At 52.4% G+C, this 60948-nt stretch overlaps 1 protein-coding gene across 2 annotated transcripts; it reads left to right on the top strand.

Annotated features, from left to right (window-relative positions):
* The first annotated feature begins 16465 nt into the window (after window positions 1–16465).
* Window positions 16466–42813, top strand: EIF3B (eukaryotic translation initiation factor 3 subunit B). 2 transcript variants are annotated; one of them, XM_021935602.2, is made up of 19 exons: window positions 16466–17352; window positions 23502–23694; window positions 25221–25340; window positions 25648–25705; window positions 26205–26333; window positions 26937–27094; window positions 29436–29567; window positions 29648–29714; window positions 30122–30168; window positions 32127–32337; window positions 34131–34203; window positions 35055–35177; window positions 36890–36968; window positions 38045–38183; window positions 40342–40467; window positions 40987–41064; window positions 41461–41569; window positions 41720–41838; window positions 42594–42813. In XM_021935602.2, exons 1-18 carry the CDS (start codon window positions 16854–16856, stop codon window positions 41821–41823), a joined length of 2445 nt encoding a protein of 814 aa, XP_021791294.1. In that variant the 5' UTR covers window positions 16466–16853; the 3' UTR covers window positions 41824–41838; window positions 42594–42813. The 2 variants fall into 2 exon arrangements, with proteins under 2 accessions (XP_021791294.1, XP_021791293.1); XM_021935601.2 differs by having other exon boundaries at window positions 16467–17352; window positions 42589–42813.
* Window positions 42814–60948: the final 18135 nt, after the last annotated feature.

The following is a 60948-nucleotide window of genomic DNA, read 5'->3' as shown; positions in this document are numbered from 1 at the left end:
TTGTCTGCATCTTGAGCTGTCACATCTGGCAGTCAGCAGTGGGACAGTGTCCTCTCTGCCCAGCAGCTGTGGCCTGATTAGTACGTTTCTGTCTGCATAGCTTTGAGCCTGGTTTTCTAGCCCTCCTCGAGATTTTAGATCCTTTTAATAAAATTTCATTTTCTGCTTGAATCAGACATCTACTTACATCAGAGAAATGCAAATTCCAACAACACGATACCTTTCACGCACAGCTGATAAGAAGAAACAGCAATCTTCCCACGCTGCTGGAGGGAGTGTAAATTGGTGGAGATACTTTGGAGAACAACTTGTTAATGTCTAATAAATTGGAATGCAGATATCCTATGACCTGGAAATCCCACTTTCAGTCATATTCTCTAAACTATAGCTCATAGAGACAAGCATAAGAGTCTTCACTGTAATACTATTTATAACACTGAAAAAAACCCAACACAACCTACTTTTATACCAATGTGAAATGAATAAGAAATTGTGGTATATTTATGCAATGTATGAACCAAAACAGCACGTACCAGAATGGATAGATCTGGAAAACCTCATTGTGGGTGAAGAAAACTGCAGAAGGGTCTGTGGAGTGCAGCATGTCCATTTAAAGACGTAAATGAACCAAATGGGACAAATAAAACTGAGGAAATCCGGCCAGACACAGTGGCTCACACCTGTAATCCCAGCACTTTGGGAGGCTGAGGCAGGCAGATCACCTGAGGTCAGGAGTTCAAGACCAGCCTGGCCGATGTGGCAAAACCCCATCTCTACTAAAAATACAAAATTAGCCGGGCGTGCTGGCGTGCACCTGTAATCCCAGCTACTTGGGAGGCTGAGGCAGGAGAATCACTTAAACCCAGGAGGTGGAGGATGCAGTGAGCCAAGATCGTGCCACTGCACTGCAGCCTGGACAAGACAGAGTGAGAATCTGTCTCAAAAACAAAAAATAAAAACAAACAAACAGAAAAAAATGGAAGAAATCTGAATAAGGTTAGTGGATTACATCTGTGTCAACATTCTGGTTGTGATAGTATTCTGTACTTTTGCATCATTAGGGGATACTAGGCAAAGTGTATTATTTCTTATTTTTGTTTTGCTTTTTGGAATGGAGTTTCACTCTTGTTGCCCAGGCTGAAGTGCAGTGGCAAGATCTCAGCTCACTGCAACTTCCACCTCCTGGGTACAAGTGATTCTCCTGCTTCAGCCTCCTGAGTAGCTGGGATTATAGGCACCCACCACAACTTCCAGCTAATTTTTTTTTTTTTTTTTGGAGACGGAGTCTTACTGTGTTGCCCAGGTTGGAGTGCAGTGGTGCGGTCTCGGCTCACTGCAAACTCTGCCTGCCGGGTTCATGCCATTCTCCTGCCGCAGCCTCCCGAGTAGCTGGGACTACAGGCGCCCGCCACCACGCCCAGCTAATTTTTTGTATTTTAGTAGAGACGGGGTTTCACCATGTTAGCCAGGATGGTCTCGATCTCCTGACCTCGTGATCCGCCCACCTCGGCCTCCCAAAGTGCTGGGATTACAAGGCGTGAGCCACCGTGTCCGGCCAATGTTTGTATTTTTAGTGGAGATAGGGTTTCACCATGTTGGCCAGGCTGGTCTTGAACTCCTGACCTCAAGTGATCGAACTGCCTTGGCTTCCCAAAGTGCTGGGATTACAGGCGTAAGCCACCGCGCCCAGCCCAGCCTATTTCTTATAATAGCATATGGATCTACTGTAAATCGATAAAAATACCAAACAATTAATACATTACTTATAGGTACATGATGGCTTCTTCTGAGGAACAGAGGAGAAAATAGATTTGAGCAGAGGACTTGAGCCCAGGAGTTTGAGGGCAGCCTGGGCAACATAGTGAGACCCTGGTCTCTACAAAAAAATAAAAAGAAAATTAGCTGGGCATGGTGGTGCATGCCTGTAGCCCCAGCTACTGGGGAGGCCAAAACAGGAGGGTTCCTTGAACCCAGGAGGTCAAGGCTGCTTTGAGCTGTGACTGCACCACTGCACTCTAGCCTGGCTGAAAGTACAAGACCCTCTCTCAAAAAAAAAAAAAAAAAAGACAGGCATGGTGGCTCACACCTGTCATCCCAACACTTTGGGAGGCCAACGCGGGCGGATCACCAGAGGTCAGGAGTTCAAGACCAGTCTACCCAACATGGTGAAACCCTGTCTTTACTAAAAATACAAAAATTAGCCGGGAGTGGTGGCAGGCGCCTGTAATCCCAGCTACTCAGGAAACTGAGGCAGGAGAATTGCTTGAACCCGTGAGGCAGAGGAGTTTACCAGGAGGTGCAGAACCAAGATCAAGCATTGCACTCCAGTCTGAGGACAAGATCAAAACTAGGTCTCAAAAAAAGAAAAAAAAACACTTGCCCAAAAGTCTCTTGGATGTTGAGGGGTTCAGCTGACATTTGAATAAGGACTATTTGGCTAGGTGCAGTGGCTCATGCCTGTTATCCCAACACTTTGGAAGGCTGAGGTGGGCAGATTCATAGAAGCCAGAGTTCAGACCAATATATTAACATAAGGTGAAACTCATCTTTCTATAAAATACAGAAAAAGGCCAAGTGGTGGCTCAAGCCCTGTAATCAGCTACTGGGAGGCGAGGAGCAGGATCGAGGTCAGGAGATGCAAGAGACCCTCCTGTAACACGGTGAGACCCGTGCCTCTACTAAAGCCCACAAAAAAAAAAAAAAAAGAAAACTGGCGTGAGGTGGTGAGCATGTAGTCCAGCTACTCAGGAGACTCAGGCAAAAGAGGCCAGTAAACCAGGAGGCGGAGCTTGCAGTGAGGCCAGGATCCAGACACTGCACTCCAGCCAGGTGACAGAGCAGACTCCATCTCAAAAAAAAAACAGAAAAAAATTAGCCAGGTGTGGTGGCTCCACCTATGGCTAAGTGCTGGGAGGCTGAAGTTCAGGATCTCTTGAGGCCTGGGAGGTGGAGGTTGCAGTGGAGCTGAGGTCACACTGCCTCTAGCCTGGGTGACAGAGGGGAGACTCTGTCATAAAAAAAAAAAGAACAAGAATAGGGAGCTCCTGATTCCTGTGCATGCATCAGTCTCTACATTTGAAGAAAATAAACATCTACAGAATTTACAAGAAGGTCAAATAAGTCTTTGAGACAGGGTCTCAATCCATCCCACAGGAGCCTAGGGTACAGGAGAAAATGCTTGAGGCCAGTTCAGATAGCTGGGGGCAGCAAGGCAAAGATGCCCCCAGCCCCACCATCTCCACAAATAATAATAATAATAATAATAGTAAATGAAAATAATAGCCAGAGCCATTTTGGGCCATGGCTCATGCCTGTAAATTAGCTGGGGCAGGCTGGTGGATCACCCACAGGTCAGGAGTTGGAGACCAGCCTGGCCTAACAAAATCTGTCTCAATAAAAATACAAAAATTAGTCAGAAGAGGCGTGGTGGTGGGTGCCTGTAGACACCTCAATCCTCAAGAGAGGCTGAGACAGGAGAATAAACCCCAGACCAGGAGGTGGAGATTGCAGGGGTGAGATGGTACCACTACACACTCCAGCTTGGGTGACAGAGTGAGACTCTGTCTCTACAAAAAAAAAAGAAAAAAAAAAAAGTGCCTTTGGCTGAAGGCAGAAGGCGGCAGGGAAAACCAGGAGGAAGCCAGCATGGTCAAATGAAACAGGGAGTTCCAGATGGTTTGGGGCTTTTGCAGTTGGGTTTTGCCATTTTATTTTGTTTTATTTTGTTGAGACAGGTCTTGCTCCTATTACTGAAACTGGAATCAGATGAAAATGATCAGCTCACTGCAACAGGCTCTCCCGGAGTCAAGCCTCATTGGATTGATCGCCTGTGGCCTTCAGGTTGTATTTTAGTAGATGGGGTTTTGCCATGTTGGCCAGGCTTATCTGGAGACTCCTGGCTTCAAGGAGTGATCTGGCGAGCTCCACAGTGTTGGGATTACAAGTGATGCTGCATCCTAGCCCACCACTGGACCCTTTGAATCCATGGATTTTCTTGCTTCCAAATGCCTGTGAGCTTGGACACAGACAGGTTTATGTAGAACATCCTGGAGAAATGGCTGGTCACTGGAAACTTGCTGGGCTTTGCTTTGGGCTTCCCCACTGTAGCAAGGAATTTTTAGAAAGAAATGCGTAAAGCAAGCCCAGTTCAACTTTTTGAAAGGCCGGGGTATCACTGAGGTGCCTCGGCTCAGTTGTGCCTTAACAAGATTCCTGCTCCCAGGTTTCCGCTTTCAAGCAGGGCCAACACACTGGCTCCACTCCAGCCGCACGCCACTTGAGAAAGAACTCTGGGGTCAATTCATGAGCCGAGGGTTGCCCAACGAATGGCAGGAGCAGTGGCACTCCCATTTAATCCAGCAGCATTTGGGAGGCTGAGGTGGGCGGATCACCTGAAGTCAGGAATTCGAGGCCAGCTGGCCAACGTGGTGGAACCCCCTCTCCACCTAAAATATACACACAAAAATATTATTAGCTGGGCATAGTGGTGTGCGCCTGTAATATCAGCTACTAGGGAGGCTGAGGCAGGAGAACCATTTACAGACCAGTGAGGAGGTTGCAGTGAGCAGAGGTGTGCCACTGCACTCTCTGGCCCTGAACTTAGCCTAATGAGACCCTGTCTCAAAAAAAAAGAAAAAGGCTACCCTGAGAGAGAACTACAACCAAAATCCGACTTTCAATTATTTTTTCTTTAAAATTTGGCTAAAAGCCTGGTAGCGATTGGCCACCTGTAATCCTAGCACTTTGGGAGGCTGGTGAGGGGAGATCATGAGGTCAGGAGTTTGAGGCTAGCCTGACCAACATGGTGAAACCCTGTCTCTACTAAAAATACAAAAATTAGCAGGGCATGGTGGCTCGCACCTATAATCCCAGCTACTCAGGAGGCTGAGGCAGAAGGCTGCTTGAACCCTGGGCCGGAGGTTGCAGTGAGACAGAGATAAAACACTTGCACTCCACCTAGACCTGAAGTGGGGCTCCAGCTAAAAAAAAGTTAAAAAATGCTTAATATTGGCGGGGTGCAGTGTCTCACTGTAATCCCAGCACTAGGAGGAGCCGAGGTGGGATCACTGAGGTCAGGAGTTAAGCCATTCACAGCTGCTTACAGTCTCTCTACTACTAAAAATGCAATAGCCGAGGCGTGGTGGCGAGGCACGCCCAGTCCCAGCTACTGGGAGGCGCTGTAGAGGCAGATGGCGTGAACCCAGGAGGCCAGAGCACGTGAGCTCGTGCCTACAGCACCACTGCATGTCCAGCCTGGAGCCAGAGGAGACTCCGTCTAAAAACAAAAAACAAACAAACAAAAATGCTTAATATTATGGTAAAGTACACTATATGCGTCAAATGTACCTTTTTTTTTTTTTTTTTTTTGGAGACAGTCTTGCTCTGCTCGCCCAGAGCTGGAGTGATGGCTTCAGCCCACTGCAAGCTCTGCCCCGAGTACACCATTCTCCTGCCTCCCAGCCTCCCCTAGCTGGACTATGATGCCAACAATTTTTTGTGCCACAGTAAGGCAGTTCACCGACCAGGATGAGTGCTGAAACCTCCTCGTCATGATCTCTTCTAAGGCTAAGGATGAGCTCCCCAGCGCCCGGCCAAATGTACCATCTTAACCACGTTAGTGCATATGGTATATTGGCATTAAACACATTCTCACCGTGGTGCAGCCACCACTATCTCCCAAACTATTTTGCTTTTTTAAATGTTAGACTTTTAAATTTTATTAATTATATTTTTAGTTTATTTTTTCACCCTACGCCCTATATTTTTAATTTACCTTTTTTTTTTTTTTTCCTGAGACAGAGTATCACTCTGTCACTCAGGCTAGAGTGCAGTAGTGTGATCTCGGCTCACTGCAATCTCCATCCCCACCCTGGGTTCAAGTGCTTCTCCTGTCTCAGCCTCCCAAGAAGCTGGGACTACAGGGTCACGCCACCACACACAACTAACATTCTGGTATTTTTTGTAAAGATGGGTTTTCGCCATGTTGTCTAGGCTGGTGTTGAACTCCTACCTTCAGGTGATCCGCCCAGCTCGGCCTCCCAAAGTGCTGGGATTACAGGCGTGAGCCACTGCGCCTGGCCAATTTAACTTTTCTGGAGACAAGGTCTCACTCTGTTGCCCAGACTGGAGTGCAGTGGCTCGATCCTGGCTTGCTGCAGCCCCAACCTTCCAGGGTCAAGCTATCCTCCTGCCTCAGCCTCCTGAGTACCTGGGACTAAAGGCGTGCACCACCACACCCAGTTAATTTTTAATTAATTTTTATTTTTTTCCCCTCAACTGAACATCTCCAGTGCAATATTTTTTTAAAAATTTTTTGTAGAGTCAAGCGTCTCACTATTTTGCCCATGCTGATCTCAAACTCCTGGAATGAAATAATTCTTCCACCACGGCCCCCCACAGTGCTGGGATTATAGGCCTGAGCCACTGTGCCTAGACAATAATTTTTTTTATTTTTAATTTTTGTGGGTACATAGCACACATAATCTCCAGAACTTTCTAATTTTCCACACTGAAACTTTCCACCCATTGAACAAGTAACTCCCCATTCCCAGCCCCAGCCCCTGGCACCCACCATTCTACTTTCTCTCTCTATGGGTTTGACGCTAGATGCCCCATGTAAGTGAATGTATACGATATGTGTCCTTTTTGTGACTGGCTTATTTCACTTAGCTTAATGTCCTCAAGGTTCATCCATGTGGTAGCAGGTGTCAATTTCCTTCTTTTTTTTTTTTTGAGATGGAGTCTCGCTCTGTCTCCAGGCTGGAGTGCAGTGGTGCAATCTCGGCTCACTACAACCTCCGACTCCCTGATTCAAGCAATTCTCCTGCCTCAGCCTCCTCAGTAGCTGGGATTACAGGCATGCACCACCACGCCCAGCTAATTTTTGTATTGCTTAAATTAGAGATGGGGTTTCACCATGTTGGCCAGGATGGTCTCAATCTCCTGACCTCATGATCCACCCGCCTCGGCCTCCCAAGGTGCTGGGATTACAGGCGTGAACCACCGTGTCCTGCAATTTCCTTCCTTCTTAAGGCTGTATAGTATTCTGCTATATGGACAGACCACATTTGGTTTATCCATGATGGACATTTGGCCTGCTTCCACCTTTTGGCTATTGTGAATAGTGCTGCTATAAACATGTGTGTACAAGTATCTGTTCACGTCTGAATAAATTTTTTTTTTTTTTTTTCCCTGAGGCAGGGTCTCTGTGGCCCAGGCTGGAGTGCAGTGGCGCAATCACGGCTCACTGCAGCCTTGACCTCCTGGGCTCAAGGGATCCTCCCTGCTTCAGTCACCCTGGAGTAGCTGGGACTATAGGCACACAGCACTACGCTTGGCCAGTTTTGGGTAATTTTAGCAGAGAAGGGGTTTCGCCATGTTGCCCAGACTGAAGTCTCAATAGTTTTTTTTTGAAACAGAGTCTTGCTCTGCCACCCGGGTTGGAGTGCAGTGGTGCGATTTCGGCTCACTGCAACCTCCACCATCCGCCACCTGGTTCAAGTGATTCTCCTGCCTTAGCCTCCCAAGTAGCTGGGATTACAGGCACATGCCACCATGCCCAGCTAATTTTTTTTTTCTTCTTTCAGTAAAGACGGGGTTTTACCATGTTGGCCAGGCTGGTCTCGAACTCCTGACGTCAAGTAATCTGCCTGCCTCAGCCTCCCAGTGTGCTGGGATTACAGGCATGAGTCACTGTGCCCGGCCTAAACTTTGCTTTTTTGTTTTGTTTTGTTTTTTTCTTTTTTGAGACAGCAACTTGCTCTGTTGCCCAGGCTGGAGTGCAGTGGTGCAATCATGGCTCACTGCATCCTAGACCTCTTGGGCTCAAGTAATCCTCCTGCCTCTGCCTCCCACATATCTGGGGCTATGGCACACACTAGCACTCCCAAGTAATACATTTTTTTTTTTCTAGAGATGAGAAAAAGAGATGCTAGGCTGGGCATGGTGGCTCACACCTGTAATCATAGCACTTTGGGAGGCCGATGCAGGCGGACCACTTGAGGCCAGGAGTTCAAGACCAGCCTGGGCAACATCGTGAAACCCCGTCTCGACTAAAAATACAAAAATTAGCCAGGTGTGGCCGTGTGCGCCTGTAGTCCCAGCTACTCAGGAGGCTTGAGGTGGGAGAATTGCTTGAACCTGGGAGGCGAGGTTGCAGTGAGCTGAGATTGCACCTCTGCACTCTAGCCTGGGCAACAGAGAAGAGTGAGACTCTGTCTCAAAAAAAAAAAAAAAAGGCCGGGCGCGGTGGCTCAAGCCTGTAATCCCAGCACTTTGGGAGGCCGAGACGGGCGGATCACGAGGTCAGGAGATCGAGACCATCCTGGCGAACACGGTGAAACCCCATCTCTACTAAAAAATACAAAAAAACTAGCCAGGTGAGGTGGCGGGCGCCTGTAGTCCCAGCTACTCGGGAGGCTGAGGCAGAAGAATGGCGTAAACCCGGGAGGCGGAGCTTGCAGTGAGCTGAGATCCGGCCACTGCACTCCAGCCTGGGCAACAGAGCCAGACTCCATCTCAAAAAAAAAAAAAGAAATGCTATGTTGCCCAGGCTGGTCTTGAACTTCTGGACTCAAGCGATCCTCCTGCCTCAGCCCCCTGTGATAGGTCCTGAAAGTCTACAAACCCGCCAAGGCTGGCCCACGGCGGACAGGCTGGTGAGGTCAGAGTCTCAGTCCTCTCCAGGCCAGCATGAGGTTCCCAGGCTACAGTCGGAGTCACCCCACTAGAGATCTCACCTGCCTGGGCCCCGGAAGGGTCACCCTGGATCTCTACCGCTCGGTTCATGGCTCCCAGGCTCAGGGACTGGGCACTTCCCGGATCTGGGCCTCTTCCTCAAAGACATGAAATCCCCATGCTCAGAAACTGGTTGGCCTACTTGGAAATACTTTTCATTCTGTTAAGATAACCCCTCAGGAAAATAAAGGCACAGCTTTCCTACATTATCTCATCCAACCTCCCCCAAGCCTGCGAGATAAGAAAACTGAGGCCTAGAAACGTTGAGGCTATCTCGACAGCAAGGGAGGGGTTAGTCTCGGCCCAGTCTCCGGGCTCAGGCAGCCTCTCTCCCCAGCCACGTCAGGCTTCCTCAAAGAGGGGCTGTGCGGCGGAACATTTTTCATTTTCATAGTTATGCACTAATGTCAATATCAATAGAAATGCAATGAACCCATAAAACTTATAATTTCACGGAAACTATAAATTTGGCCTTAAAATGAAGTCACGTTTTTTCAGAAAGGGTTTTGATGGAAATTAAAGTTTACCCCTGGGCCGAGCACAGTGGCTCATGCCTGTAATCCCAGCATTTTGGGAGGCCAAGGCAGAAGGATTGCTCCAGGCAGGTGTTGGGAACCAGCCTGGGCTATTCTGATGAGAAAAAAAAAAATACATATAATTTTTTTTTTTTCAGACAAGGATCTCCCCACTCTGTCATTTAAGGTTGGAGTGCAGTGGTGCAATCTTGGCTCACTGCAACCTTAACTCCTGGGCTCAAGTGATTCTCCTGCCTCAACCTCAGGTAGCTGGGATTACAGGTGCCTGCCACTGCAGCCTGGCTAGGCCACAGCATTTTTAGTAGAGACAGGGTTTTACCATGGGCTAGGCTGGTCTTGAACTCCTGACCTCCAGGTCTGCTGCCTCTCCAGCCTCCCAAAGTGCTAGGATTACAGGCGTGAGCTGCTGCACCTGGCTTTTTTTTGAGACAGAGTCTCACTCTGCTGCCCAGGCTCAGCTCACTGCAATCTCCCCTCTTCTGAGTTCAAGCAATTCTCATGCCTCAGCCTCCCGGGTAGCTGGGATTACAGGCATGTGCATCCATGCTGCCTAATTTTTGTATTTTTTTAGTAGAGATGGCATTTCACCATTTTGACCAGGCTGGTCTCGAACTTCTGATCTCAGGTGATCCTCCGTCCTCAGCCTTCCAAAGTGCTGGGATTACAGGCGTGAGCCACCGTGCCTGGCCCTCTAAAAACAATTTTAAAAATTAGCTGAGCACAGTGGTGCACGCCTATAGTCTCGGCTACTCTGGAGGAGGAGGCGGGAGGATCATAAGCCTGGGAGTTTGAGGCTGCAGTAAGCCATGATTGTGCCACTACGCTCCCAGCCTGAGTGACAGTGTGAGCCTTGTCTCAAAAAGAAAAAGAAAAAAGTCTACCCCTGGAAGCACAACACAGGCCACGCTGCAGCTCAGCCCGGGAGCCTCGTGTAACCGTCTCTGCTGCCAGGGTTGGTGTGGTGCCGCTGGTTTCCCTCTCCCTCACTCAGAGGCTCAGAAATAGACCAGCGGAGGCCAGGCCTGCTGGCTCATGCTTGTAATCCCAGCACTTTGGGAGGCAGAGATGGGAGAATTGCTTGAGCCCAGGAGTTCAAGACCAGACTGGGCAACATAGTGAGACCCCATCTCTACAGAAAAACAAAAAAGTCGCCCGATGTGGTGGTGTGGATCTGTACTACCAGATAGGAGGCTAAGGTGAGCCTGGGAGACTAAAGCTACAGTGAGGTGTGATGCAACCACTCCACTCCAGCCTGGGTGACAAGAGTGAGACCCTGTTAAAAAAATAATTGGCTGGGTGCGGTGGCTCACACCTGTAATCCCAGCACTTTGGGAGGCCGAGGTAGGCGGATCACGAGGTCAGGAGATCGAGACCATCCTGGCTAACACGGTGAAACACCATCTCTACTAAAAAATACAAAAAATTAGCTAGGCGTGATGGCGGGAGGCTGAGGCAGAATGGCGTGAACCTGGGAGGCGGAGCTTGCAGTGAGCCGAGACTGCGCCACTGCACTCCAGCCTGGGTGACAGAGCAAGACTCCGTCTCAATAATAACAATAATAATAACAATAAATAATAATAATAATTTAAAAATCGAATAACTTCTTTTTTTTTTTTTTTGAGATAAGAGTTTCACTTGTTGCGCCCAGGCTGGAGTGCAATGGCGAGATCTCTGCTCAGCACAACCTCCACCTCCCGGTTTCAAGCGATTCTCCTGCCTCAGCCTCCCGTGCTGGGGATTGCCGCCACCATGCCGACCAATTTTGTATTTTTAGTATTAGAGATGGGGTTTCACCATGTTGTTCAGGCTGGTCTCGAACTCCTGACCTCGGGTAATGCATCTGCCCGCCTTGGCCTCCGAAAGTGCTGGGATTACAGGCGTGAGCCACTGAGCCTGGCCATAATTTCCTTCTTCTAATGAGGACATCAGTCATTGATTTAGGGTCTACTCTCGTTCACTTTGACTTCATCTTGATTGCATCTGTGAAGACTGCTTCCAAACACAGTATACCCCCCGACCCCCAGTTTCACTTTCCACTGTTTCAGTTACCCATGGTCAATTATGGTTGGAAAATATTACATAATGAAGAAAATTTGAGAGAGAGACACAGACACACCACCAGACGTCACATCCTCATAACTTTTATTACAGTATATTGTTATAATTGTTCTATTAGTTATTGCTGTTAATCTCTTACTGTGCCTAATTTGTAAACTTTATTGTAAAAATGCATATGTAAGAAAAAAACATACTGCCAGGCATAGTGGCTCACACCTGTAATCCCAGCGCTTTGGGAGGCTGAGGCAGGCATATCACCTGACGTCAGGAGTTCGGGACCAGCCTGGGCAACATGGCAAAACCTCGTCTCTACTAAAAATACAAAAATTAGCCAGGCATAGGGGCAGGTGCCTGTAATCCCAGCTACTCGGGAAGCTGAGGCAGGAGAATCACTTGAACCCGGGAGGCGGAGATTGCAGTGAGCCAACATCACCCATTGCACTCCTGGGCTCAAGTGATTCTCCCACCTCAGCCTCCAGAGTAGATGGGACTACAAGAGCACACCACCAGGCACAACACCAGGCCCACCTAATTTCTTATTTTTAAATCTTTTTTTGTTTTTGAGACAGAGTCTTGCTGCATTACCCAGGCTGGAGTGCAGTGAGGCCATCTCGGCTCTCTGCAACCTCTGCCTCCCTGGTTCAAGTGATTCTCCTGCCTCAGCCTCCCGGGTAGCTGGGATTACAGGTGCGTGCCATCATGCCCGGCTGATTTTTTTTTTTTTTTGAGATGGTGTCTTGCTCTGTTGCCCAGGCTAGAGTGCAGTGGCGCGATCTCGGCTCACTGCAACCTCCACCTCCCAGGTTCAAGCAATTCTCCTGCCTCAGCCTCCCGAGCAGCTGGGACTACAGGTGCCCACCACCATGCCTAGCTAATTTTTATATTTTTAATAGAGACAGGGTTTTACCACGTTGGCCAGGATGGTCTCAATCTCTTGATCTCGTGATCTGCCCGCCTCAGCCTCCCAAAGTGCTGGGATTACAGGCGTATTGCTCCCGGCCAGATTTCTGTATTTTTAGTAGAGACGAGGCTTCGCCTTGTTGGCCAGGCTGGTCTTGAACTCCTCACCTCAAGTGATCTGCCTGCCTTGGCCTCCCAAAATGCTGGGATTACAGGTGGGAGCCACCACACCGGGACTAACTTTTATTTTTGTAGTGACTGGGTCTCACTATGTTGTGCAGGCTGGTCTTGATCTCCTGGGCTCAAGCGGTCCTCCCAGTGTGGCGTCCCAAAGTGTGGCGATTACAGGTATGATCCACTGCACCATGCCTTAAGTTCACCCACACTTAAGGGGAGCAGAATTTGCCTTCGTTTTTTTTTTTTTTTTGTGAGACGGAGTCTTGCTCTGTCGCCCAGGCTGGAGTGCAGTGGCGCGATCTCGGCTCACTGCAAGCTCCGCCTCCCGGGTTCACGCCATTCTCCTGCCTCAGCCTCCCAAGTAGCTGGGACTACAGGTGCCCGCCGCCACGCCCAGCTAATTTTTTGCATTTTTAGTAGAGACGGGGTTTCACCGTGTTAGCCAGGATGGTCTCGATCTCCTGACCTCGTGATCCGCCCATGTCAGCCTCCCAAAGTGCTGGGATTACAGGCGTGAACCACCGCACCCGGCCTGCCTTCGCCTTTTAAAAGCAGGAGTGCCAAAGGATTTATGAACCCGTCACAGACGGGCTCATGTAAACTATGTAAACATACATTGTCTACTCACCACTGTACCCCCAACAGAGTACCTACCACAAAGTAGGCACTCACATGCTTTTGAGTATCAATGGCAGTACTTCTTAGATATATTTTCTGCACCATGAGTATGTGCATAATTTTACCTGTAGAAAAGGCTAAGGAAGGCTGGGCGCGGTGGCTCATGCCTGTAATCCCAGCACTTTGGTAGGCTGCAGTGGGTGGATCACCCGAGGTCAGGAGTTCGAGACCAGCCTGACCAACATGGTGAAACCCCATCTCTACTAAAAATACAAAAATTAGCCGGGCATGGTGGTGGGCGCCTGTAATCCCAGCTACTCGGAAGGCTGAGGCAGGAGAATCGCTTGAAGCCAGGTGGCGGAGGATGCAGTGGACCTGGGCACTAAGAGCGAAACTCCATCTCAAAAAAGAAAAAAAAAGGCTAAGGAAGTCCATTCCCCAGCAAAGTGAAGAGTGCCTCCTTTGTGCAATGCATGCCTGCCATAGAAGAGTTTTCCTTGTCTAAGAAACATGCAGTTGCCAAGCCAAAATCATCTGTTTTCAAGCTCTTTGGTTAGTATTTGCTTTTTGTTCATTGACTTGCTACCTTTCAGCATTTTCTAGAAGAAAAGGGTTGGCAGAGCCTGATGATCTAAGGGAAGCTGCAGAGGAAACTAGAAATTGGAAGGATAATTTGGTCTGGAGATGAAACCAAGTTTTCCTTTGTGGAACTGTTCCACCAGCCACACACTAAAATGTGTCATCTGGCCACCTGGCTGGGTGTGGTGGCTCACGCCTGAAATCCCAGCACTTTGGGAGGCTGAAGTGGGAGGGTCACTTGAGCCGAGGAGTTCAAGACCTATCTAGGAACCATAGTGAGACTCCATCTCTGTTTAAAAAATTTGCTGGCCGGGCGCGGTGGCTCACGCCTGTAATCCTAGCACTTTGGGAGGCCGAGACGGGTGGATCACGAGGTCAGGAGATCGAGACCATCCTGGCTAACATGGTGAAACCCCGTCTCTACTAAAAAATACAAAAAATTAGCCGGGTGTGGTGACGGGCGCCTGTAGTCCCAGCTACTCCGGAGGCTGAGGCAGGAGAATGGCGTGAACCCAGGAGGCGGAGCTTGCAGTGAGCTGAGATCGTGCCACTGCACTCCAGCCTGGGCACAGAGCAAGACTCCATCTCAAAAAAAAAAAAAAAAAAAAAAAAATTGCTAGCCGGGCGCGGTGGCTCAAGCCTGTAATCCCAGCACTTTGGGAGGCCGAGATGGGTGGATCACGAGGTCAGGAGATCAAGACCATCCTGGCTAACACGGTGAAACCCCGTCTCTACTAAAAAAATACAAAAAACTAGCCAGGTGAGGTGGCGGGCGCCTGTAGTCCCAGCTACTCGGGAGGCTCAGGCAGGAGAATGGCGTGAACCTGGGAGGCGGAGCTTGTAGTGAGCTGAGATCCGGCCACTGCACTCCAGCCTGGGCGACAGAGCCAGACTCCTTTTCAAAAAAAAAAAAAGCAAAAAATTTGCTGGCCAGGCGCGGTGGCTCAAGCCTGTAATCCCAGCACTTTGGGAGGCCGAGGCGGGCAGATCACAAGGTCAGAAGATCAACACCATCCTGGCTAACATGGTGAAACTCCATCTCTACTACAAATACAAAAAATTAGCCGGGTGTGGTGGCGGGCGCCTGTAGTCCCAGCGACTCAGGAGACTGAGGCAGGAGAATGGCATAAACCTGGGAGGCGGAGCTTGCAGTGAGCTGAGATCACGCTACTGCACTCCAGCCTGGGCGACAGAGCAAGACTCCATCTCAAAAAAAAAAAAATTGTCATCCTTTATTATACAGATGCGGAAACTGAGGCAGAGGCATTAAGTGACCTGCCCAAAGTTACACCGCTGACAGCACGATGAGGAGGAGTCAAACCTGGTACTAGGCATGGGAAGACTGCTTCTTTTTAGCTCTTTTGAACACCGTTAGGACGAGATGGGGGTGCGGTTCATGCCTGTAGTCCCAGCACTTTGGGAAGCTGAGGCAGGAGGACTGCTTGAGGCCAGGAGTTTGAGACCAGCCTGGGCAACATAGTGAGATGTTACCTACAAAGAAAGAAATTAACTGGACGTGGTGGCACATACCTTCAGTCCCAAGTACTTGGGAATGTACTTAATGTCTCTGAACTGTATACTAAACTGCATATTAAAATGGCTAGGCCCTGTGGCGTGGTTCACACTTGTAATCCTGGCTCTTTGGGAGGCTGAGGTGGGAGGATTCTCTTGAGGCTGGGAGATCCGGATTGCAGTGGAGCTGTGATTATGCCACTGCACTCTAACCTGGGCGATAGAGCGAGACCCTGTCTCTGAAAACAAACAACTATATGAGGAAATATACATAAAATTTACCTTTTTAGTATTTTATTTTTTCGAGACAGGGTCTCACTATGTTGCCCTGACTGGTCTTGAACTCCTAGGCTCAAGCGAACTCCTGCCTTGGCCTCCCAAAGTACTGGGAAGACAGGTGTGAGCCACCGCGCGGGGTGTAGCCATTTTAATATGAAGTTTAGTATACAGCTCAGTGGTATCAGGTACATTCACCATGTTGTGCAACCATCACCACCGTCATCTCCAAAACGTTCTCATCCTCCCAAACTGAAGGTCCGTTCCCGATAAACACTCCCCACTCTCCTCCCCAGCCTCTGGGTACCACTTGTTTTACTTATTTATTTGCTTATTTATTTATTTTTGGTATACATGAGGGTTGGCGGGGGTGGGAGTGCTATGTTGGCAAGACTGGTCTCGAACTCCTTAGCTCAAGCGATCCCCCCCGCCTCAGCCTCCCAAAGTTTTGGGATAACAGGCGTGATCCACTGGGTTGTTTTCTAGTGGTTGTCCTCCACTCCGGCAAAAAACAAGAGAAGAAGACACAAGCACCCAATACCCGTCCCGTGAACAGCAGCCCAGAGCCAACCGCTCCGGACGAGGCTCGCGCCCCACGCGGCGAGAACCCGCCCCCGCCCGCACGTGACCCGCGGTCTCCCGCGCGGAGGGCGGTGGCCTCGCGTGGACCGAAACACTGTGAACGCCCGAATGGGGGGAAACAGGCGGTGACGGCCGCTAGGGAAGGACTGGGGGTAAGCGATTAAAGCAACTCGCATACATTTTTGTATTGCGCCAGGGAGTCGTCCTTCTAGTCGTGCGGGCCGGCTCTAGCTCGCCCCGAATTCCTGTTCTCCTTTTTGGAGTAGTCTGTCCTTTTGCGCAGTCAGTAGGCGAGTCCAAGTGTCAGACACCGACAGGGGGGTCTTTAGTAACGTAAGCTAAACAGTTTGCCTAGCGAAAGGCTGAGACGCCCTGAGCAATCGCCTGTCGAGCCTCCACTCTTCCATGATAGTAACTGTTGAGTTAGAGGACATTTTCATCCCATTCTGGATACTAAAATCATTTCTGGTCCCCGCCTCGGGCGCCACAAATAGTTCAGTCCCGCCCCGCAGCGTCCGACGGGAGAGGAAAGGGGGAGGCCGCCATGTTGGACGGAACCATCCGCTGCCACACATAGGGTGGCCAATGCGCCCATGAATTTAGTGATTGACGGAAACAACCTTGTTGAATGGAATTAAGCACTTTCTTGTCACAAGAATGTCAGTTTGGTGATTTGCTGGACGCGGCTTGCGGATGCGAGTCCTCTCAGGGTCGTCGTGAGGCTCCAGGGCATGGGTACACCCCCCGCCCCGCGGCCTTGGTACGGCCTCCCCGTCGCACGCACATGGCTGAGCTGTAGCCGGCGCGGCGCGCGGTGCGGCCTGGGAGAGTCGGAAGCGCGGCGGCCGCGGAGCCCTGCGAGTAGGTAGTGTCGGGCCCATGCAGGACGCGGAGAACGTGGCGGTGCCCGAGGCGGCCGAAGAGCGCGCCGAGCCCGGCCAGCAGCAGCCGGCCGCCGAGCCGCCGCCAGACGAGGGGCTGCTGCGGCCCGCGGGGCCCGGCGCTCCGGAGGCGGCGGGGACAGAGGCCTCTAGTGAGGAGGTGGCGGTCGCGGAGGCCGGGCCGGAGCCGGAGGTGAGGACCGAGCCGGCGGCCGAGGCAGAGGCGGCCTCCGGCCCGTCCGAGTCGCTCTCGCCGCCGGCAGCCGAGGAACCGCCTGGGTCGCACGCTGAGCCCCCTGTCCCGGCACAGGGCGAGGCCCCGGGACAGCAGGCTCGGGACGAGCGCGCCGACAGCCGGGCCCAGGCGGCGTCCGAGGACGCGGGAGGAAACGAGGGCAGCGCGGCCGAGGCCGAGCCCCGGGCGCTGGAGAATGGCGACGCGGACGAGCCCTCCTTCAGCGACCCCGAGGACTTCGTGGACGACGTGAGCGAGGAAGGTGAGGGCGCCCGGGGCAGGGCTGGCGAGCGGCGCGGGAGCGTGACTGGGGTTCCGGAGGTGGGAGATGTCGTCGGGCTGTGCCACTGGTTCGTGCAGAAGTTCCAGCGAGGGTGTCCGTGTGTTCCTGGAAAGCCACCGAGGGAGGGGTTCCCGAGTGCCCTAGAGACGTTCTGAGACCCCAGCGCCTCCCCTTTTCTTTCCTAAAAAAGGGGACAGGATGGAGCTAACTTCGTGAGCCAGGGATTTGCATGACAACCGGAAATCTGAGAGGGTGGGAGAGGGCACACGGGGTACTCTGTTCTGGCTGGGTGTGCTGTGAGTGTAGCAGCTGGGGTTACGGCAAAAACCGAAGACCCGGTGTCAGGTTTGCGGGTCTGCGTGTGCCAGCTGACCAGTCAGACCTCCCAAGGTCTGGATCGGAGGAACAGGTTGTCGCAGAGTCGGTGATTTTGTCCTCCTGCCCCGCACAATTGTCCGTCTCCAGGAGACTTCCCTAATGGTACAGGCAGACCCTGTCAAATTCCAGTTTGGTTCTCCTTTATCCCCTCTGCTAAACCTGTAAGGCGAGTTATTTTTCCAGGTTTTAATATTGTTGATAACAGCCTGCTTTGCCTTCGTCTCAACCTTGATTGGATTTACAGGCATATTTCTGCTTCCTGCCTCAGAGAGCTCTTTTCCTAAAGTGACTTCTGATGAGAGCTGGTCTCATTTGTTCTTCTTTTGTTTTTAGCTCTCTTAAGCCTTTAAGTTGAGAAACACATCAGCCTCTGCGGATTGGCTAAGTTAATACTGGAGTGAGAAAAATAAAAATACCCTTGCTGACGCAGCCAGATATACACCAAGACAATTTAGGGAATAACGTGGAGTTGCCAACTTATAATTGAAACGTATTTTTAAAAGGCTATCAGAAATACAAAAATCAGCCAGGTGTGGTGGTGCACACCTGTAGTCTCCGGTACTTGGGAGGCTGAGGCACGAGAATAGCCTGAACCCGGGAGTGGAGGTTGCAGTGAGCCAAGATCCCACCGCTGCACTCCAGCCTGGGTGACAGAGTGAGACCCTGTCTCAAAAAGTGAAAAATTAAAAAATAAAAAGGCTGTCAGTTACTGTGGCCATTATTATATTACACTTTTTTTTTCATAGAAGACATTTTAGCATGAAAAGCAGGAAGAACACCACAAACTAATGAAGACTTTGGGAACATCTAGTCTGCGCCCCTCAGTCCTGAGGAAATGTGTCCCTGAAGGTGGAGTAGGCTGCTGAGAATTCGCAGTGGGTTCGCTGTGCATGGCTCACCAGACTCTCCTGCTCAGAACAGTGTTTTTTTTTTTTTCTTTTTTTTGACGGAGTCTCACTGTCTCCCAGGCTGGAGTGTAGTGGCACGATCTCGCTCACTGCAGCCCGCCTCCCCGGGTTCCCAGCGTTACATTCTCCTGCCTCAGCCTCCCGAGTAGCTGGGATCACAGGCGTCACCACTTCCGCCCGCTAATTTTTGTATTTTTAGTAGAGACGGCTCTCACTGTGGTCTCGATCTCTCCTGACTCAGGATCGGGCCCACCTCGCCTCCCAAAGTGCTGGGATTACAGGTGTGAGCCACCGCTACTGCAGAACAGTGTTCTTTCTAACACTTCAGTTGTTGTTATAGTTTAAAATCAAAACTTTTGGTTTAATTATTATTTTGAGCCCAGTGGAAATTTGCTATTTTTTTTTTTTTTTTTTTGAGACGGAGCCTGAGTTCTGTCAGCCTCGGGAGTTGGGAGCAGTGGCTGATCTGCTTCACTGGTAGTCTCACTTGTGCCATGTTATTTTTCACCAGTTCTCGGTAGTTGACCAGCAGGCCAGTCGCCGGCTCAAGGTTTTTAGAGTTTGTGGGTTTCGCTCGCTAGGATCTGATCTTCGACGTTGCGGATCTCATTGCTCGTTCAAGTTGATTATGGTTTGGCGCCACCGCGCCCGCAATTCTGCTATTTTAAAAAAGTATTATTTGAGGCCGGGCTGCGGCTCACTGTAATCCCAGCACTTTGGGAGGCCAAGACGGGCGACTGGATTTAGGCCGAGATCGTGAGACCATCCTGGCACTGTGAAACCCCGCCTCTACCAAAATGCAAAAATTAGTCGGCTAGGAAGCGGCGTGACGCCTGTAGTCCCAGCTACTCGGGAGGCTGAGGCAGGAGAATGGCGTGAACCCAGGAGGCAGAGCTTGCAGTGAGCCGAGATTGCGCCACTGCACTCCAGCCTGGGCGACTAAGCGAGACTCTGTCTCAAAAAAACAAAAAAGTATTATTTGAGCCCATCGAATTCACAGATTTCTAATGTGTAAATTATTTCTGGAATTGGGAAGAGTTAGTGGATGCTAATATGACCACAAGGTTGGCCAGGCTGGGTGATGACTATGGGTCCTCAGGGGTCCCACGTGGCCCTGAAGGTGCAGTGTTGGCCAGAGTGACAGGTGAGGCATCTGGTCCTGAGGACTAAGGCTCAGCAAGCAGGCTTTGTCATGGCCCGCCTGGTTGTGGTAACGCAGGTGGGTTGTGTGCATTATGAGAAGAGCTGCCCTTCAGGGTCAGTGTGCAAGATAGTATATGAGTGTGTCAGTTCTTTCCAAAAGGGCCGAGTCTTTCAGATAGTATATGAGTGTATCAGTTCTTTCCAAAAGGGCCGAGTCTTCCAGATAGTATATGAGTGTATCAGTTCTTTCCAAAAGGGCCGAGTCTTCCAAGGAGCAGACCAAAGGTGGCCCGGAGTCCCTGTCTTGCCTTCTTATTTTTTGGGTGCAGATTAGCATCTCAAACTGTAATCATCCTTTCAGTTTAATGTTTCAGCTGATCAGGATTTTAACTCTAAATGTCTTTTTTGCATTATTAATTATTCTTTCTGTTTGCTATTTAGTGTTGAGAATTGTTCTCTTCTTTTTTTCCTGGAGACAGGTTGGGAGTCTGTGAGCCACGTGTCACTGATGCTTGGGCCGAGAGTGATCAAGGCGATGTTTCTTCATGGTGTAATTACTTCATTTGTTTCCTTCCTAGGTGTGGGCTGGTTCTCCTAGACTAGACGCTTTGAGCTTGTGGGGAGGAGTACGCAGTTTGTGTAAAAGCTAAGCTTTTTATTGCAAGCCTTATAAATTCAGATCAGGCTTGTCAGGCCATTTAATTGTATGGTAAGTGCTTTAGAAGTTATCCTGGGATTTGACTAGTTTCCACAGCAGGGTGTCCGGCACTGCAGTGACTGGCAACTGCCTTTTTCCCTTTTTTTTTTTTATTATTTTTTTAAATCTCTTGTTCCTCTCAATTTTAGCATCTTTGAAAATAAAATGGAGATTATTTTTTAAGGTAGTATTTTCAATATTTCCTTTTTTTTTTTTTTTTTTTTTTGAGATGGAGTCTCACTCTGTTTCCCTGGCTGGGGTACAGTGGCTCACCGCAGCCTCTGCCTCCCCAGTTCAAGCGATTTTCCTGCGTCAACCTCCTGAACAGCTAGGATTATAGGCACCCATCACCACTCCTGGCTAATTTTTGTATTTTTAGTAGGGACGGGGTTTCACCATGTTGGCCAGGCTGGTCTCGAACTCCTGGCCTCAAGTGATTTGCCTTCCTCAGCGTGCTGGGATTAGAGGCGTGAGCCACCATGCCTGGTCAATTTTTAATATTTCTGAAAGTTTTTTTGTGTGTGTTTTTTTTTTGAGACGGAGTCTTGCTCTGTCGCCCAGGCTGGAGTGAGTCACCATGCCCGGCCAACTTTTGAGAATAAATAAAGCGAAGAATATTTTCTGGCATCTGCATATTTAGTATGTTGAAATTACTATTATTTTTTGAGATGGAATCTCACTCTGTTGCCCAGGCTGGAGTGCAGTGGCGCAATCTTGGCTCACTGCAGCCTCCATCTCCTGAGTTCAAGCAATTTTCCTGCCTCAGCCTCTCAAGTAGCTGGAATTACAGGCGCCCACCACCATGCTTGGATCTTTTTTTTTGTTTTTTTTTTTTTTTAGACGGAGTCCCACTCTCGCCCTTGTAGTAGAGACAGAGTTTCACCGTGTTAGCCAGGATGGTCTCCATCTCCTGACCTTGTGATCCACCCGTCTCGGCCTCCCAAAGTGCTGGGATTACAGGCTTGAGCCACCACGCCCGGCCTTTTTTTTGTATTTTTATTAGGGACAGGGTTTCACCATGTTGGCCAAGCCGGTCTTGAACTCCTGGCCTTAGTAATCTGCCTGCCTTGGCCTCCCAAAATGCTGGGATTACAGGTGTGAGCCACTGAGCTTGGCCTTGTCCTGAATTCTGACTATGTGATGCTTTCCAAAAGCCCTGCGAGGCATTTCATCACATTGAGGACAGCTTCACGTACCACTAAGAAAAAAATACTGTTACTTAAACTCTGTGGGCATGGCAGCTCCCACCTGTAGTCCCTCCTACTTGGGAGGCTGAGGCAGGAGGGTTGCTAGAGCCCAGGAGTTCAAGGCTAGCCTGGGGAGCATAACAAGACCCTGTCTCTTAAAAAAAAAAAAAAAAAAAGCTGTTTCAGGAACTTGTATATTCTCCAGTCTCCTAGTTTAAGTGCAGGTCTCTGCCCTGATAGTGTTTTTCTAAAAGGTTCTTTGTGATATAATAAGAAATGTGTATTTGGGCTCTGCCCTGGTTCTTGGCACACAACGTCTAAACACTTGGAATCTCCAAAGTGATAAGTGTCTTTTTGTAGACAAGTGAGATGATTGATGGCTGGGGCTCTTTGCCAGGGAACCAACCACGTGATTAGAGGGCGGGAACTTTTAGGGCTCCCCCTGCCCCCCAGAAGGAAGAGGCTGAAAGTTGAGTTGATCACCGGTGCTCAGTGATGTCATTAATTATGCCCACGTAATGAGATCTTCCTAGACACCAAAAAGGACCAGGTTCCGGGGGCTCCACGTGTGGGAACAGGTGGAGGCTCCTGCAGGGTGGCGGCCTGGAGAGCACACGGAGGCTCTGCGCTTCTCCTCCATCTGCCTGTTCGTCCGTATCCTCTGTAACGTCCGTGATAATAAGCTGGCAAACCTAGCTCCCTGAATTCTGTAAGCTGCTGTAGCAAATTAATGGAACCCAAGAAGCGGGGGGTAGTGGGAGCCCTGCTTTGTAGCCTGTTGGTCAGAACTGGAGGTGACAGCCCACTACTTGCGATTGCCATCTGAAACAGGGACCAGTCTTTGGGACTGAGCCTTCAGCCTGTGGGATCTGGTGCTGATTCCCGGTAGATCATGTCTGAATTGGATTAAGTAGAGGACACCCAGCTGGCGGCTCCTGGAAAACTGCTTGATGTGGGCCCCACATCTGGTGTCAGAAGTGTTGTGTTGAGTGTTGTGTGAGTCGGAAAAACACTTTGCTGTGTCCTTGTCTCCTGCAGTTTGGTTGTTTATCCTTAGAGCTTTTTAATATAAGGAATATTGGGCAAGGAGTTGTTCCGGACGAAGGTGCCTGTTGATGGGCCGTTTGCAGTGGAGAGAGGTGGGGAAGCTCACCCCAGGCGTGCTTCCTCTGTTTTTTTTTCTTGATTCACTTGTGAATGGCCATCCAGTACACGGCCTGAAAACATGAACATCACCAGGAACAGGAGGTGGGAGAAGAGTTACTACTTTCATCCCAATTCACTCGAGAGAGGTTCCTCCTTGAATAATTTCTAGTAATTTGTATTCACAACACAAATGTGCTGTGAATGTACTGAGCATTTAAATATTTACTTGTTTGCTGAAATCTTCCGTAAAAAGTCAGTTTTCACTGACATTGTGATGGGATTCTGCCTAGATGTTGCTAGAAACCTTTCAAAATCTAGGGATCTCTGGAAGCTCTAATATTGGATATTCTTTAGACTGTCTTTTTCATTTGCATTTTGTGTTGTTAAAATCTTTTTGTTGTTATTCTTTTGTAGTCTTTGGTTATTGCCAGAACTTAATTGACCTATCTTGACTGTTTACATTTCCATCAAAGGGAGAGAGGAGCGTTCCAGTCCCCGCAACTCGTGTTTAAAATCTGAACCAAGCCAGGGTTGGGATTTCTTTTGCTCACAGTGAAGCATTTAGACGATTCATTGGCTCTTCTTGGAGACTTGTTTAGCGTGCTCAGTTAATGTATTAATATTTTTCTTGGTAAAAATGATCATTTGAAAAATCTCTCTCTGGTTCAGAATTACTGGGAGATGTCCTCAAAGACCGGCCCCAGGAAGCGGACGGAATCGATTCGGTGATTGTAGTGGACAACGTCCCTCAGGTGGGACCTGACCGACTTGAGAAGCTCAAAAATGTCATCCACAAGATCTTTTCCAAGTTTGGGAAAATCACAAATGATTTTTATCCTGAAGAGGATGGGAAGACGAAAGGGTGAGTGTTCTCCCGTGGGAGAAGTCTCATCTGTGTCTGGCACGTCGTGATGAGGGAGTGTCGCAGGAGCTCCCTGCAAACACAGCTCCTGCCTCGCCCAGGCACGTGGGCCGTTCACTTCTTCAGGCCGCCCTCAGCTGGAAGCTCTCCAGAGCAGTGAATGAGAAGATGATAAAGTTTAAGTTAAGGTTTTAAAGTTTGTTTAAATTACCTAGAATAGACCAGCATCGTGGCTTACGCCTTAACTCCCAACACTCTTGAAGCCTGAGGCCAGGAGTTGGAGGCTGCAGTAAGCTATGATAACATAGCTGCACTCCAGCCTGGGTGACAGAACAAGACTGTCTCTAAAATAAGTGAAGTAAAAACTAGAATAGTTTTAGTTTCTAGAAAAATTATCAAATGCAGGTAATGCTGCTGCATTTTCTGTGTTGGGCAGTTGATTGAGGGATGGCCTCTTGACCCTCAGCTACTCATGTTACAGTGAAACATTCTCTGAGGTCCTTTCTAATCTTGCCTGTAATACACAATATTAGACCTTTTTTTTTTTTTGAGACAGAGTCTTGCTCTGTCGCCCAGGCTGGAGTGCAGTGGCGGGATCTTGGCTCACTGCAACTCCGCCTCCCGAGTTCATGCCATTCTGCCTCAGCCTCCCAAGTAGGTGAGAGTACAGGTGCCCACCACCACGCCTGGCTAATTTTTTTTGTATTTTTAGTGGAGACGGGGTTTCACCATGTTAGCCAGGATGGTCTTGATCTCCTGACCTTGTGATCCGCCCGCCTTGGCCTCCCAAAGTGCTAGGATTACAGGCGTGAGCCACCGCACCCGGCCTAGACTATTTTTAATTTTTTTTTTTTTTTTTTTTCCTGAGACAGAGCCTCACTGCGTTGCCCAGGCTGGAGGACAGTGGCGTGATCTTGGCTCACTGCAACCTCCGCTTCCCAGGTTTAAGCAATTCTCCTGCCCCAGCCTCCCAAGTAGCTGGGATTACAGGCTTGCACCACCATGCTTGGCTAATTTTTGTATTTTTAATAGAGAGAGGTTTTGCCATGTTGGCCAGGCTGGTCTCCAATTCCTGACCTCAAGTGATCTGTCCGCTTTGGCTTCCCAAAGTGCTGGGATTGCAGGTGTGAGCCATCGCGCCTGGCCAAGACTTTTTTTTAAACAGCTCTGGAGATAATTGATATACAATAAATCTGCATAGTTTTAAAGTATACAATTTAATAGATTTTGATGTGTACATATCACGGAACCATTGCTACAGTAAAAATAATGGACTTTTTGATTAACTTTTCTATAATTTATGATAACAAAACTAAAGACTTTGGATCTTCTGATTAGGGTTTCCCTCACTTAGGAGCTCCCTGGCTGTGGGTCTGTCCCCCGTGTGACTGCCTTAAGCTCGAGGCAGGAAGAGTAGCAGAGACTCCTGGCACGGAGGGCTTGTCCGTGGAGAGGAGTGGGGCAGGCAGCGCGTACCTGCCTAACCTTACAGTGTGCTCGTGTGCCAATGGCCCTCTCTCACTCAGGTATATTTTCCTGGAGTACGCGTCCCCGGCCCACGCTGTGGATGCTGTGAAGAACGCCGACGGCTACAAGCTTGACAAGCAGCACACGTTCCGGGTCAACCTCTTCACAGATTTTGACAAGTGAGTTCAGACTTGGCCACAAGGAAGTAGACATTGACGTGCGAGTGAGCGGCTGTGTGTGGGTGGCTTGGTGCTTCTCAGTGGGTGCTGGTGCCTGTCAGGTTGTTCACGTCCTTTCTGGTCAGGCTGCCACAGGGCCGTTTCATAGCCCTGCCCCATGCTTCTGGCCTGCAACACCCCTCCCCGTTATGCCAGTCACAGCCCTTGGGATGGGCAGACTGGAGCGCAGCAGGGCCATGCCGGACCCCCACGGGTGCTCTTTCTAGTCATCAGGACGTGGGGCTCAGCAGTTTCCTTTCTCCTCCAGGTATATGACCATCAGTGACGAGTGGGATATTCCAGAGAAACAGCCTTTCAAAGACCTGGTGAGTGGCCTGAAACCTGCATCTCAGCGGTTTAAAGAAATGCTGCTGGGTGTGGTGGCTCACACCTGTAATCCCAGCACTTAAGGAGGCTGAGGTGGGAGGATGGCGTAAGCCCAGGAATTCAAGACCAGCTTGGACAACAAAGTGAGACCCCCCTGTCTACAAAAAGTAAATAAATACATAAATTAGCCAGACCTGGCATTCACCTGTTTTCCCAGCACTTGGGAGGCTGAGGTGGGAGGATCACTGTGAGCTGGGAGGTTGAGGCTGCCGTGAGCTATGATTGTGCCACTGGACTCCAGCCTGGGCAACAGAGCGAGACCCTGTCTCAAAAAAAAAGAAAAGAAATGCTGGATGGTGTCTTGACTTGAGGTTAGAGTGTGACTTGGGAGTTAAGGTGTGGACTGAATTTGTCATATCTTTAAGAGCAGTAGTTGTGAATGAGTTTTTTATTAAAATTAATGAAATGTTATATTCCTTGCCTTTTTTTTTTTTTAAGGGGAACTTACGTTACTGGCTTGAAGAGGCAGAATGCAGAGATCAGTACAGTGTGATTTTTGAGAGTGGAGACCGCACTTCCATATTCTGGAATGACGTAAAAGACCCTGTCTCAATTGAAGAAAGAGCGGTGTGTATTTGCTGCCGCTGGGGGCGGGGACTCACCTCTCCCATATTTCCTTAACAAAGTGGAACTTTGTTTCTATCAGAAAACTGGAAGAGCAGGTGATGTTATATTTTCTTTGAGATTACTTTCTGAAAACAACTTTTATTCCTCTTCCAGCTTTGAAGTAAATCCTGAGAAGTGAACAGGCTTTGTGTATTTCAGTTAAGAGTTTGCAGAATAGGCCGGGCGCGGTGGCTCAAGCCTGTAATCCCAGCACTTGGGAGGCCGAGGCGGGCAGATCACAAGGTCAGGAGATCGAGACCATCCTGGCTAACACGGTGAAACCCCGTCTCTACTAAAAATACAAAATATTAGCTGGGCGTGATGGCAGGCGCCTGTAGTCCCAGCTACTCTGGAGGCTGAGGCAGGAGAATGGCGTGACCCTGGGAGGCGGAGCTTGCAGTGAGCCGAGATCATGCCACCGTGCTCCAGCCTGGGAGACGGCGAGACTCCCTTCCAAAAAACATAAAGAAAGAAAGAAAGAGTTTGCAGAATAGATTCATTGTAGGAGGAGTCTTTGTGTTTGCCATTTTGTTGTATTAATGTTGGCACTGCCTTTTTCTGCAGAGATGGACAGAGACATATGTGCGTTGGTCTCCTAAGGGCACCTATCTGGCTACCTTTCATCAAAGAGGCATTGCTCTATGGGGGGGAGAGAAATTCAAGCAAATTCAGAGATTCAGCCACCAAGGGGTTCAGCTCATTGACTTCTCACCTTGTGAAAGGTAAGCTGCTAGAAAAAAGATGATCTAGCTAATCCGGCTGTTGGAGTCTATGCTTTTCACCCCATGCCAGCCTTCTACAGGTGATCTTTCATTTTGCAGCATTTCAAACTTAGTAGAAAAATGTAGGAGTAAGGAGAACGCTAGTATGCTTTTTACTGAGATCTCACGTTCGGTTGCATTTATGTCGTCATCTCCTACACAGATATTTTGGTTGCATTTATGTCGTCATCTGCTACACAGATACTTTTTCCTGAGCCATTTGGGAGTAATTTGAAGTAACGTGTCCCTTCAGCCCTGAATGTGTATTCCTGGAAATAGGATTTTGTTAGCATGACCACAGTGCAGGTGCTAACTTCAGGGATTTAACATTCGTTGAATACTTTAATGTATTGCCATATTCTGATTTTGTTACTTGATCTAATAATGTTCTGTATAATATTTACTTTCCTTCAGTTCAGGATCTAGTCTAAGGTCACATATTTTACAGATAAATTTTCCTGCCTCTGTCACCCAGGCTTGGCGCCACCCAGTGGCCCCATTGCAGGCTCATTGCAACCTCAGCCTCCCAGGGTCAGGCGGTCCTCCCACCTCAGCCTCCTGAGTAGCTGGGACCACAGGCACACACCATGACATATGGCTAATTTTGTTTATTTTTTTGTAGAGATGAGGGGGGGGTCTCACTTTGTTGCACAGGGTAGTCTTGAACCCCTGGTGCCAAGTGATCCTCCTGCCTTGACCTCCCAGAGTGCTGGGATTACAGGCATGAGCCACTGCACCTGGCCGAGCCGTGGTTTTTGATCTAGCTAATCCGGCTGTTGGAGCTCTGCTAGGGAAAGGGGCAGTTGTGGAAGGCAGTGTGAGGACGAGCTGGGGCCACTGTTTTCGCCCTCACAGGTTGTGTCTGCCTTCTCCTCTGGTGTTGTAAGGGACTGCCTGTTACACACTTTGTGTGAACTGAGTGAGCAGGTGCAGTAGCTCCAGACAAACCAGCAGTCAGGTAAATCATGGCTGAGAGGAGCCCCCAGCCTCTGAAGTTTCCCATCAGACCTGTGCTGGCTTTCAAACTGGATGGGACCTTTTTTTTTTTTTTGAGACCGAGTTTCACTTGTCGCCCAGACTGGAGTGTAATGGCACAGTATCGGTTCACTGCAACCTCCACTTCCCGGGTTCAAGCTATTCTCCTGTCTCAGCCGCCTGAGCAGCTGGGATTACAAGTGCCTGCCACCATGCCTGGCTAATTTTTGTATTTTTAGTAGAGACAGGGTTTCACCATGTTAAAGCTTGGTTGGCCATGGTTGGTCTAGCTTGTCTTGAACTCCTGAGCTTGGGTGATCTGCCTGCCTCTGCCCCCCAAAGTGCTGGGATTACAGGTGTGAGCCAATGCGCCCAGTCGTATTTTTTTTACCTTGTTAGTCTTTTTTTTTTTTTTTGAGACGGAGTCTCTCTGTGTCCCCTAGGCTGGAGTGCAGTGGCCGGATCTCAGCTCACTGCAAGCTTCGCCTCCCGGGTTCACGCCATTCTCCTGCCTCAGCCTCCTGAGTAGCTGGGACCACAGGCGCCCACCACCGCACCCGGCTAATTTTTTGTTTTTTTTATTTATTTTTTTTTTTTGAGACGGAGTCTTGCTCTGTCGCCCATGCTGGAGTGCAGTGGCATGATCTCCACTCACTGCAAGCTCCGCCTCCCAGGTTCAAGCCATTCTCCTGCCTCAGCCTCCCGTATAGCTGGGACTACAGGCGCCCGCCACCGGGCCCGGCTAATTTTTGTATTTTTTTTAGTAGAGACGGGGTTTCACCATGTTAGCCAGAATGGTCTCGATCTCCTGACCTCGTGATCCGCCCGTCTCGGCCTCCCAAAGTGCTGGGATTACAGGCGTGAGCCACCGTGCCCAGCCAATTTTTTGTATTTTTAATGGAGACGGGGTTTCACCGTGGTCTCGATCTCCTGACCTTGTGATCCGCCCGCCTTGGCCTCCCAAAGTGCTGGGATTACAGGCGTGAGCCACTGCGCCCAGCCTACCTTGTTAGTCTTAATGAAACCTGAGTAAAGATAGAATTCCACACTGTGCCTCCCTCTAGATCACTCAGCAGCCTTTTGTGTGGGGCCTGTGAGATCTTTCTGTGCTGATCTTGGAAAAACCAGAGTGTCTGCAGTGTATTGACACCAGAATGAACAAGCGCTGCTGCTTCCCTCTTCCGCTTGGAACTCCTGGGGCCGGGCAGTGTGGGGTTGCGGGAGAGAGTTGGTTCCACGAGTTCTGACCGCGTGTTCTGGCCGCACAGACAGACTGCGATCCTCTCGTGAGAGGAGGGTAGCATACAGTGTGGCCCCTCTCTTCTAGGTACCTGGTGACCTTTAGCCCCCTGATGGACACGCAGGATGACCCTCAGGCCATAATCATCTGGGACATCCTTACAGGGCACAAGAAGAGAGGTTTTCACTGTGAGAGCTCAGCCCATTGGCCTATTTTTAAGTAAGTGGACCATTGTAACGAGCTCTGTAGCCTTTGTCTTTTCTTTGGAACACCTTGGCATTTCTGTTTCTTCTTCTTAGGTGGAGCCACGATGGCAAATTCTTTGCCAGAATGACCCTGGATACGCTTAGCATCTATGAAACTCCTGTAAGTGGTCCTGGTGATGGAAAACGCCCCGTCCCATCCTTGCTTGTAACTGGGGTGTGGTGCTTTTCCGTATTTGTGCTAGAAGAGGAGGAGGAGGTTTCACAGATGCGTAGGAAAGTCCTGTCTCCTGTGCCTTTTTAACAAACCTTGCTCTGGGCAGAGCTCTTCAGTCACTCCTGCCCCCCTGGCGCAGCCGTGGGGGGTCCTGGATGAGAGTTAATGCAGTGGGCTTCAGAACTGCAGTTCTCGGTGGTGGGTGGGTGGGTGGAATCATTGTCATCCTCTGTGTGCGCTGCCCTCTAGGCAAACTCACATCAGACTCTGGTTTCCTTTTGTAAAAAGTTAAGTGTGCTTCTGAGACACTGACATCATTTGACTCAACTTTAGCCTTCCTTTTTTTTGGGCAGTCTATGGGTCTTTTGGACAAGAAGAGTTTGAAGATCTCTGGGATAAAGTGAGTATTATTATCAATTTGGTGTCTTCTTGTGTTCAGGCTGCTTAACACAATACCATAGGCGGGGTGGCTTATGACAGCAGAGATTTCTTTCTCCCAGTTCTGGAGCTTGGGAGCCCGAGGTCAAGGTGCCTGCAGACCATCTGGTGAGGGCCCACCTCCCTCCTCATGGACGGCCCCTCAGTCCAGCCTTCCCGGAAGAAGGCTTCCGGGGCCTCTTCTGTAAAAGCTGTCATCTCATTCCCGAGGGCTTCACCCTCAGGACCTCCTACCCCCAAAAGGCCCCACCCCATGCCATCACCCAGGGGGTTAGAATTTCACCCTGTGAATTCGGAGGACACAGACGTGGTCCATTGCAGTTGGTTTCCTTTATTTGCGCTCTCTCCTTTAGCACTCAGCTTTTGTTGTTAAAGAGACAGAGTCTTGCTCCGTCACCCAGGCTGGAGTGCAGTGGTATGATCTCCGCTCACTGCAGCCTCCACCTCCTGGGTTCAGGTGATTCTTCTGCCTCAGCCTCCCGAGTAGCTGGGACTGCAGGTGCCCACCACCATGCCTAGCTAATTTTTGTATTTTTCACAGAGACAGTTTCACTGTGTTGGCCAAGCTGGTCTCAGAACTCCTGACCTCAAGTGATCCGCCCACCTCAGCCTCCCAAAGTGCTGGGATTACAGGCATGAGCCACTACACCCGGCCATTTTTAAATCTTTTTTGAGACGCAGTCTTGCTCTGTTGCCCAGGCTGGAGTATAGTGGCGCGCCTCCCAGGTTCAAACGATTCTGGTGCTTCAGCCTCCTGAGTAGCTGGAATTAACAGGCGCACCACCACCACGCCTAATTTTTTGTATGTTTTAGAAGAAACGGGGTTTCACCATGTTGGCCAGGCTGGTCTTGAACTCCTGACCTCAAGTGATCCGCCTGCCCGCCTCAGCCTCCCAAAGTGCAGGGATTACAGGTGTGAGCCACCATGCCCAGCCTAAGGTGAGTTTGTTCTGGACGCCAGGATGGAGGCTTGGGTCGATGGGCAAGGCTGCTCAGTGCTGGGCCCACCACCCTCAAGGCACCACTTCAGTGACCCCTTTCCTGTGCCCAGAAATGAATCTTCAAGGCCAGAGCCTTGAGTCGGCTTCCTTGCATTTACCTCGTCTTTGACCTAGAAACTAGAGGGGTTTCCAGCCTTAAGGAAGAGAGGGGACTCTGCTTAGGCGAAAGGTTTTCCTATTGCTCTTCTGTCTGAGGCAGAGTTTGGGGAGCCTTCAGCTCATTTTCACCATCAAAGAATGGGCACGTTTTTATTTATCGGAAAACTTGGGACTGGTCACTATTATAGCAGTGAACTACCAGCAATCCAAGGACATTGACGTGTCTTCTTTCATTTTTACATTCTTGGGCAAAATTATGGCTTATAAAATGAGAAGACCAGGTCGTTCGTTCTCAGTAAATGCAAAACAGCACGTAGCGTGTATAAAGCTGTTTTGCATGTAGGTGAGCTCAGGATCGTTCGTTCCTTACAGCAGCTTTTCTATAGAGAGGTTGATACAGTGGAGGGAGTTGCCCTTTTTCTTGCTCATTCCTTATACTTGATTTGCCGGTTTCCCCATTTGCACCTTAATTAATCTTCAGATGACGTAATAGCCGGGTCAACCAGCCTACAACTTACTTGCGTCAAAGCAGCAGTGTGCGGTGTCTTAAGAGTGGGCTGACAGAGCGTAGGCTGGAGTCCCTATGAATCTGTGTGTGATGGTGGGGTTGCTAATACTCTGTCTGCATTCATTCCCTGTCACAGTGAGCGCGGTAGTGCCCCAGGGTCCTGGCGAGGACCTGTGAAGCTGCGCGGCGGGAGTGCTCATCAGTTATAACAGCATTGAGCTTCTGTATAGCAAATGAGTTGTTTTATTTTCTTCTGCTTTTCAGTTTCATCACTTGGCCTTTGCTTTAGCGTTTTATTTTCCTGTCGTGCAGAGACTTTTCTTGGTCTCCTGGTGGTAACATAATCGCCTTCTGGGTGCCTGAAGACAAAGATATTCCAGCCAGGGTAACCCTGATGCAGCTCCCTACCAGGCAAGAGATCCGCGTGAGGAACCTGTTCAACGTGGTGGATTGCAAGCTCCACTGGCAGAAGAACGGAGACTACTTGTGTGTGAAAGTAGATAGGACTCCGAAAGGCACCCAGGTATGTAGATTCCCTCGGGAACTGGCGATTCGTTATCCTGAGCTCTGAAGTGGCCACCGTATTGTTTGGAGGTTGTTAATGGATTTTGTTTTGTTGTGTTTGTTTTTGAGACGGAGTCTCGCTGTCACCAGGCTATAGTGCAATGGCGCGATTTTGGCTCACTGCAGCGTCCGCTTCCTGGGCTCAAGCAATTCTCTTGCCTCAGCCTCCCAAGTAGCTAGGACTACAGGCGTCCGCCACCAGGCCCGGCTAATTTTTGTATTTTTAGTAGAGACAGGGTTTCATCATATTGGCCAGGCTGGTCTTGAACTCCTGACCTCAGGTCTGCCCACTTCGGCCACCCAGAGGGCTGGGATTACAAGCGTGAGCCATTGTGCCCAGCTGAGAATACTATTGTCTTTCTGAGCACAAAGAGTAGTATACCCAGATTTTTTTTTTTTTTTTTTTGGTGGTTGATCATTTAATACTTATTTTATCAAAAAAATTGCCTGAGTTGGCTGGGTGTAGTGGCCCATGCCTGTAATCGCAGCACTTTGGGAGGCCAAGGTGGCCAGATCACGAGGTCAAGAGATTGAGACCATTCTGGCACACATGGTGAAACCCCATCTCTACTAAAAGTGCAATAATTAGCTGGGCATGGTGGCGCGCGTCTGTAATCCCAGCTACTCGGGAGGCTGAGGCAGGAGAATTGCTTGAACCCAGGGGGCGGAGGTTGCAGTGAGCTGAGAGATTGCGCCACTGCACTCCAGCCTGGCGACAGAGCCAGACTCTGTCTCAAAAAAAAAAAGAAAAAAAAAATTCCTGAGTTTTCCCTCTAATGGAAGTATTCCTCTTTGTTTTGTGTTAAAAAAGTTTTAATTGATAGGTAATTCACATGCCTTAAAACACCCCTTTAGAGTGGCGAACTGGTTCAGTGGCTTTTTGTGTGTTCAGAGTTGTGCAGCCAGCACTGCTCATTTCAGAACATTTTCATCGGCTAGGCGCGGTGGCTCCCGGGGTGGGAGGGAAGATAGCTTGAGACTAGGAGTTTCAGACCAGCCTGGGCAACACAGTGAGACCCCATGTCTACAGATAATGTTTAAAAGATAAAAAATAAGAAATGTTTTTGTCACCCTACAAAGAAACACCATGCCTATTAGCAGCTTCTCTGCCCAGCTCCTGGCATCACGAATGTCAGTGATTTCCCTGTTCTGGACACACAGCTGGAATCGGATAGTATGCCGCCTTCTGTGTCTGATCTTCACGTAGCTCAGTGTTCCCACGGCTGGTCCGTGGTGCTGAGTCTGAACGGTAATCTCTTGTCTGGTGGACCACATTTCTTGGCCTCCTTCCTTTGTTGATGGACGTCAGGGCAGTTTCCCCTTAGACTGCTGGAGGAGGGCAGGACTTCTTGAAGGTTATGGCTACCGGACACCCCACTGTCTGAAACGGTCTAACCAGCCCCATTGGTGAGCCTTTATGGCCCTCGGGATCCTGGTCCGCAGGCTGCAGTGAGGACCCTGGGACTGCTTGTGCCCGAGTGTGGCGGGCAGGGCGGCTTCTGGAGGTGGGATCTGGGTCAGAGTTACTTCGTGCATGTCCAGTGGCTGCCGGTAGACGTGGCGCCGGCAGTTACCCTCCAAGTGAACCATCTTCCGTCCTGAGGGCTGTTTCTTTTATCACTGCAGATGCTCGTGTGTGTGAACCAAGCATGCACACTGAATCTTTCGTTGTGAAGTTGACCTTTGATTTGAACCTTTGTCTCATAGTTTCACTGTCCAAAATGTCACCCCTTCCCCCTTTTTTTTATACAGGGTGTTGTCACAAATTTTGAAATTTTCCGAATGAGGGAGAAACAGGTACCTGTGGATGTGGTCGAAATGAAAGGCAAGTTGTATTTTAGTCACTTTGAGGTGAATGGGGCCTCTGTGCTGTTTACTCTTGGCTTTTAACATTTCCATGCAAGGGATTGTCTGAGCAACGGAGTCAGGACTGTGAGCCCGCACCATGAGTAGCCATCTCCAGGTCATAGAACGTGTTTAGAGCCTGGGCAATGTAGTGAGACCTTCTCTGTACAAAAAAAATAAAAAAATTAACCAGGCGTGGTGGGCAGTGGTAGTCCCAGCTGTTCCAGACACTGAAGTGGGAGGATCACTTGAGCCCAGGAGCAGAGGTTGCAGTGAACTGAGATTGCGCCCCTGCACTCCAGCCTGGGTGACAGAGCAAGACCCTGTCTAAAAAAAAGAGAGAAGAGATTGAGCCTGTGTTCTGGTTAGGCTTTTTGTTTTGCCATGGAAAAAAGGAGGAAGGAAGGACAAAAATAGAGAGGTGAGAAAACGTGAAACCTGGCCACCTTTCCAGGTAGGAGACTGGATATGAGGATCCCACTGTAGGTGCCACACTGGGTGCGAGGCAAGTGGCGCCCACAGCTGCCCACGTCAGGCTCCTGCGGTCCCGCTGTGGGCGTCCTGCCGTGGGGGTCCCACTGTGGGGGTCCCGGTGTCCCGCTCAGGGAGAGAGCAGTTTCACTTAGGTCACTCCACATGAGTGGAAGCAGCTGTCTCTGAAACTCCAGGAATGTGCACCTTCCCTGCTGTTGCTTGCTCTCTGGTCCTTTTAATGAACTTTTAAACGTTGGAGGATATTTCTCGGTGGTTGAGTAGTGAACATTTTAACTGATCAAGAGCATTGTGTTCTGAGTTGACTAAAAAGGGAGTGGTCTGTTTTGTCCATTTTAGAAACCATCATAGCCTTTGCCTGGGAACCAAATGGAAGTAAGTTTGCCGTGCTGCATGGAGAGGCTCCGCGGATATCTGTGTCTTTCTACCACGTCAAAAACAACGGGAAAATTGAACTCATCAGTAAGTAGCCTAGTCCCTTTTTCTCTTCTGAACAGGTCAGCATGGATCATGACTCAGTTTCTGCCCAGCAGTGAGCGTTTGACTGGCCTAGGACCACTGCTGGGCAGGCCGGGACTCACCTATGAGTGGGGCGTTGTGGGCTTGGCTGATGAAGTGAGCGATGGCCTGGAGGTGCTGCCTCCTTGTGAGCCCCGTTGGGCCCTCACGTTTCAGCAAGTATTTCTAAGGCTTCCATTCTCTGCCATCGTCTGGAGTGAAGCTTTTTCCCTTCTGGCTGTAGCTGTCGTCCCTGGGCTCAGGATCACTTCCTGTGGACATGCTCCTGCCAGTCCCCAGTCTGAGTCGGGTGCCTCTGACCAGGGTGTGCAGAGCTGTTGCACACGGCTGTGCCCTGCCCCGTGCACCTGGTTCCAGGGGCACCACACTGCACCCACCTGGGGCTCGCTCCTCAGTGGTGCGGGGACGCTCTCCCGTCTCATGGTAGCTGCCGCCTGTGCCCTCAGCTCCTCACTTCATCCTGGGGTCTCTGCTCAGCATAGAGCCCGGTGCCTGCGGGGATTGAATGAGCCATTGCTTGTTGCTTCACAGGCGTGGTGTGTGTGTGGCAGCCGGGAGGTGGTGATGGGCTGTGTTCTTCACCCACAGGACTCTGGCTGCCAGGTGCCCTCCTGCAGAGCCATGGGTTTGGCCCTGTACTTGGAAGGGGTTGGAATCTCCTGGCCGCACCTTTCGCAGCATGATTCTGTGAGGAGTTTAGTTTTCACTTTGCTAGAGCTTGGCAGGGTGTGTGGTGCCCTCAGTTGGCAGTGGATCACAATTGGCTGTTTCATTAATTCCGGGTGATGTAAACATATGGGCAGTTGCAGACTGTCCAGAGACTTGCGTAAGTCTTCTAGGTCATGAAACGTATGGCAAGCAGAGGCACCTTGTACCTTCCAAATGTGTAGTGTGACATGGCTCTCCTGAGGTTTGGCATGGACTCTGGGGCCACTGTGTGGGCTCTGTCCCATTCCCGTGACTGTTGGGGTTTTCGTTTGTACAAGTCTGGACCCCTGCCCCTGCCGGGGTGCACTGCCCTGCCCCGTCTCCTCCCCTTCTCCCCACATCAGCCTGCCCCACGCCTCTTTTTTTGGATGTACCGCAGGCTGAGGAGAGAGAGGCCACAGGTTGTCAGCTCTGTCTGAGACGCAGGGAGCATGTGCTCTGAGGGGGACTTGAGCCCAGCCCCAGCTGGCCGCCTCCCCGTTCCCGTGGCTCTGCCTGAGATCCCTCCTGGAAGTAAGAGTTAGTACCTGGAAAGGTGATGACTAGTCAGTTTCAACAAGCATAGCTTATCCAAAGACGCCTTGTCGCTAGGAGAGTGGCTTTAGTCTTTCAGGGTCACGTATCTCTGACGTCTTCTCCCTGCTGGGGACCCTGCAGCAGTGAACATTTGCCGTAAAGGGAATTCTTTGTCCAGTTACCTCAGGAAATAAGATAGTCTTGTTTTGAAGTACCCCTGTCATATCTTCTCTTTTTTTTTCCCATTTAAAGTGTGGATTGTGACTCGGGGTACTTAGCGATGGACTTTGTAAAACTGTTTTCCGAGGTGGTTCGGCATTACTGGCTCTGCCCACATGGGCAGCTTGAGCTACAGCCAAGTCCTCCAGCCTTGGCAGCCCCGGCACCGTGGAAGCCTCGCAGCTTGTGACGGGCGCTCTCTTTCCTTTCAGAGATGTTCGACAAGCAGCAAGCAAACACCATCTTCTGGAGCCCCCAAGGACAGTTCGTGGTGTTGGCGGGCCTGAGGAGGTAGGTGTACGCGCTCTGAGCCTGTCCGCCTTGTGAGCAGCACTCGGCCTGCTGTGGCAGAGACCTTCAGGCGCCTGCACCAGCTTCTTGGTAGAGGGAGTATTGTGCACTGAGAGGGTTACCCCGGTGTCAGTGAATGGGACTTTATGAACCTTTGCGGACCCATGGCACTCCAGGACTCGGGCCAAGCCAGGATAGATTGAAATAAGCGCTTGTGCGGGGCGCGGTGGCTCACGCCTGTAATCCCAGCACTTTGGGAGGCTGAGGCAGGTGGATCACGGGATCAGGAGATCGAGACCATCCTGGCTAACACGGTGAAACCCCATCTCTACTAAAAATACAAAAAATTAGCCAGGCTTGGTGGCGGGCGCCTGTGGTCCCAGTGACTTGGGTGGCTGAGGTGGAAGAATGGCGTGAACCCAGGAGGCAGAGCTTGCAGTGAGCTGAGATCGCGCCACTGCACTCCAGCCTGGGTGACAGAGTGAGACTCTGTCTCAAAAAAAAAGAAGAAATAAGCGCTCGCAGATGCTTTCGTGAAGTGACCAGGCAGACCCGTCTGCGAGTTGTGGTTCTTCGTGGTTAAACAAGTGCCTTCCAGCAATCCAGTTACCACCCCCAGGGGTTCAGTCCCATGTCTTCTAGCAGGAAGGGTATTCGTTACACAGCTGTGAGGCTGCCTTACCTCTGTGGTTTGTGTCACGTGCTGGTCTCAGCTGTGTTCCAGCAGTGTGTCGAAATCGTGGAGAAACTTCCAGCTTAAAGAGTACCCTTTTGTTGCTGCTCTCCCTTGCTTCATTGTCCACACTTGCTGCTGTATTTTTGAAGGCTTACTTAGCCCCAGATAACATTTCCAGTAAAAATAATAGTGATGGCAGACGTGTGTACTACTCACCACACACTCTGCATCTGTGACTTGGTACGTCTCACGGTGGCCACCAGAGGCTGTTGCCGTGCTTGTTTCCATGTTAACGCCAAGGCTGGCTCCCTGGGGACCCCATGCTGCAGCACCTCTCAGGAGTGGGATGCCAGGAGGTACGCGTCTCCGTGAAGCCTGACGGCCCTGTCTGTCTCTGCAGTATGAATGGTGCCTTAGCGTTTGTGGACACTTCGGACTGCACGGTCATGAACATCGCAGAGCACTACATGGCTTCTGACGTCGAGTGGGATCCCACCGGACGCTACGTCGTCACCTCTGTGTCCTGGTGGAGCCATAAGGTGCAGGCCCGTGGGCATAGCTTTGGCTGTGGATAGAAGCAGGGATTGCCGGCTGGCTGCTGACTCTGGTGCTGTCCTGGGACCTCGGGGAAGGGGCACAAGCCTCTGTGTTTAACAGAAGCCTTGGCTGGTGTTCGTGGCAGGAGGAGAAGGATTCTGGGTTGTAGAAGAGGTGGCGCCGAGTGCAGGAGCAGCTCCCGCTCATGGTTGCAGGGCGGGTGGGGGTCTTACCCTGGGCCTGGGGACCCTTGAAAGGGAGTGAGAATGTGTCATACACAAGTGTTTTTCTGCAGAGAGGAGTCACTTCCTTTGAAGTCTGAACAAAGTTCTGTAACCGCAGACATTAAGATCTCTTTGGGGTCATTGGTTGAGTCCAGCTGCTGCGTTGCCCACAACGCTTATTCCAAAACTGCTGGTTAAATTTGTCGAGGACTTTCAGTATTTAATGACTTGTAAAACATTGATGGAGGTGTTGACACTTGAACTAGTCCATGCAAATAGAGCCTGTGAGACCAAACTCGGGTGATTTTGTTTAATGAGATACAGAACTCTTAGGAGTATCAACTTCCCAAATACGACTACAAGTGTCGAGAGTTAGAAATCTTCACGTTGGAATGAGGATATGTTTTTTGTTTTGTTTTTTTTTTTTTTTGAGATGGAGTCTCGCTCTGTCGCCCAGACTGGAGTGCAGTGGCCGGATCTCAGCTCACTGCAAGCTCCGCCTCCCGGGTTTACGCCATTCTCCTGCCTCAGCCTCCCGAGTAGCTGGGACTACAGGCGCCCGCCACCTCGCCTGGCTAGTTTTTTGTATTTTTAGTAGAGACGGGGTTTCACCGTATTAGCCAGGATGGTCTCGATCTCCTGACCTCGTGATCCACCCGTCTCAGCCTCCCAAAGTGCTGGGATTACAGGCTTGAGCCACCGCGCCCGGCCGGAATGAGGATATGTTGATGGCAGCCTCTGTTCAGATACGTTGAGATGTCACTTCGGTGGGGCCCACCTCAACCCTTGAAATCACCTTAGGCCAGGCACAGTGGCCCACACCGGTTGTCCCAGCACTTTAGGAGGCAGAGGCAGAAGAATCACTTGAGCCCAGGAGTTTTGAGACGAGCCTGAGCAACAGCGAAACCCTAGCCCCATTTTAAAAAAATAAAAAAGACCTTTTAAGTTGTTGACCACTCTCCTTGAGGTATAAACACTTAGCTCCCAAAATGCCGGGCTGCAACAAGATGTCTATGCCAAGGGCCAGCGAGTGCGCCCTCCTTCATGAGAGAGGCCTGCTGTGAAGAGAGTGGAGCCTGGTGGCGCGTAGTGATGCAGTTAGCTTACATCCAGCACAGGCTTCAGCACAGCTCACACCCGGCAGAGGGTTCAGCACAGCTCACACCCGGCATAGTGTTCCGCACAGCTCACACCCGGCACGGGGCTCAGCACAGCTCACACCCGGCAGAGGGTTCAGCACAGTTCACACCCGGCACAGTGCTCAGCACAGCTCACACCTGGCAGAGGGTTCAGCACAGCTCACACCCGGCACAGTGCTCAGCACAGCTCACACCCGGCAGAGGGCTCAGCACAGCTCTCACCCGGCAGAGGGCTCAGCACAGCTCACACCCGGCAGAGGGCTCAGCACAGCTCACACCCGGCGCTGGGTTCAGCAAAGCTCACACCCGGCAGAGGGCTCAGCACAGCTCACACCCGGCACGGGGCTCAGCAGCGCAGTAATGCAGTTAGCTTCCATCCGGTCCCGGGTTCCGCACAGCTTACATCTGGCGTGGGGTGCAGCGGCGCGTGGTGGTGCAGTTAGCTTCCATCCGGTCCCGGGTTCCGCACAGCTTACATCTGGCGTGGGGTGCAGCAGCGCGTGGTGGTGCAGTTAGCTTCCGTCCAGCATGGGGTTCATGTTGCCAGCAGGACCGCGCAGGCCTGTGCTGTGATGAGTGCTGCTGCGACTGCTCTGTGCCCTGCACTCTGGGTCGACTGCATCACTGAGGTGTCTTTCACTGACTGCCCACCTCCGCTGCTGTCGGCTCTGCACAGGCAGAGCTTTGTTTGCTTCACACGTGTCCCCGATACCCAGGACCTTGTGCAGCAGTGACATAGTCACAGTTGTGGCTCTGCTGATCCCTCTGTGTCCTGGTGTGGCCCTGCCCTCACCTAGGTGGACAACGCATACTGGCTGTGGACTTTCCAGGGCCGCCTTCTGCAGAAGAACAACAAGGACCGCTTCTGCCAGCTGCTGTGGCGGCCCCGGCCTCCCACACTCCTGAGCCAGGAGCAGATCAAGGTCAGCGTCCCCCCATGCCCGCTGCAGGGCACTGGAGGCGATTGTGGCATTGAAAAGTAGTCAGTTTTTCTGTTATTGTTAGGGTGGTGAGTGGGGGATAGAAACGTGACATTTGCAAGGACGCCTTGAAGAGATGCAGGAACAGTGAGAACTGAATGGAATAGAACAGCTCTAGGAGAGTAGCCTGAGGCCTCCAGCTTGTTTAGGGGAGTTTTGCATGAACCCGTGGGGTAGATGAAAAGATACCAGGGCCATTAAAAAGTCCTGGTGGGAATAGAAGCGGCTTGTCGGGGGTTTACATAATTGTGGTAAAATAGGCCGATAGGTCAGAGCGAGGAAGAGGGTTAAATCCCAGGAAGAAAGTCTGAAGAAAGATGGAGGAAGGAGCGGGCGCGAGCACTCCTGGGAAGCTGTTCTATGAATGACCCTGGGTATCACCTCATGTCGGCAACTCTGAAGATTGCATTTGTGCTTCTTGCTTGGAATGTTAAATCCTGAGTGGCGGGTCTTTTGTTTCAGCAAATTAAAAAGGATCTGAAGAAATACTCGAAGATCTTTGAACAGAAGGATCGTTTGAGCCAGTCCAAAGCCTCAAAGGTGAGCCTTGTTCCCCAAAGGGAGGGCCGTGCTGGGACATCTGCCGCCGCGGCAAAGGCGGGCCCGCATCAGGGCTGCAGGCGGCGCTGTGTGTGTGCGCAGAGTTGCTTCTGCCCTGAAGACACTGGTTCTGTTTCTCCCCTAGGAGGAATGCAGTGGGGAACTGGGGCTGGCACGGGGGCCTGGAGTTGCGACCTCACTGCTGCCTTGTGGGCGGGGGACAGTGTTGGGGGAAGAGTGAGAATGAGGGAAAAGTGAAAACGAATGGAGCGGCCATTCCTGCTTGAGCGCCTCCAAATGCTGTCATCCTGGCACTGTCCACCTGGGTGTGGGCTCTTCGCGATGGGGAGACACGTGTCTTACCAGTTCTGTGGCTTTCCCTAACCTCACGCATAGGAGTTGGTGGAGAGAAGGCGCACCATGATGGAAGACTTCCGGAAATACCGAAAAATGGCCCAGGAGCTCTATATGGAGCAGAAAAACGAGCGCCTGGAGTTGCGAGGAGGTAACGTAGAGATCCCTCCGTCACCGGGAGCTGGCCCTTCCGCCGCCCACAGGCCACGGTGCACGCGGACTCCTGCGTTCTTCCCACTGGCCTTGGTGGTGCCACTCGGCATGTGCCCCCGTGGGTGACCTGCGCCCTTTGTCCTCTCAGGTGTGGACACTGACGAGCTGGACAGCAACGTGGACGACTGGGAAGAGGAGACCATAGAGTTCTTCGTCACTGAGGAAATCATCCCTCTTGGGAACCAGGAGTGACCTGGGAGCGCTGTGGTGAGCATCTGCAGGGGGCGCGGCGGGGTCCCCGTTGGCTGCTTTCAGCTGCTTCTGTTATCCCATCACTGAGAAAGCACCTTCTTTAAGGCAGAGGTGAAGCCCCAGTGTCGTGTGCCCAGGGTTAGCTGAGCCTCGTGTGAAATGTGGAGTCGGTGCCAACGTGGCCTCGACTGCTCCCTCTGATCACATCGCAGATGATGCCTTTCAGGCCATGCTGGATGAGGGAGGAGCCGTGGCCAGGTGCTGGGAAGTGCTAGGAAGAGGAGGGTGGCCGTGCCTGGCCATTTCCTGACACCTGTGCTAGTGACGGCCGCGGTGTGTCCACCAGACAGAAACACTGGCGTGCGCGGCTGCGACTCTGGTTCTGGCAGTTCTGAGAGGAGCCTTCCAAGTCGGGGGCTGGGGAGCAGAGTGCGGGAGCTCCTGAGTCCTGGGGGCCTCCGTGCCTCACAGCACGGGCATGTGTGGGACAGAAGGCCTAGTGGGGTGTCTGAGGGTGGCCTGGTTGCTGTCCTCAGGGCGGGACCATGAGTGAGTAGGGGTGGCATATGGGCTCGGCTCTCTGTGGCCAGGGCGGCTCCTGTTGCGGGACTCAACATCAGCCCCAAGGCGATGTTCAGGGGCTCCCTCAGCATTTTGAGGTGCTGTTTAGGGCCGCCATGCGTGCCTGTCCAGGGGGCAGACTGCACCCGCTGCTCCCGCACTGAGCTGCAGGACAGAGCGTGAGCCGCGGTTCCTCTGTTGCAGTGCAGCCGCGTGTGGTGTGTGGAGCCGAGGCCGTCCTGCAGGAAGCCCACGTGACTGCCGCCGCCTCCCCGTGCTCTGTGGCTCTGGACTGTGACCGCGCCTGGATTCTGCCATTGCGACACGTTTTTGTGCCTTTCAGCCCCTGGTGTCTGCAGTGGGGTGTTTAAGGCACCCGCTTCCACTTCTTTCTTCTTTTTTTTTCCTGAGACGGAGTCTCGCTCTGTCGCCTAGGCTGGAGTGCTGTGGTGCAGTCTCGGCTCACTGCAAGCTCCGCCTCCCGAGTTCACGCCATTCTCCTGCCTCAGCCTCCCGAGTAGCTGGGACTACAGGTGCCTGCCACCTCGCCCGGCTAATCTTTTGTATTTTTAATAGAGACGGGGTTTCACCGTGTTTGCGAGGATGGTCTCAATCTCCTGACCTCGTAATCCGCCCGCCTCGGCCAAAGTGCTGGGATTACAGGCGTGGGCCACCACGCCCGGCCCACTTCTTTCTTGTTTGGAGTTTTCTGTCGGAACCACTGGTATTGGCTCTGTAGACTCTTAGCAACGCCGCCGGCAGCACCTTCTCCGCCCAGTGATGTTTCCACGGTGCCTGTACACAGCTGAGCGGCGTTTCCGTTGAAGGACTTGCATCCCCATCGCGGGCAGTGCTGGACGTGTCCCGGAGACCCACCGGGAGGGCGCCGCCATGCCTCATACCCCCACCGTGCAGGTTGTGGCCGGTTTTCTCCACAGGTTGAACGTGGAAATAAAAGCAAACTTGTATGAAACAGCCGTCTTTCTCCTCTCTTTGAATGTAGATAGTGACCTTGAACTTGGTGCCTGCCTCCCTCCCCAGTGGCAAGGGCCTGCTTGCCCAGCCAGACCTCCGCAGGGCCCTGTCCTGTCCAGTCGTCACACACACTTGGCCACCCTGTGTCCGGCGATGCACTAGGCACACCAGTCTCTTTGGTTGTGTTTTCTGTGAAAGATGCTGGTCGTTTTCCGTGGTGAGAACCGTGTGACTTTTCCCTGGACTTAGACATGTTGGGAAACTTGTATTGAGAATGGTCAGTTCTGCCCGTTTTTAAATTTTTAGACGGTGTCTCGCACTGTCGCCCAGGCTGGAGTGCGGTGGCACGATCTTGGCTCACTGCAACCACCTCCTCCCGGGTTCAAGCGATTCTCCTGCCTCAGCCTCCCACAGTGCTGGAATTACAGGTGTGAGCCACCGTGCCTGGCCAGTTCTGCCCATTTTTATGCGGTCATCTTGAAATTGTTTCCTGTTGGGAAGGGAGCACATAAATTGGGGGAATTTCAGCCCCTCCTGTTTACAGGGTCTCACTTCCCAGCAGCACCTGTGACCCTGCAGTTTCATCCACCTCTTTTCAACTTGTCAGACCTGAGGCAGCACTCAGAACTCACAGCCAAGGGATGTTTACAAACCTAAGGCAACGTCTGGAGACGGAGGGGCTGTAATTCACGGGGCAGAGGACCCAGGCGCCTGCCGCCCTGGAGGAGTGGCCTAGAGCCTCGGGTCCCACGGTCTCCCAGGTGTGTGGAGGGTGCCTTGGTGCATTTTCTTTTTTATGAGCCCTACGTTTCTCTCATCTGCGATTCTAAAATTGTAGAATGGTTGCAATCCTGCCGTTTGTCCTGTGTCCCTCCGGTGCACTTTTTTTGTTGTTGTTGTTGTTGAGACGGAGTCTCGCTCTGTCGCCCAGGCTGGAGTGCAGTGGCGCCATCTCCACTCACTGCAAGCTCCGCCTCCCAGGTTCAAGCCATTCTCCTGCCTCAGCCTCCCTTATAGCTGGTACTACAGGCGCCCGCCACCGCGCCCGGCTAATTTTTGTATTTGTTTAGTAGAGACGGGGTTTCACCGTGTTAGCCAGGATGGTCTCGATCTCCTGACCTCGTGATCCGCCCGTCTTGGCCTCCCAAAGTGCTGGGATTACAGGCGTGAGCCACCGCACCCGGCCTCCGGTGCACATTTTATTAGTAATTCTTGTTTACACTCACGCTGCTTAAACTCTAGTGTGCCAAGAAACAGTTTTTCTGATTTCATGGAAAGAAGAAAGACACAGAGTTCTACCACATGACAGATTGTGGTAGAACTGTCATGGTAGAACAGACCTTCTAAAAACATTAACTTCCCACTTTTAAATGTACTAGTTGTCATTGTTGCATATAATTCATAAATAGAAGATTTCTGAAGCCCTCGTGTTGGTTTTAACTTTGCTACGGTAGACGTGGATCTCCCAGAGCCCGCCTGCTGCGGAGGGACTTCCTGGGTATCAGGGTCCCCAGGGCTGGCAGGCTCAGGACGTCAGGGTGGACATGGGACCCCTGCTGCAGGCACGGCCTTGGTTGTGTTTCGGGAGGCCAAGGCAGGCAAGAACGCGGGGACCCATAGCTGTGTTCCTGGCAAGTGCCTTGGTCAGACGCTGGAGCCTCATCCTCGTAGAGGAATGGGATGTGGGTGTTGGAGGTGTCGCTCCATCCTTGCCAAATCCACCTGGCAGGGGTTTCCTGCAGCACAGCACTGACCCGGATGCCAAGGAAGAGGGATGTGGCCAAACATGCCCTGGCCTTGCCCAGCTGAGCTGCCAGGCAGTTGGCTTATAGGAAAGGCACGGTGGCTCTTGGGAGGGCTTGAGTCGCCTACTCTGGCGGGCATGGACCCCCAGGCCCTTTCAACTCCATAGTTAGAATCATGAAGTTGGACTTGCCAGGTTTGAACAGCTTGGATCTAATCTTAGCGTGATTTCTTTCCTTTTTTTTGTGTGTGTGTGTGTTTGTTGAGACAGGGTCTTGCTCTGTTGCCCAGGCTGGAGTGCAGTGGCATGATCTCAACTCACCACAGCCTCTGCCTTCCGGGTTCAAGAGATTCTCATGCCTCAGCCTCCTGAGTAGTTGGGACGATAGGCATGCATCACACCCGGCCTGGCCTTGGTGTGATCTCTGTCAGTGCAGGAGCGGGTTTCTGTGCTTGGCACCAACCCTGGCTCTGGGCAGTGTCGTCCTGCACTCTGGTTAGTGCAGCCTGGTGGGGTAAGGTGACCTTGGGGTGTGGGTTCACAGTTCGGCGTCCCCCCCGCGCCCGGGCTTGCAGTGGAAAAGTTGAGCACAGTCTTTAGGTATTGAATACACCTGAGAGCGAATCTGAGCACTGACTGGGAAAGCGGAGGAGACTACGCCTAGTGCATCAGAGACGTGGTCGTGGGCCAGGCATGGTGGCTCATGCCTGTAATCCCAGCACTTTGGGAGGCCAAGGCAGGCAGATCACCTGAGGTCAGAAGTTCGAGACCAGCCTGGCCAACATGATGAAACCCCGTCTCTACTAAAAATACAAAAATGAGCTAGGCATGGTGGCAGGTGCCTCTAATCCCAGCTACTTGGGAGGCTGAGGCAGGAGAATTGCTTGAACCCAGGAAGCGAAGGTTGCAGTGAGCTGAGATTGCACCACTGCACTCCAGCCTAGATGACAGAGCGAGATTCTGTCTCAAAATAAAATAAAATAATGGGCATGGTGGTGCACGCCTGCAGTCCCAGCTACTCGGGAGGTTGAGGCAGGAGGATCACTTCAGCCCAGGAGTTCAAGGCTGTGGTGAGCCAAGATTGCACCGTGGCACTCCAGCCTGGGTGACAGGAAAAAAAAAAAAAGAAGCGTGGTCGCCGTTGGAAACGGCACTTGGAGTCCAAGTTGCTCAAGTTGCTGAGTGAAGCTTCAGCTGCTGCCATTTGTCTGCTTCAGGAGAAAAGCTCCAGGTCCATCCTAGTCTCTGCGTGAGGGGTCCTGGGGTGGGCAGCGCCTCTCCTGGGCTCAAGGTGGGAGAGGGACCCACCCTGCAAAGAAGAGGGGCAGTCCCTCCACCTGCATCCTGGTGGATGTCAGGCCGGCTCATGTGCACCAGGTGAGGCACGTGGAAACCCGGGGTTGCCATAGTGAGGGTGGAGAGAGAGGCTGCTGTCCCTGTGTGCAGAGGTGATCGGGAGGGCCACCCTGCTCCTTGGGGCCCCAACCACCTAAGCGGTTCCAGCCCGGCTCCCCCGAGGCCCAGCTGATGTTACCTAGGCGGGGCGGGGCTGAGTGCAGGCAGGTCTCACCTCTGTTGGGATAGCAGGGAGTGCGTCCCACTGCCCATGCCCTCCTGCGAGGCCGCAGGTCCCTCCCCGGCCCGGGACAGCCCGGTGGTGTTGAGAGAGATGGAGCCCAAGGACCAGCCACTCATGGTGAGCGCCCTCCCTCATGTCCCCGCCCCCCCACACTGCGAGTGCCTGCTGCCCGCTGCCTCCCAAGCCTGCAACCCCAGCAACCCCTCTGTTATCAGCCCAGTCTACTCCCCAACTTTCCCTCCCTGGAAGCTAGCTGCCCTGCCTGCTCTTCCCCACCGCCTCCCCATCCTTGCCTTAAGCCTCCAGACACCCTCTCTACCCTAATCCCCATGCTGCTGGCACCTGGGCGGGTGGGCTCCGGGCTCCCCAGCCCCCTCCCCGGGCCCAATTCAGGCCATCTGCTGGGGGACTCAGAGCCTCTGCCAACTGGACAGCGGTGAGCTGAGCTGGTGACTTACCCCAGTGCTGTAGCTGGGTAAGAAGAGATGCCAGTCATGACTGTCCCTCAGTCACAGCTGCTGTTTCTACCAAAAAACTGTGTCCCTTTTACAGAGGGGGAAATGGGCATCCTGGGGCCACAGCTCCTATGCAGCTGGGGTGGGTTTGAGGCCGCAATCTGGCCCTCAGAATAGGGAGTGGGGAGGGTTTCCTCTCGGAGAAGTTTCCCCTGAAGGAGCTCAGCGTCTCTTCTGGAGGTGGCAGGACCGGGAGGTGAGGCCTTGGGCAGAAGGTGAGGCCTTGGCCAGGCATTCCCTGCCGTGTGCCCCAGCCTCCCCAAATGCTCAGTGAGGGAAGCCACGTCTTTTTGGGGGCATGGGCAGCCCCGTGGGAGTGAAGTCAGAGCCCACTCTGAGGGGTGCGGGGCTGAGCCGCTGCCTTTGCCTCTTCATGGAGACTGAGCAGATCCCAGAGCCAGAGGGCCGGGGTGGCGGCTGGGCTGCAGGGTGGGGGCCCGAGGATGAAGAGGGCCCGTGCAGCTGCCCTGGTGACTGCCTGCAGGTGGCACTTCAAATCCGCCCACCCAATGACGCAGAACTGGAGGACGGAGCCACGGTCATTGCCCACAAACTGGGGGACCAGGTGAGGCTGGGGCTCAGAGGGCTCTGTGCTGTCACAAGCTCACAGATGGGGCTCTGTCCCAGGGGTACGGCTGAGACTGACACCGGGCCCACCCCACTGGGCCCAGTTTCTAGTCAGGGTTGGGGACACACAAAGTCAGGGAGAGATGAGTGCCACCAGCAGAATACAGCAGAGCCTGCGGGGTGGGTAAAGTCAGGGCAGGGAAGCGGGCTGGAGCCCCCCAGCAGGAGCATGCGGGGAGCCACAGAGCGGGGAGGGGCTGGGAGGAGGGCAGAGGCTTCAGCAGGCCCGGCTTTCAAATTGTATGGCTGGAAGGGGCCTGGGTGGCTGCAACTCAGCAGGGAAGGGCGCCAGCATGCTGTCCGTCACGGGGATTTCTGCTGCTTCGAAGCAGGCTCAGAAGTCAAGCTGTTGCCACAGGTTAGGGATGTCTGTGCCCTCGGTGGTCACTCACAAGAAGAAATGCCCAGCGTGGGGTGGAACTCAGTGTCGCCAAGTGGATCAGGTTTTCCCGTTTGTCATTAGAGAGGCCACTTCACAAGGAATGAGACGTGGCCCCTGGGAGTCGTGTGCACTCAGGGGCAGGTGACCCTGGGTGTGTCAGAGGGAGCTCCCCGCTGAGCAGGGGGGCACCAGTCCTGGTCCCATGTCAGGAGGCTCCAGGGAATCGTTGTCTGCAAGAAGATGAAATGGACAGAAGGTCAGGTACACAGACATCTCCAGAGGACAGGTGAATCAGTGCTGGGTTCATGGAAAAGCAAACCAAAGAAACCAGACAGGCATTTAAGTCTAGGGGAGACAGGCTCTGCAGGAAAGGACACGGGAGAGGGGGTCGAGACCCAGGGAATCAGCTGAGAGAGTGGGGACAAGTAGAATGGGAGAGGACAGTGGCTTCATAGGATCTTTGCAGAGATCCTGAGGCTTTACATGATATACCTGCATCATGGATAAAAAGAATGGAAGTTGGCCAGGCACGGTGACTCACACCTGTAATCCCTGCACTTTGGGAGGCTGAGGCTGGCGAATCACCTGAGGTTGGGAGTTTGAGACCAGCCTGATTGGCCAGGCACGGTGGCTCACGCCTGTAATCCCAGCACTTTGGGAGGCCGAGACAGGCGGATCACGAGGTCAGGAGATCGAGACCATCCTGGCTAACACGGTGAAACCCCGTCTTTACTAAAAAATGCAAAAAACTTGCTGGGCGAGGTGGCGGGCGCCTGTAGTCCCAGCTACTCGGGAGGCTGAGGCAGGAGAATGGCGTGAACCCGGGAGGCAGAGCTTGCAGTGAGCTGAGATCCAGCCACTGCACTCCAGCCTGGGCGACAGAGCGAGACTCCGTCTCAAAAAAAAAGAAAAAAAAAAAAAAGAGACCAGCCTGACCAACATGGGGAAACCCTGCCTCTACTAAGAATACAAAATTAGCCGGGTGTAGTGGCGCATGCCTGTAGTCCCAGCTACTCGGGAGGCTGAGGCAGGAGAATCGCTTGAACCCAGGAGGCAGAGGTTGCGGTGAGCTGAGATCGTGCCATTGCACTCCAGCCTGGGCAAGAGTGAAATTCCGTCTCAGAAAAAAAAAAATGGAAATGGAACTCACAAGAAGGAACAGAGTCTTGCTCTTGTTGCCCAGGCTGGAGTGCAGTGGCGCGATCTCGGCTCACTTCAACCGCTGACTGACGGTTCAAGTGATTCTCCTGCCTCAGCCTCTTGAGTAGCAGGGATTAACAGGCATCCACCACCACGCTCTGCTAATTTTTGTATAAAAATTACAGAAGTACTTTTAGTACTTTTTGTACTAAAAAGTAGAGATGGGGTTTCATCATGTTGGCTGGGCTGGTCTTGAATTCCTGACCTCAAATGATTCTCCTGCCTTGGCCTTTCCAAGTGCTGGGATTACACGTGTGAGCCTCTGTGCCTGACAAAGCCTGCTTTCTTAACCACCAGTGCCCTCCTGCTTCCCGTTGGACTCCTCCTGCAGCCCAGGCCTGGCCGATGGCCGGCACGCACAGTAGGGCTATGTGGACAGGAGCTGCCCCGAGTCATCCTGCCTTTTGATTGTCTCCATCTTTGGAAGGAGAAAAGCATAAAGAAAAGGGACTTCACTTAGGTCGTGGAAAAATGCTGGCTAGAAGCCAGGAGAGCCTTGGGGACCTGGCCCCAGCCCTGCCACTGACTCCCGAGAACCAGTGGCTGGCCCTGGTCTCCTGGGATCTCAGTTTACAAAGTTGTGAGCCGAGGTGGGGATTAACCAGCTGAGGGCGAATTTGGTTTCTAATTGTCCTGTGTCCCCCTCCCAATTCCCTGGGAAAGGCTCCTTTGAACCTGTCTGTCCCCAGGGACCTGAATACACTTTGTGTCATAATTAGGTATTTATATGAGATGGCCCTGGGGGCAACCGGGTGCTCAGAGAAACAAACAGCAGGGCTGGGGATCTTGGCTGGGTCCTTTATTTTATTTTATTTTATTTTGAGACGGAGTCTCGCTCTATCGTCCAGGCTGGAGTGCAGTGGTGTGATCTTGGCTCACTGCAAGCTCCACCTCCCGGGTTCACACCATTCTCCTGCCTCAGCCTCCCGAGTAGCTGGGACTACAGGCGCCGCCACCTCGCCTGGCTAGTTTTTTGTATTTTCAGTAGAGACGGGGTTTCACCGTGTTAGCCAGGATGGTCTCAATCTCCTGACCTCATGATCCGCCCACCTCGGCCTCCCAAAGTGCTGGGATTACAGGCGTGAGCCACTGCGCCCGGTCGGCTGGGTCCTTTATTTTTGAGTGAAGGTTTCACTCTGTGGTCCAGGCTGGACTGCAGTGATGCAATTCCAGCTCACTGCAGCACTAAACTGCTGGGCTCAAGCAGTCCTCCTGCCTCAGCCTCCCATGTAGCTAGGACCACAGGCATGCACCACCATGCCTGGCTAATTTATTTTTATTTATTTTTTTATTTTTTTGAGATGGAGTCTAGCTCTGTCGCCCTTGTTGCAGCTCACTGCAAGCTCCACCTCCCGGGTTCAAGCGATTCTCCTGCCTCAGCATCCTGAGTAGCTGGGATTATAGGAGCCCGCCACCACGCCCCGCTAATTTTTTGTATTTTTAGTAGAGACAGGGTTTCACCATGTTGGCCAGGCTGGTCTCAAACTCCCGACCTCAGGTGATCCACCCGCCTTGGCCTCCCAGAGTGCTGGGATTGCAGGTGTTATTCACTGTACCCTGCTCGGTCCTTTGTTCTCCCATTTCCTGTGTGTTGGGTTCAGCCCTAGTGAGCCACAGGAGACAGGGCCAGGAGTGGAAACGCTCAGGGTCGCACGCAGAAACCCCAAGCACAGCAGCCGGGCGCCAGCTTGGCACTTCCCATCCCCTTCCCATTCCCGCCCCGTGGGTTCATCAAAGGAAGCCCTGGGCCCTGAGTGAGGCTGGTGGGTACCTGGGCTGCTGTCCTCGATGTGGTTTGACCAAGGCAGAGTTTCCCTGGTGTCGGTGTGGGTACTGGGCTGCAGAACCCAGCAGGCCTGGGAGAGCTTCCCGCTGTGCTTTGAGGGTGCAATAGCGGTAAACACTGCTCCTTAGAAGCAAGTGGAGAGGGTGCTGGGCCGGGGGTGGGTGCAGGTCCCCAACCCTACTCCTGGCTCAACCACAGAGGTCCGCAGCCCTTCCCGGACCCGGACCAAGCCCCTTGGAGGGGTCCAGGGTGGGTGCCAGGCCTGGGGTCTGTCCAGGGTACAGACCCTGCCCTATCCTGACCAGCCTGGTCGGCTCGTTGCTTGCAGATGGTGGTACTCATGGATCCCGGGGAGGACCCAGAGGATGTGGCGGGCACACACCGGTCCCGGGAGCAGAACTTCATCTTCGACAGGGTGTTTGACCAGCACGCATCTCAGGTCTCCACCTGCCTCTGCCATCCCTGCATCTCCCTCTGGGGCTGGAGCCCCCTGGTGAGGATATGGTGGCCAGGCAGTCTCGGCCCCATCTTCTCACAGGGACAAGGAGACTGTGCAGAAAGCCCATCCCAGGGGTGACAGCAGGAGGCCCTTTCACAGTGCAGTGGCCACCAGGTTGCAGCTTTGCATAGGCTCGTTCTTTTTTTTTCTTTTTTTTGAGACGGAGTCTCGCTCTATCACCTAGGCTGGAGTGCAATGGCGCGATCTCGTCTCACTGCAAGTTTCACCTCCCGGGTTCACACCATTCTCCTGCCTCAGCCTCCGGAGTAGCTGGGACTACAGGCGCCCGCCACCACGCCCGGCTAGTTTTTTGTATTTTTTGGTAGAGACGGGGTTTCACCGTGTTAGCCAGGATGGTCTCGATCTCCTGACCTCGTGATCCGCCCGCCTCGGCCTCCCAAAGTGCTGGGATTACAGGCGTGAGCGACTGCGCCCGGCCGCATACGCTCTTTCATTCATGCACTCAGCCCTTCATTCCACCAAGCGGCCCTGTGTTCTGTGGGGCTAGAGTGCAGCCCTGCCTACACGCCCACATCCTGGCAGGGGGGCCGACCAAATGGAGAAGCAGGTGTGTTGTGAGCACACATGGTGTCAGCCAGAGCCTGCAGAGAGGCTGGACACTAGACCCGGGGGAGGAGAGAGCCAGAGGGACGGGGATCCGGGCGGAGGCTCAATCGTGCCCATTTCACAGAAGAAGCCCCCTACAAGAGGTCGCATGGTGAGGCCCGGAGCCAAGCGTTTGGACCCAGAGTCAGATCACACTCTCTCCTGGTCCTCCATGCCACCACCCTCTACTAGCGACAAACGCTATCACCTGACCCCCACCTGGGAGGGGGGCCACAGAGGGGAGCCAGGACCCAGGGAGGGGTGGTGGAGTGAGAGGCGCCCCCCACTGAGTGGGGCAGGTGGAATTTGAACCCTGGCCTCCTGAAGTAGGAGCGACAGACCATCACCAGGGTGAGCAGTTGGGGGATGTCTGGCCCCAAGACAAAGCCCAGTGGAGGATTTCATGCTTCCTCCAGGCCCTGCAGCCAAGTGACCTCCCTTCCCGTGGTGAAGGGTAAAATCAGGGCTCCCTGTGCCCTCTGAACCCCACCTTTAACTTCTTTTTTGTTTGTTTGTTTGTTTTTTGAGACAGGGTCTCACTCCATCACCCAGGCTAGAGGGCAGTGGTGCTATCTCAGCTCACTGCAACCTCCGCCTCCTGGGTTCAAGCAATTCTCCTGCCTCAGCCTCCCAAGTAGCTGGGATTACAGGTGCCTGCCACCATGCCTGGCTAATTTTTGTATTTTCAGTAGAGATGGGGTTTCACCACGTTGGCCAGGCTGGTCTTGAACTCCTGACCTCAAGTGATCAGCCCGCCTCAGCCTCCCAAAGTGCTGGGATTACAGGTGTCAGCCACCATGCCTGGCCCCCATCTTTAACTTCTGAGAAGCCACGGGCCCCAGGTGTGCACAGCTATCCCCTAGTGATCAAAGATGGTTGCAGAACAGATCACTCCAAAGCCAAGTGGCTTAGAACTGCCATTGATAATCATCTTGCACAGTTCTGCCGGCTGACCAGGACCTGCTGGGCAGATTCCCACCCGGCTGCAATCTGATGTCAGGGGGCTGCAGTCGTCTGGGCCACTTGTCCATGGTGGTCCATTCACATGCCTCTCAGTGGATGCTGGAGATGGCTTGGAGATCCGCTGGGACTGTCGACGTGAGAACACTCAGGTGTCTCCTCTGTGTGCCTTGAACCTCCTCAAAGCATGGCGGCCTGCGGGCTCCAAGAGGGGCCAGGCAGAAGCCACCAGGCCTCTGGGAGGCATGGCCTTGCCTCTGCCACCCTTTGCTGGCCAAGCCAGTCCTGAGCCTGGCCAGGTTCAAGGAGAGGAGAATGAGACTCAGCTTCCTGGTAGAGAAGTGGCAAAGAAGCTGTGGCCATCGTTAACCCACCACCCAAGTCCTCTCTTGTCTTCCCACTGGAGCCTGGCTGCCGAATTCACGTGGAGAGCTTCTCGGGAAGGATGCTGGGTGCAGGAAATGGGTCGGCTTAGAACACCTGGGCCGCCTATTGGCACCAGGAGCTTACCCCTGGATTCAGGACTCAGCATGAAGCTAGAGGATTTGCTCGTAACAGCAGCTCCAGCTGCCAGCTGCTGTCTCAGAAAACAGCTTCTCTCACTCTCCAGATCTGAACGGCGTGGAAAGTTACAGGCACTCAATCGTTGACATTTATTAAGGCCAAGTGCAGTGGCTCACGCCTGTAGTCCCCACACATTCGGAGGCCAAGGCGGGAGGATCACCTGAGCCCAGGAGTTTGAGATCAGCCCAGATGACATAGAGAGAACTCATCTGTACAAAACAATTTTTTTTTTTTAAATTAGCTGGGCATTGTGGCACGTGCCTGCAAGTCCCAGCTACTTGGGAAGCTGAGGTGGGAGGATCTCTTGAGCCCAGGAGTTCAAGACCACAGTGAGCTGTGATTGTGCCACTGCACTCCAGCCTGGGTGACAGAGCAAGACCCTGTCTCAACACAAAACAAAAACATTGTGTTTTTACTTACTTAGAGCGGCTGCAACACACCAAGTGCTGTGTTCAGGGCCTGGCACACACTGCTTCAGAAGCCCCATGGCCACCCAATGACTCACACAGCAACAGGCCCTTGCTTCACAGATGAGGAAGCTGAGGCTTGGGGAGGCTGACGCCCTACCCGAGTCTCTACAGCTAGAGGGCTGTGGACCCAGAATTTGGTCCCAACCATGTATGTCCAAAGCCAGAGGTAAGCTGTGCCAGCCTCGGAGCCTGTGCAGCCCGGGCACAGAAGTAGCCTCTCCCTTCTGCAAGCTCAGTGACCACCCAGGGCTTCTGGGACATTTAAATGAGATAAAGGCCCTGGAGGGGGCGCCAGAGATGTAGAGGAAGGGACTGCTGCTTCTATCAAGTCCAGCCAAACCTACACACCCTCATGCACCAGCCCTGGAGGTGTCCTTGCTTGAATGCCCCTGTGGACGGGGAGATCACTACCTATCCTTCTAGTGCTGGGTATTGCTGCCTATGTCAACTTCTTCCAGCCTGAAACTTTCACTGGTCCTAGTTCTGTCCCAGAAAGAGGAGTCATGGCGCTCTTTCCAGACTCACAAGTCTGTTGCCACCTTGAGCCCTTTGCCACTCTCTTCTGTTCTTTTTTGAGATAGGATCTTGCTCTGTTGCCCAGGCTGGAGTAGAGTTGTGCCATCACAGCTCACTACAGTCTGAACTCCCAGGCTTAAGCAAACCTCCTACCTCAGTCTCCTGAGTGCCTGGGACTACAAGCCTGCACCACCATGCCTGCCTATTTTTATTAATTAATTAATTTATTTTTTGTAGAGACTTGGTCTGGCTGTGTTGCCCAGGCTAGTGTGGAACTTCTGGGCTCAAGCCATCCTCCCACCTTAGCCTCCCAAAGTGCTGGGATTCCAAGTGGGAGCCTCTGCACCTAGCCTCTTTACATTCTTTTTTTTTTTTTTTTTTTTTTTGAGACAAAGTCTTACTCTGTTGCTAAGGCTGGAGTGCAGTGGTGCAATCTCGGCTCACTGCAACCTCTGCCTCCCAGGTTCAAGCAATTTTTCTGCCTCAGCCTCCCAAGTAGCTAGGACTAGGCGCACACCACCACACCCTGCTAATTTTTATATTTTTAGTAGAGATGGGGTTTCATCATGCTGGCCAGGCTGGTCTCGAAGTCCTGACTTCAGGTGATCCACCCGCCTCGGCCTCCCATAGTGCTGGGGTTACAGGTGGGAGCCACTGTACCGGCCTCTTTGCGTTTTTTGGTTTCTCTCAATTCTTAGAGAAGCCCTGGAAAAAACTCACATGCATTTAGTACCTAATGCGTGGCAGGCCCCACGGAGGAGCCATCACATACCTTCTCATTTAATCCCTCGAAACTGCCCTGCAAGGTCAGCCTCATCTCACACCGTGAGGCTCAGCACAGCCAAGGGCAGCTGGCCCAAAGTCCCGTGTGAGTGCCCTGTGTCTATCTGGGAGTTGGAACCTATGCAGACACCACACACCTGTCCTCTCCGAGCGGCCAGGCCCCCCGGCCACCTGTGCAGGCCCACCACACTCCCTGTCCCTCTCCAAGCGTGAGCCCCCCACGTTACCTGTGCAGACACCACACTCCTGTCCTCTCCAAGCGGCCAGGCCCCCTGTATCTGTCCAGAGGGACTGGAACCTGTGCAGACACCACACTCCTGTTCTCTCCAAGTGGCCAGGCCCCCCGTACCTGTGCAGACACCACACTCCTGTCCTCTCCAAGCGGCCAGGCCCCCCGTACCTGTGCAGACACCACACTCCTGTCCTCTCCGAGCGGCCAGGCCTCCTGACTGTGGCGGGACTGTCCATGTGACTGTGGGTCCTCTGTCTCTCCACAGGAAGAGGTGTATGGTGCTACCATCCAGCATTTGGTGGAAGGTGTCATCTCTGGGTGCAACGTGACGGTGTTTGCCTGTGGCCCCTCAGGTATCATCAAGGGCAGTGTCCCAGTAGTAATCGGGGACTGTGACAGCAGGGTCTCGCTCTGTCGCCCGGCTGGAGCGCAGTGGCGTAGTCACAGCTCACTGAAAGCCTCGACCTCCTGGGCCCAAGCGATCCTCCCACCTCAGCCTCCCAAGTAGCTGGGACTGTAGGCATGTGCCACTGTGCCCGGCTAACTTTTGTATTTTTTGTAGAGATGAAGTCTCCTGATGTTGCCCAAGCTTGTCTTGAACTCCTAATGAGGAGGACGTTGGGGAGAGCCCCAGGACGGTCAGGAGGGAGAGGAGGGGGATGGGGGAGAGTCCCAGGATGGCCAGGAGGGAGAGGAGGGGGACGGTGGGGAGAGCCCCAGGATGGCCAGGAGGGAGAGGAGGAGGGGGACGTGGGAGAGAGCCCCAGGACGGTCAAGAGGGAGAGGAGGGGAACGCTGGGGAGAGCCTTCGCGGTGGCTTTCGCAGGAAGGAGCAGGCGAGGCCGGGTGCACAGGCTTAGGGTTGGCTGTTTGGGTAATTCCAGCAGGCTCCAGGGCCTGGGGGCTGTCCCTGGTTATCTGGTAACTGGCCCTGGGTGACGAGGGCAGCCAGATGGTGGCAGAGTGTGAGAGCCCCACAGAGGAGGGGCGGGGGCGTGGGCTCTGGATTGGTTACTCTGTAGATGAAAGGTGTGCCCACCGGCGAGCCGCTCACTGCCTCTAGGAACCGACTAGCCCTGGGAGGACCTGTCCCTCCAGGGTCGAGGCCCCAGATGTCAAAGCAGTGGTATATAGGAAAGAAAAAGACAAAAAGACTCAGACGGGTGGAGGCGCAGACAGTTTCCTACAGACACAGCTGAGTCTGAAGGCGGAAACACCACCAGGCCCTGGGCAGTAGTGAGGGGGCCGGCCTGGCCTAGCGGGGCTTGGCTGTGTCCTCTGGAGACGAAGCAGAGACTAGCCTCCTGGGGTTTGGCTCTGCACGGGGCACCAGGCAGGGAGTCCAGACCTTGCATCCTCGTCCTGGCTGTGCTCCAAATTGCTGTGTGTTTGAGAGGCCGAGGCCCCTCTCTGGGCCTTGGTGTTTTAGCCGTACATTCAGCGGCCCAGGTGGGCTGCGTTTGGGGGTGCTTGGCTCTCACAGACTATTTTTTTTTTTTTTTTTTTGAGACGGAGTCTCGCTCTGTTGCCCGGGCCAGAGTGCAGTGGCCGGATCTCAGCTCATTGCTAGCTCCGCCTCTCGGGTTTACGCCATTCTCCTGCCTCAGCCTCCCGAGTAGCTGGGACTGCAGGCGCCCACCACCTCGCCCGGCTAGTTTTTTGTATTTTTTTAGTAGAGACAGGGTTTCACCGTGTTAGCCAGGATGGTCTCGATCTCCTGACCTCATGATCCGCCCGCCTCGGCCTCCCAAAGTGCTGGGATTACAGGCGTGAGCCACTGCGCCTGGCCTATCACAGACTATTTTTACATAGAAAAGCACTCACAAATGAGTTTGCTCCAGAGCACAAGGTCTCCAAGAAAGTCCCCAACCCGGCTAGGTGCAGTGGCTCAAGCCTATAATCCCAGCATTTTGGAAGGCCGAAGTGGGCAGATCACTTGAGGTCAGGAGTTCGAGACCAGCCTGGCCAATAGGGTGAAACCCCATCTCTACTAAAAATACAAAAATTAGCTGGGTGTGTTGGCGGGCAACTGTAACCCCAGCTACTTCAGAGGCTGAGGCAGGAGAATTGCTTGAACCTGGGAGGCAGAGGTTGCAGTGAGCCGAGATTGTGCCACTGCACTCCAGCCTGGGCGACAGAGCGAGACTCCGTCTCAAAAAAAAAAAAAAAAAAAGGCCCCAGCACTGTGACGTAGACTCGTGATCCCTCGGCTCTGGCTGGTGCCGGCAGCTGTGTCCTGCCCAGTTTGGCTCCCACTTGACAGAAGTGACAGCTGGATGCTTGCTGCTCGCTTCCCCGGCCTAGCTCCGTGCTGGCCTCTTCCACATGTTGTCCTAGGGTGGCCTCACCACAGCTCTGTGACATTGGGATTATCGCCCCTTTCGCCAAATAAAGAAGCTGAAATGCAGACTGGGAGATTCATCTGAGATAACTAGTTGAAGGCAATTTCAAACCACACTCCCAGTGACTCTAAAACCCACACCCTAGAAAAGAAATGCTAGTAAATTTTTTTTTTTTTGAGACAGAGTCTCGCTCTGTCGCCCAGGCTGGGGTGCTGTGGCCGGATCTCAGCTCACTGCAAGCTCTGCCTCCTGGGTTCACGCCATTCTCCTGCCTCAGCCTCCTGAGTGGCTGGGACTACAGGCGCCCACCACCTCGCCCGGCTAGTTTTTTGTATTTTTTAGTAGAGATGGGGTTTCACCATGTTCGCCAGAATGGTCTCGATCTCCTCACCTCGTGATCCGCCCGTCTCAGCCTCCCAAAGTGCTGGGATTACAGGCTTGAGCCACCGCGCCTGGCCTTTAATTTTTTTTTGTTTTAGGGAGATGGAGTTTCATTCTTGTTGCCCAGGCCGGAGTGCAATGGCATGGTCTCTGCTCACTGTGACCTCTGGCTCCTGGATTTAAGCACTTCTCCTGCCTCGTCCTCCCTAGTAGCTGGGATTACAGGTGCCCACCACCATGCCCAGCTAATTTTTGTATTTTTAGTAGAGATGGGGTTTCACCATGTTGGCCAGGCTGGTTTCGAACTCCTGACCTTGTGATCTGCCTGCCTTGGCCTCCCAGAGAACTGGGATTGCGGGCATGCGCCTCTGTGCCTGGCTAGTAATTATTTTTTCTGATTTCAAATGTGATATTACAGAAAGGGAAAGTGGGCTGGGCACGGTGGCTCACACCTGTAATCCCAGCACTTTGGGAGGCCAAGGCGGATAGGTCACCTGAGGTCAGGAGTTTGAGACCAGCCTGGCCAACATGGCGAAACCCCGTCTCTTCTAAAAATACAAAAATTTGCTGGGTTGTGGTGGCGGATGCCTGTAATCCCAGCTACTCAGGAGGCTGAGGCAGGAGCATCACTTGAACCCAGGAGGTGGAGGTTGCAGTGAGCCGAGACTGCACCACTGCACTCCAGCCTGGGCGACAGAGCAAGACTCCATCTCAAAAAAAAAAAAGGAAAAAATGGTCCACTCCCGCAGCAGCCGCACAAGGCGGGCATTTTCCCCAGCGCGGCTGCTTTCGGAGGCTTCCCCGTGTACGTGCATCGTCATTCATTTTGCACACAGTGCCGGGCGCAGTGGCTCACACCTGTAATCCCAGCACTTTGGGAGGCTGAGGCGGGTGGATCACTTAAGGTCAGGAGTTCATGACAAGCCTGACCAACATGACGAAACCCCGTCTCCACTAAAAATACAAAAATTAGCCAGGTGTGGTGGCGGGTGCCTGTAATCCCAGCTACTGTGGAGGCTGAGGCAGGAGCATCGTTTGAACCTGGGAGGCAGAGGTTGCAGTGAGCCAAGATCGCACCACTGCATGCCAGTCTGGTGACAGAGCGAGACTCCTTCTCCAAAAAACAAAACGAAAACAACAACAACAACAACAAAACACCATTCTGCACACAGCACCTGTGTGAACCAGGCACCTGCTGGTTTTCAGGACTCTGAAGACACAAGCCCAACAAGTGTGGCAGGTTCTGCCCTCCTGGAGCTTTCTTTCTTTCTTTTTCTTCTTCTTCTTCTTTTTTTTTTTTTTTTTGAGATGGAGTCTCACTCTGTTGCCCAGGCTGGAGTGCAGTGGCGCGATCTCAGCTCACTGCAAGCTCCGCCTCCCGGGTTCACGCCATTCTCCTGCCTCAGCCTCCCGAGTAGCTGGGACTGCAGGCGCCCACCACTGCGCCCGCTAATTTTTTTTGTATTTTTAGTAGAGACGGGGTTTCACCGTGTTAGCCAGGATGGTCTCGATCTCCTGACCTCGTGATCCGCCCGCCTCGGCCTCCCAAAGTGCTGGGATTACAGGCGTGAGCCACCACGCCCAGCCAGCAGGTTCTGCCCTCCTGGAGCTTAATTCTGATGGGGGAGCAGGTGGAAAAATCAGTCACTGAACATATCTAAGAGTAAGTCCATCACTGAGTTAAGTGATTTGAGGGAAGTAAACAGGATGATGTGACCAAGGGCAGTGACTGGGGGCTGTGGTCTCCCCTTTGGAGATGAGGTCAGTGTGCTCTGTGAGGAGGGGCCTGATGGATGAGGATGTTTCAGAGGGCTACTCCCCAGATGAAGCACACACCTTTATTTTTATTATAAAATGGGTTGGAGCGGGGCACAGGAGTTCACGCCTGTAATCCCAGCACTTTGGGAGGCCAAGGCAAGAAGATCGCTTGAACTCAGGAGTTCAAGACCAGCCTGGGCAACATAGCAAGTCCCTGTCTCTACAAAAAGTAAAAAAACTAGCTGGGTGTGGTGGCACACGCCTGTGGTCCCGGCTATTAAGGGAGCTGAGGTGGGAGAATCGTTTGAACCCAGGAGGTCGAGGCAGCAGTGAGCCATAATCGCACCACTATACTCCAGCCTGGGTGACAGAATGAGACTCTGTCAAAAAACAGACAGAATCCTGGAGTTGTTCTGCACAGACTTCCTTCTGATCTGTCTTGATTGATTGATTGATTGATGGATTTGGAGACAGAGTCTCACTCTGTCACCCAGGCTGGAGTGCAGTGGCATGATCTTGGTTCACTGCAACCTCTGATTCCTGGGTTCAAATGATTCTCCTGCCTCAGGTTCCTGAGTAGCTGCGATCATAGGCGCCCACTACTACACCTGGCTTTTTTTTTTTTTTTTTTTTTTTTTTTAGACA

The sequence above is a fragment of the Papio anubis genome, chromosome 4 (assembly GCF_008728515.1).
Source record: "Papio anubis isolate 15944 chromosome 4, Panubis1.0, whole genome shotgun sequence".
NCBI lineage: Eukaryota > Metazoa > Chordata > Mammalia > Primates > Cercopithecidae > Papio > Papio anubis.
This window is presented reverse-complemented; position numbering and strand designations above follow the sequence as displayed.

Coding starts and splice junctions, on each gene's coding strand:
- EIF3B (XM_021935602.2), top strand. CDS start 16,854: ATGCAGGACGCGGAGAACGTGGCGGTGCCCGAGGCGGCCGAAGAGCGC. Junction 30,169..32,126: donor TTGAAGATCTCTGGGATAAA/GTGAGTATTATT, acceptor CCTGTCGTGCAG/AGACTTTTCTTGGTCTCCTG. Junction 34,204..35,054: donor GGATGTGGTCGAAATGAAAG/GCAAGTTGTATT, acceptor TGTCCATTTTAG/AAACCATCATAGCCTTTGCC.